This window comes from Dermacentor silvarum, chromosome 3, assembly GCF_013339745.2.
Source record: "Dermacentor silvarum isolate Dsil-2018 chromosome 3, BIME_Dsil_1.4, whole genome shotgun sequence".
Taxonomy (NCBI): Eukaryota; Metazoa; Arthropoda; class Arachnida; order Ixodida; family Ixodidae; genus Dermacentor; species Dermacentor silvarum.
This window is the reverse complement of record NC_051156.1, coordinates 157,298,502-157,370,590: the sequence shown is the minus strand read 5'-3', so window position 1 is coordinate 157,370,590 and position 72,089 is coordinate 157,298,502. Positions and strand designations below refer to the sequence as shown.

At 45.2% G+C, this 72,089-nt stretch overlaps 1 protein-coding gene across 1 annotated transcript; it reads right to left on the bottom strand.

Moving 5' to 3' along the window:
• Positions 1-19,861: 19,861 nt before the first annotated feature.
• On the bottom strand, positions 19,862-67,090 carry LOC119445960 (orcokinin peptides). Its single transcript, XM_037710262.2, has 3 exons — positions 66,665-67,090; positions 23,944-24,275; positions 19,862-20,846 (listed from the first exon to the last, which is right to left on the bottom strand). Exons 1-3 carry the CDS (start codon positions 66,722-66,724, stop codon positions 20,609-20,611), a joined length of 630 nt encoding a protein of 209 aa, XP_037566190.1. The 5' UTR covers positions 66,725-67,090; the 3' UTR covers positions 19,862-20,608.
• Positions 67,091-72,089: the final 4,999 nt, after the last annotated feature.

Below are 72,089 nucleotides of genomic sequence, written 5' to 3'. Positions count from 1 at the left end.
ATGATATAAGACATACCTTGAAACTTCTTTTATTATAAGTATATCTGTCAACTCGGTTTGATTTGGCAGAAAAAAGATCAATTCTCTGTTTAGTTCCTAAGTTTGCGAAACTTGGACTTAATTCGTGGGCGACGCGGAAACTGTTTCATTACCTGCAGACAGGTGTTGACATAAAGTCGGGTGTGCAGAATCCTCATCATGCTCTTGAAGTGAACCATAGACGATAACTGCGAGTCAAGCTTAGACCGTTGGAGATATGCAGGCTCTTTCTGAACATTGTTGCCGTGCAAATATCTTCTCTATAGATTGAGGCGGACATTAAGTCTGTTCGTAGTTCTTTTGTTACGTGGGTCCTGGGCATAAGATAAGTCCAATATTGCAATTGTTAAGGGAAATAAACCCGCACAAGCGACTTTAGCAGTGACAGTTAACTATTCCTGCGCTGTGAACGTGCACGTGTGTTCTGTCTTGGTCTATTTTCGGTTTATCTTTTTACCTCCCGCTCCCCAAACCCCTATAATAGGGTAGTACACCGGATATTGCATTCTGATTAAGCTCCCGACCTTTCATCTTCCCTTCATATCTCCCTGAATGAACGCGTGCGTCTTAACTCAATTCTCCCTCTCTTTCAATAATACCACGTAAAAGTTGCTTTGCGTCTTCAGCGTTCTCACTTTTTCCCCATTTATTCTTTTTACCGTAAGTAGCTTTACTATGAAATTTTATATTACATCATGTTTTTGACTGATAGGTGATAAGACGTAGTCGAAGGCAACTGCTTTCAACCTCCCCTCCTGATCCCCCAGTTAACCCTAGCTAAGCCAGGCACTAACTTCGTAACTTTCGACCCTAACCTTAACTATCAATTCTAAGTATTGACATATTGATAGCTGCGCTGCTTGACCATTCCTTTTTCTTTTCCCTTGCTAGGGAGGAGATGGCAATGCGGATCCCGATGTGTTTTATTCTTGGATCTCTCAGCAGTAACGTGTGTCCCTTTGAAGAAACCACAAGTGTAAAAGCCAGTTAGGCTCAATGATGAGCTGGGTCTTCGGATTAAAAGAAGCAATAAAGTCTCAGTTTAATCCCATAACTTCTAATCAATTCATTACCCGTGAGAAATGAAAAAAGAAGCTTGCTGTATATCCTCTTTCTTCTGCTTGATAGATCGGCTGAAGAAAGTCATTGTTCTTGCAGGGTTTACTCTTTAGAACCAATACCGAAGATAAGTGAATGATTACGCTAAGAATATATTTCTTCACGTAATGGTTAAATATTGAAGTCGCATGTTAGCTGCTTAAACTGTAATGGGAAGCAAACAGTTGTGAGAAGCTGGTGATTTTAAAACTACAAAAATGGGGGCCCGAATGCACAACGCTTTTCGCTCGTAAGGACTTTTTTTCCATTGGATGCGTTTTCCAATTTTACCTAGCAACAGGATTGGCTGGAGTTATCTCTTAAGAACAATTCTATTGTAAGTCCTTTTTTTTAATATGGGCCCAGATACTGCGTTCGGCTGTATGACGTACGTACTTTAGCTCAAGCGTTATAAGCAGTTACTAAATTTCTTCAACGACATAGCTATGTGACTTGAAGTGGACATACATTCTAAAGCGGACAAAATCAGCTTGTTGGTGCAGAGTGTACAACTATCTCTTACCTGGGAAACTGGAGTTTTGCAACCACCTCACTGACAGGTGGCTGTTTTTGATCAATACCGCCGTATTGGGAATGAGGCTTTTGGAAATGACCGGTCAAGACAGCTAAATTTCTGTCAAAAAACCTCCAACAGATGCAGCATGGGGGTACGTATTTTTTTATTTGTCACGGCTTGGCTGTAGTTACAGATGTTTATGTTTCTTTTAGGCCTTCTTTAATAAACGTCTTTCTCTCTCTCTCTCTCTTTTAGGCCTTCTAAAATTCTTGAAGCGCAAAGTCAAGGTTATGTAACCATGTGAATAGAACTTCAGATGAAATAATGCGACGGCTATAGGCTTTTTCGTTTACTAATGAGAGCATTTCTCTGTTCCCTATATTAGTGCAAATGAAAGGAGGAGTTACCGGTGGTTCAGTCGGACAGAGCGTTCTGCTGATTACCGTGAGGTTGCGGGCTCAATTTCTGACCGCGGGGGCCATATTTCAATAATAATAGAATGAAAAAAAAGTTCAAATTTCGCTAAGGATTGAACACTACCCGAAAAATTGAGATAGGAAGCTGTACCTCCCACACTATTTTACATATTCCACCAGTAAGCCAATGAACTTGCAACATCTGTCCTGCAGCTTACTAAGTCCCTGCAAATGCAATTAATTCGGCGGCTGGCGTGATCACTCATTTGCATCATTAGATTTGCCACATCTAGTAAATATTTCATTTGGAACAAACTAGATACCATTTGTCAGAAACTCACTATGTCAAATCTTGTGCAACTTGAGACGTATTGTGCGCTGCCTTGTCGAGCTTCATATTCTCATAATCATTAGCCCTTATTCCGCCGCATAGCTTGCTAACAGGTTATAACCATTTGAGGCAGAGAGTTACTTTTGGTGAAAAGCGATTCGAGGATTGCGCTAACTTATTAGTTATTTCAATTTGTAACAAAATATTTCGAGGACAACCTTATCCATCTTCTTTTTCCTTGTAGCCAGAAGTAACACGACGAGCACAAATTACTTTAAGTGCCTTTACAAAGCCACCCCTCATCACAGGGCGTTGTTTGCTTTCTTATTTTTATGTGATTAAACTAACTTCAACTGAATACATTCTGGCGCATATGGAGCAGGCCATCCGTGAAAGTTAATCATGCTACTGTATTAACTGTATGTAAACCGAACGCCATTGAAGATTTTGTCATTTAATAACCAACGGCATGATTTGGTCTCCTCAGTCAATATCCCTTTCAAACGTATACACTAATACTGCAAATACGAAGGGTAAAAAATGGAGATGTCGCTGCACACAATGTAGTCCCCTGAAAGCCAGCCTTGTTGAATGGCGAAAATGTTGGCTTTTAAGATGCACAAAGTTTACACTGTGTAAAATCTTTGCTTAGAAACCATGGCAAAGTAAGTGGGCAAAAACATTCCTAATCAGTCGGGATAAGCGTCAGAACAACAAAAAAACGTAATTGATGAACGAGACGCTGATAGCCCTCACTTTGATAAACCGTTCACTCCGCATATTCAGTGGCATTAGATGCGCATATCTGTTTCCTATTGAACTCAGCAGTACGGTTCTGCGTAGCGCCGAGTACAAGTTTACATACTATTGTCTACGTCCTTGATTAGACGTTATAATTTTTCGCAGTACCGAATAACGCGCGCAATACGAACTGAACACGAATGAAACAAGAGTTTTATTCGTGTTTGCATTCGAGCCGTATATGAAACAAGAGTTTCATATACGGCTCAACATTCTGACATTTCTATGTAGCCCTCCAGATTGTGATGTTGTTGGATGATGACATCAATTGTTCCGATTAGTGTAAAATAGGCTACACGATCACCGGACAGTCGTCGCCAATCATATTTTACTCGCTTCGTTGTAGGTGGGAAAATTTCTGAGAAAAGAATATAGTACTACAACGCTTTTCTGGCTTTATATATATATATATATTTTACGCTGATTCTTTTGTTCTCATTTGCGGTGAAGAAAAATGTACATCTATTTGTCCATTCAAGCTTTCCTGTACATCTATTTCTTTTACTGCCGTTCCTTTAAAGGTAATGGACAGAGTCATAGTTTCAATTAGTTTAGTGCTTTCAATTTCATATTATCGAGTACTTTCTAGTACAGTGAGAAACAAAGTTCGTGTTTCTTTAACTGTTTTTGGTACTTAAGTGGATATAGTCCTTTTACAATGCCATATCCGTGGGTGCCACTAATATTTTCTCACGGGACAGCGTCCACCATTCAGCGCCTTCTGGCCTCCTGATTGGCCGCTTGCTCGTTTGTTTACAATGGCCTCGAAGGCCTCAGACCCGGCTCTGATCACCATTGTTTCTGCCATAAGGAAAGTAAGTTCATTTATGCGTTCCTTCTGCACTGCAGTCGTATTGTGTGAAAGCTTACCGGCGGAAGGCGACGAATGTAGCTTCCTGACATTTGCTTTTAGCCGTTATATTATAGTACTTAAAGCGGTAAACTTGTAGGGCTGTTACCGCCCTGCGCCATTATAGCTATGTATTCAACAACTTCGTTCGGCAACAGGCGCGTGCGAGCGCACATAAAAAAGACTGTTTAATAATTTCTCCGACCATGGTGGTTGTTTCCGACCACGTAATTCTTGTCGTCATCGCTGACAGGTAAATTGGGAATGGTTATGTTCTTAGTTGGAGCACAGGTTTAAACGTATTCGAGGTACGCGTGGATAAAAAAAAAAGAAACGTTGCAGGTGGCCGAGCGATCGCTCGCTTGCTGTTTGATTCCCGGCGCAGAGAGAATTCTCGTGGTGGCCGCCTGGATTATTCAATGTTTAACTTCGCTGTTATGGAAAGTGAAGTTGCTCGAGTATGTCATTCGCGCTTCGCGTGGGGAGGTCGTAACACCGACTTGTGTGCTTATGGAAGTTCGGTATTCCGTTACGTTGTGTGCCAGTTGTGGCGGTATGACGCTGTGTTGCTGCTGCAGGTGGTGTTAGCCGGGCCGTAAATGCCACCAATTTTACTCTCCAGCGCACTCGCTAGAGCTTGTACGTGCTTGCCTTGCGGAACGGTGTGCAAGACGAACCAACGTAAGTACGGCCGCTCCTTGTGCAGATGAGCCGGATAAAGTTTGCACAGCCTGATCCCGTACATTCTCAAGTCTACATTGCAGTTCGTGCAGTTGGCGACAGAGCGCGTCTTCCCCCTTCTTTTCCACATTTTAAGTAAATAGCACTAAGCGACTTCCGGCTACTCGGCGGCTCGCTGCTCGTAGCGACGAGCGGTGGCTGATGCCTGCTTGCTCACGATTCAGTGGGCGTTCAATGTCGACATGCGAGTGGCGGCTCCTATAGTGCTCGACGCGTGCACGGCTCACTCTAAAGGTCTATCAAATTTATCGGTAAGACTTTCGATGCCAACAATTTAGTGTATGCTGGGTTCAACAGAGAGTTTAAATCTTGTTACAACACCATTTAGAGCCTCCTTCGCGAGCGTGCACTGACAGACTTAATTTTCCTCCTAATGTACTCTTCAGGAAGCAAAAAGAAAAGAGAGAGAAATTGTCACCGTTGTTTCATTCTTATCAAAGAACTCCGGCGTTTTACGCGCCAAAACCACGATCAAACGTGCCTCCAATGCATGGGAATCTGGCGTTTTCGCATTTCGCCCCCATCGAAATGCGGCCGCCGCGGCCGGGATTCGATCCCGTGACCTCTTGCGTAGCAGCGGAACACCATAGCCGCTAAGCAACCGGGGCAGGTAGTTATGCACATGCACATAACTTTGTCAGGCTGTAATTTATATTCCTGTCTCTTTTTTTTGCTTTGCTGGTTTACTGAAATATTTGAAATACCGCCAAATTGTTTAAACGCTTACCAACCACATGACGATTACCTTTTTTTGCGACTTTGCAATATTTACAGATGGAGTGTCTCACAAGATCACCTCGCTCAGCTGAACCTGGTAAATACATTATAATATTCCTGACTAGTAACAATGCAAGCTTTTCGCCTCCTATTACATTATTATGATTATTATTATAATTGTGAGACGTGGGCCGATGCGATGCCTTTATTTCCGAGTAGCCGCCCGAGTCAGAGACGAAGCACCGCACGAGACAAAAGATGATGATGAGTCGTATGTACAAATGACGACGACGATATGCACAAATAGTGCTCACACAAGACGATGAGTCGTATGTACAGATGACGACGACGATATGCACAAAATGCGCTCACATTATTATTATTATTATTATTATTATTATTATTATTATTATTATTATTATTATTATTATTATTATTATTATTATTACCACCACCAACCCTGCTTATATACACAGCTTTACTGCGCGAAGTTTAAATTGCCTCAATTATCCACATTCCGCGGTGCCGCAACGCCACTAGGATTGTATTCATTTTTTGCTTTCTTCTACAACTATGATATGCTGTGACCTGCTGCTTCAGCATGTTGAATGATTTATATTGCATGAACGATGAGCGTGTCGACTACTCAAGTATGGAAATTCGATTAAGTATATTAGGATATAATTTTATTTAGTACAGGAACGGGGCTCAAACGCGAAGGTGTGTTGAATTCTCCGAACGTAATTTCCAACGTTGCGCCTACATCTAATATTACTGTCCATTCTCACATTTGCTTGCGCGGATAACCATGACCTGCAACAGAGAGGAGACCGAAACCGTAGCACCGGTCATACGCTAACAGAGAGTTGGGTGCATGCCTGCGCCCACTTGATTGTATGGCTGACTATGCGTCTGTGTTTGTGGTTGTTGTGGGCGTGCGAGTGTGTGCCTGAGATTGAGGGAGAGATGGCGAGGCCCAGCAATGGCTCAGATGCGTGCTCAGCTCACTTCGTCTGCCTCTTGCACGCTTGAGTCGATGTATAAGAATGGATAGATATACGGAATGAGCTTCCACCGAAGAGGCCAAAAGCAGGGTTATCGGCTTTCTTCGGAGACGCGTCGCAAGAACTAGCGAGGCGTGTACAAGGGTTGGACAGGGAGTAGCACCGCGCCACATAATTAAAGGTCCCCAAGGAGAGCGGTGGGACAAAGGTGCCTATATTGCTTGCGTTCGTATGCCGAGCGTGAGAGAGCTGACCAGGGAGAAGTCAGTCGGTTAGGGTGACGGATGGCGACAAGACACTTCTACAGCTTCTTGCTATAGGCTGCGGCCTCCGTGCCTCAGACGAAGGTCATGAGTAGTGCATAAATCTGCAAGTAGAAATAGTTCTGGTTCCATCACTGAGAAGACGCGTTAAGCACCATTATTTCTTCTGGTACTGTACGTGTACAGCCTTGGCAATTCTCTGACATCAGACTCCGATGTTTCTAGCAGACTTTGAGCTGTCTGATAAAAACATCATAACAGGTCGGCCTCCCTGACTTCTTGTTTTCATTCAATGGACTGCAAGGTATATACTGGCGCATCGCGACTGCATCATGCCACTTGTCCGATGAAGCGCAGGCGGTGATAACGAGCATGATTATGACGTTTTTTGCACATGCTGTCTAGGCGGCTACAGAAGTAAGGATGTTGTTTCGGGTGTTTTAGCACACTGCCACAGCCTCAACATTGTAATGACATTGCGCCTAGTAATCACACAAAAAAGTGTGATGCATGTAGCCAATAGCCAGTTCTTTATTCTCCCTTAACCCGTCCCTCTTCTGTTTCTATCTTCTTGGACCAATACCATTTGCAAATATGGATCCTCAAAAAACAAATGGCGCAGCCAGTTTGATCGATAATGCTACCTATCTAGGGCATAGGACAATGAGGCAAGTATGTTTGGCCGTTGATTATCCTATAGCCTGTTCAGAGCCATAGGTTATCATCTTCGTTTAGAGCTATGGTTATCATGCAAACGCAGACACGCACGGCCGGATGATGTTGGCATTAGTATATTTTGCAGTTCTTCTTTGAGCCATGCCTTCTTTTCCATCGTCAGATAATGAGGCTTCTTTCTTACCACCCTTCTGTCCTTTACCTTAAATGGAACTTCAAATTCGGTTGTGGTTGATGGTTTGCCTCCCAAGAAGAGCTGTTCCGGATAAATTTCGCGAATCTCATCCCCATTATTCGGTACATGCAGTTGTTATGAGGTGGTTGCTGCTTTCTCTTGACCCACGCAAGGGCACGCCGACACAGTACAATTCCAGTAAATATTCAATTTCATTAAGTGCATGTCGGCGCGGGAAAGCAGAAAATCGTATTCTACGCTTTCAATCACCAAAGCTAGTGCTTATATGCCGTGGTGTAGTAGTGGCTTAGGCGTTAGGCTACTAATCCCCAGGGCGCCGGATCCAATCCCGGCCGCAGCGGCCGCATTTCCATAGGGTCGAAAGGCAAGAACACCCGTATGCCGTGCATTGAGTGCACGTTAAAGTACCCCAAGCGGTCAAAATAAATCAGGAGCCTGCCACTGCGCCATACCTCATAATCATGTCGTGATTGTGGCACGTAATAACCCAAAATTTAACTTTTTTTAAAGCTAGTACTTAACTAGATTGCGATTTATATTTTAAATTTACACATGCCTAGTTCCCAGTGTTCATGTTCAGTAATGTGACAGCTCCGTTACTGTGATGGCTTTTCCGGGGAATATATACGCTGGCTTTGCTTTGCGTTCCTTTAAGATGTACACCGAAGCTCCCCTGTCCGCAAGAGCTCACATACATTGTCGATCCACTTACGGCTGGATATGTAGTGGCCTTGACGACAGCAAGATGGTCTCAGAAGTCAACAGCGCACTCTTGATATCTGTTGCTTCTTGTTGATTTTCTTAACCAATTCTTTTACCACCTGATATATTAACGAGTTCTTAAACATCTGAACCAAGTTCAGGGGTGTCCCTCTGCATCTTCGTGCTAGAAGCGCTGCTAATTAACATTGAATTTGGGACTTGATATCCCATGAAGACCTTGGCGGTATTTGTTGATTCTCTCCATCCCATAAGTGCAGGAAAGCTTTCAACAAGTCTAACGTTGCTTCGAAAGTTTCGGGACATTTAATCTATACCAGCTGCTGCAGTTCCTCTGGAAATTCGGGGATAATGAGCATTATCACTGATTTCAACGACAGGTTCGGCTCAAAAATGAGGACAAGGCGTTGCTTTTCAAGTAAATACTCTAGTTGAGAACTAGACTTGAAGTGGTAGTAAATTGCCTACTCCCATCGTTCAACTGGATTTTCTTGAAATGTTGTTACAAAGCTTCATTTCGATTTGTACCATGGTTCACATTTGTAATCCAGCAATGGATACTCGTGCCACTTTTAGCTAGTCGGGCAAGAAATGGTCGTGTGAAAGCTATACGGACTGTGTCAGCCTTCCATCCATTCCATTATGCAACCTGCTGATAGAAAGCTATATAACTTTCTGGGCTGTCAGAGGTGTCATGGAACATATCTTGTCGCACACTTTCGAACCAGTGACTCTCGCTAAAGTTCACTGCTGACATTACGCTTTCCACGAGCTTGTTTTGCTGTAGCTTTTGCTGTTGTATATCAAATGACTACAGAATAGCTGACCGCTTATCGGGTCGCAAAGCCTTCAAGTTAAGATACGTATGAAGCCAGGTGAAGAGGAGTTCGCGAAATAAGGGCGACGTAATGTTTACTTTTACTAACCATTTTCCGAGAAGCTCCTTGGACCACACGGAGTATTCAGCCAAGACAGTGCCGTCGAGCTCACCTGTGGGTATTTATTATGGAAGGCCGTGAACCTGGCATTTCTTCAAAACCACGTGGCCACCCGTTTTCAACAATGAATTATCCCCACATCACGGTGTCTATTATTCGCTGTGCCAAACTATCTAGTGATACTGCGCATAACAATCACAAAGAACAAAAATAATGCCACGTCATCAATAGTGACTTTTTCTTTATCCCCCCTTTATTCTGTTCCATTTGTCTACTTTATTGCGATAGCAATTATATGGACACTCCAAGCGTATTTATGCCGCCACCGTCGTCGTCGCCGTGAGGTTCCGTATTAAGTCCAACGGCGATAAAATCGTCGCCGCGCGCCGTATGCTGCATGTGCGAGTGAAAGCGCGCGAGGCACGCGTGCTTTCACAGAGAGCGAACTCACGGCGGAGAGCAAACGCGATGTCTTCCGTCGTGCGAAAGGCCGTAGGAGATGGGGGTAGAGAAGGGACGCGACGTTTAGCTACGCCACCAAATACGCATCTTTCAGCCGGGCGTAGGGGCAACTGGCGACTCAATATCCCACGCGAAATAAGGAAAGCAGGAAGGCAGCGTGGGAGGGAGGGGGCGCGGCTTCTACTCTGCCAGCAACTGCGTACTTGTACATTGCGCGGCTGAGGGCTGTCACGCGCGCCGAATCTTGAAAGCGATTTCCACACGGCTCTTACCTTCGCATGCACTGCGCTTTCGCCGCTCAGTTTCCGATGAAGCGATAGACCGCACGAACCTTCGGCCGCTGCTGCCGCCCCGCTTGCTCACGCCAGCGTTTGGAGAATGGTTGTCTGCGGTCATTGAGTGTGATTTATTCGTGTTTGCTTGTGTGCGCTGACACCATGCTTGTTAATTCGTTTAGCAAGAGAATGTGTCCAAGTTTATGCAGCCGATAAAAATACTATCCTTACTCTGTAGAGCTCTCTACTAGTAAATTTTCTATCGCAATTGATGCTTTGCCTGTCGGGTGAAGCTGCTACTTCTTTCTTTAGATCGCTTCAAACGTTGTGTTCTCATCACTTTTGAGTAATAACTCTCGTTATCATTACAGTACAAGCATGCGTGCCGCTTAGATTACCGCAAATAATACACTGACTCACCTTTACCAATATATCTAGCCACGGCATGAATAAGTTTCTACGTATAGCTACCTGCTATGCGAAAAAATGCTGTTCTCCTAAGACTCCTTATTAACCTTCCATGAGATCGTCTTCCACTATAAAGAGAAACGCGGGCGCTTCCTGCCTCCACACCCAAATCTATGTAGATCTCAATTATTCACGTTAGGATGCTTCAGACGAGGTCATATCCCTCGCGAGGTTTCCTAAGCAGGATTAACACAAAAAGTGACCTAGATTGACCCAGAAATTGACCCAGAACCCGGATTGTGGGGAGGAGTTTAGCACTCTAGCTCATATGCTCTGGCAGTGTCCTGCGTTACGGGATACGCCACTCTCCAGCGAACAGGACTGGGACGAGGCCATCTCTAGAACGGAACTGACGCTCCAGTCCCCAGCCGTCCAGAGGGCTCGTGAAAGAGCGAGAGGCTTGGACTCCCGATTCCGACATGGGAGCAGTAAGCGGTGAGCCGGGGGCTCCAAAGGGTCTCCGCCGGCTAGTCCCTGAGGACCTTTATAAAAGTTCATTGTCTGTCTCTCTGTCTCCTAAGACGAGACATATATCAGATAAGTATAGACACAAGAATGTTCCCAATCATCATGTTCACTCTTTAGTATAACTTTAGTATAACTGTCCCGTAGTACGTCCGTCCTTTTGAATGCACTGTTGTTGCTTATTTAGTACAGTGGAGTGAGTGTCCGAATTCACCGTAGAGACTACGCGCTAATCGACCTGATTCAGCAGAACTCACCGCCACACAAGCAGTGCGGTCTACATGCCGGAAACGTTCATGAGGCAGGGGTATAACGCACGCTACCTTCGCTCACTTGAACGTGTACACTACCTTTTCGATGAACGAAGTCTTGGCGTATTGATGGGGGTACATTATAGGCAAACCCGTTCCGCGACGTGCATAGCGAAATCGAATCTTGCCGCAAGTGCTCTTCTGAGGATTATCGACACAGGCGTCCTCCTTGATAAGCAGGTCTCAGTTTGGGTGGTAAGAAGGGCACGCCTATTTGACACACTGCTTGTTCTCTATGCGGTTAGTTTCAGCCTATAAAACATTATGACTCCATTACTGTGCGTTTTCGTACAATTGCGCCAGTGTTTGTCTCGCTGTGCGGTAGTTGTTGAACTTTCGATTAACAATAGATTGACGACTCAAAAAACTCGCAGCCTCTTGAACCCACTGAGGGATGAGTTTTGCGCCTACTCTGGCTTATATATAAAAGCAGTCAAATCTGCAGGCGGGATTTTGTTGAATTTTCCTCAGAAGAATTCCACATTTACGTTTTTCTTCGGAGGGGCCTTATAATATAACTGGCTAAGAGGCTGAGGACTCTCAATTGATGGTCAGCAGTACTGCCTGCATAGAGGTAACACCGACTCTGAGAAGGAAATTCAAAACGTCAAAACAACACAACACGACGCCTCGTCGTTAATCCCCAAATATATAGGGGAGCTATCTAGATAGCAGTGGCCAACGTAGGCGAATATGCACAGGGTCTACACGAATGATTGGGGAACTCTGAGGTTTATGTTAAAAAATAAACACCTAGTTCGTATCTTTGTGTCTATTTCCCACTACTTACTTTCATCTTTGTAAACTAGTACGTGAAATGTGGCACATGGTAACGTGCAGTGTGTTTTCCCAGTTTGCAGCGGTCCAATGGCGTGGGCTGCCTTATAGGTTGTATGACCAAATGTTCATGTATGTGTGACGTCACGTCGAAACGGCTTCCATAACTGTCCGCACATACTTTGTACATTCTGTTTGCACCGCACCTCATATGAAACAGCGGGACGCAAACAGCTATTCCACGTAGGTCGCGCTCATGTTTCTAAAAAACATTAATCAAAACGAAGAAAAAATAAAAAAGCCGGAGATATGACGGTGATGAGGTGGAATAAATATATCCCCGGTATATGAACAAGCGAATGAAATATACTTTAACGAGACGAACAGATTGAAACCTAAGAGAAATGCGTCTATCAAAATCATACCGAGCTTCACGTATGTCAGCAGCTCGTATAAGTTACACCTTCTGGTGACAGAGTGGCAGCGCCGGCTTCCTTGTTTGCAGAGTGGCCGGGGAGAGGATTGGACGGCGTTAATGAAACCGATACTCTTAACGGACGGCGCTATGTGCCACTTCTCGCGAAGGCGCTCTTTACGGAGGCTACATCGAACGGGCAGCCCTTTTCCGAGAGACGTAGGCGGCCCAGCAGCTGCTCGCATTACACAAGTTTACTCTCCATACTTGAGATGTTCCATTAGATCAAAGCTGAAGCCGGCTTGGCGCCTGGCGTATCATCTCTTCTCAGGGCATCTTTTCGGAGATATGACACCCTGAAGGAAATACGTCTACACACACACTTTTTTAAAAGATTTCGACTGTTCTTTTTTTTTTGCTGGATACGTCAACAAATATTTTTTATTTCTTAAAAAGCCAGAAATTTAAGATAAAATCTCAATTTTTCCTGGCCGTAATGCGTAGAGGCGACGGAAACAACCCAATTTGCGATAAAGGCCAATTTCCTCCTAACTTTGAATTCTTGTTAATGAATTGGTATAGTATTAAATTACGTACACGCTTCGCAATTACTGAAGCAAGGCGAAAATCATAAAGGTATTATCTACTTAGCAGGACAATCGATATGAGCATTGATTTTTGAATATCCAACCGTGAAATTCCTAATGTTGGCCATAAAGTAGATTGGCAGTACACATAACTTGGTCTTTTTTCAAAGTAATGTACGGGAAAACGACGAATAAGATAACCGAGCTGTATTCCTGCTAGTTTGAAGATATATGTTATTCATTGCAGTAATCGATGCGAAAAATAGCGTGGCAAGAAAGAAATACCAGTCCTCCATTCTTGTCACGCTATCTTTCGCGCTGTTTCCCGTTATGAATCCATACCAACGAGCTGAAGTTCGGACCTTTTCGTATGCGTCCTGTAGAGTGGCGACAGTGTCTTTGCCTTTATTAGCTCAATTAAATAAGTACGCTTATAGCAATAATTAGAATGTTCATTAAAGATTATTTGTCACTTACCAGCATATGTTGCACAGTTTTGCATGTCTGTTGCTACCATGAATGATAACAACAAGAAATACAATCTTCTTCTGTGTATTCGCAGGTTATAATACTAACAGCCTCCGTGGAAACAAGTATACGAAGCCTTAATTTACTTCATACACGAGTAAAATTATTTCTTCTGGCGCCTCCTTATAATGACCGAAATCAGACGACGGGTAAGGCAATGTTAAACTGATAACCCGCAAAGCGTACGATTGGATTTTCTGAATGATAAACCACCACATCAGACCATTCAAGGGGCGCTTGTAGGAGAAATAGGTGATTCACAGGCGCTGCAGTGCTAAAAAAGTTTCTCCCCTATTTAGATACCTCGGTGAGAGTGCATTCGAAATGAAGCTTAATTTTGAGGAGCCTTCTAGGTTAGCTAAATGAAAATCCCCACTTCTGATCATAGAGACATATTAATTAGTGTAGAAAATGGCACTTAGGTCGTTGACGTCATGATTGTCACGATCGAGATATGGTATACCCTTGCACGAGGAGATGACTTGTGCAGCGTTCTTATGCGCCTTTCGTACGGTTGCCAAGCACGGTCACATTGTTCTAAAAGTGACCTTGTCATGAGAAGAAGTTGGCCCTAAGGCACAGATAAGCAAAGTTCGCTATGGCAGCTCCATCGTGTCAACATAATCTAACGCATTTGATGACCGACGCCCAGATAACTGCTTCCGACATTGTTCGGTGTTTTCTATTGCGGTGCAATACTCTTATGCTTTTGTACTTTGTACTGTGAAGGATTGTGGATTGATACGTGCTTTGACAGATGGCGCCACCGCGCCATGCGCTGCGAAGAATCTAACGTTTTGCGACGCATCTATATATGCGACATGAGAAATTGAACGATTATACCATAGTAAAAAAAATTTACAGCGCAACTAAAACAGAGGGGAAAAAAAAAGTACGACAGGATGAGCGCTGTCTTTGCCTTTTTCTTGGGCTGCTAATTTGTTACCACGAGTCACGAAAGAGCCCTAACCAACAGTTTCCTTAACTATACCGTAAATAGGATGTACTACATCGTAATAAAATGGTTTTCCAAACCCCGCAGCGACGAACTCAGATATTGCTAGTGCAGCGGATCGCCTTCCTTCACAACCTTGGCTGAAGCTGGGTAAAGGTTTACATAATAATGCCTTTACCAGTCTTGGAAAACTGCTCGCAGTTTTCGCTCGGCAACCATTTAGGTATGTAACCGTTTTCCTCAATCTCTCCAATAAAATTTGGCGTGTTTGAACATGGTTAAACCAAGTTTGTCGAGCGATAGCACGGTTTTGCTTGCTTTGCGAAAGGAGACAGACGCTGCTCGGCGCCGTCAGCAACTACCGCATCTACAATTTCACCACAAGACAACACACAGACGCTGCTCGGCGTGGCAAGCAGCAGCAGCGAGCGAATTGACCTTCATGCTGCGTCTCGCTTCAACGCTGAACTCAGCGTCGAAAGCACAGCGCATACGAAGCGACTACCACTCGGCGCACTTTGTACACATCGCAGATCGCTTTGAAGGGGAAACCCGCGCGACCGCGCACTTTGTCCACATCGCAGATCGCTTTCAAGGCATGGGCGTCCACACGGAGTACGTAGCAGCCGCTGGTAGTGGGAAGCTAAGTCCCAGTTTGGCCTTGAAGGTCATATTTACAGAACCAGGCATTTTATGGGTTTGTACCTGAAGTATAGTAGAGCTATCAGCTCTAAAAGAACACTTTCAGTTCGACTCCTCAGGCGCAACAGCCGAAAGCTTTAGCGAGCCGCCGCGGCATGAACGCACTGGGCATGTGGCCGCTCTTCAATGAAGCTCTTTCACTTCAACGCTTTAGGCAGCTCTGCATACGCTATGGATATACAGAGGATTTGTGTCACTCTTCAATTAACCTATGTCATGCGAACTAGGGTCACTGCGTATATGCCACTGGATATGAAGCCAGTGAGAGAACAATTCTCATCGTTCGCACACACCGGTGTGCCGTGTATTTCGGAGAACATGCGCGGGTTTCGCGGCACAGCGTGTAGGTGGCGCAGCGTGTTCATAAGGAATGAATAGGGAAGCACGAGAGAGCAGTCCCGCTGCAGTAAATGCCTCGTACATGTCGTGCTTGTGACGGTAACAATACTTTGCATCACTACACTGCTTTAAAGCCAATCGCATAACCGTCGACAGTCATCGAGATATGGGTTTTGCCGGAAGTTTTCAAATGCGACGTATTATTTTGCCTCCTCTTAGCCAAGCTCAGAGCAAGGTGTCCTTCAAGATTTTTTTTCTTTTGATGTAAAGGAGAAAAAAAAAATATCACCGACGATTACGATACTCCCTAATGCGAAATTTGAGCACAACTGCATACGTGTTTTCATTTCGCGATACATTGACTGGCGCGGACAATCTGTCTCGTGCGGCACGTTGCAAACGGAGCGAAGTGTCACGTGACTGCCTCGCTAATCTGTAGATCGCGAGAGCCAGCGCGTGGGTAACGCGCGGGCGCGATTCAAAGCAACCGCCGCGGACAGACCTTCTAGACGACGCGCTGCTACTCTGGCGCCATCTCGTAGCCATCGTCGCCGCCCTACTCTTTTCTTCTCACGCTTTCACCATACCCTCCTCCTCCGATTTCCTCCTCGCGTATTTCAACCCGCGCTGCGCTCCGTGTTCGCTCTTTCATCCTTCGCTACGCTTGTTCACTCTGTTACCCCGATGCTCACGCAGGAACAGGCGCCTAAGAACTGCGCTTTAAAAATATAAAACAAAGAGATAAATAATGGAAAGTCACGCTCAAGGATGCAGCGTTTCTGTCTCCGAAAAATGTGGTCCGATCTCAGAGAAAGTGCCGTTTTTATGCGGTCGCTCACCTACTCCGCTCGCCGCTATAGGGCCTTGAGATCCAGAAATGGACACTGCGGCTAAGGGTCCGAAGAGCTCAGACAAGTGATACGTCTGGAGGAGAGCGGACGTACTAGATAAGACTCGCTCGTTTTCGGTGTTCTAGGCGGCCACACGCGACGTAATTGAACTCCTCGTCATTATGTAAACTCCCCATGATCTTCAGCGGAATATGTCAACGTGGACTTATCGAGCCTGGCCTACCAGTGGTGCCCCATTTACACAAAGAACGGTTTGGCGTCGCAGTAAACACCAGGAACCGATTGTCCATTACGCAACGTGGCGGTGTGAATGAATCACGTGTTCACCAGAGGTGTCGATCGAGCCATCTTGCAAGTATGTCTCGTACTTCAATACGCATAGGCCGCTGCTATTTATAATGAGTAGCACCTATGAGGCTGAAAAAGCACCAAAGAAAAAAAAATAGCACTCAAGAACGGTATTTCGAAAATAAAATGTTTCGCCACACATTTGAGTTGCCTACACGTTTCAGAAGTGCTCTGCATGACATCAATAATCGTCAAGCATGGGTTCTGCCTAATTTTCTTTTGTTTCTCACCGTTAGTTAATTTGATTCTTCTTTTTGCAATTACTTTTTTCCTTTTTTGTAATCTATGAAAAACGTCTGTTTTGCCGGTGCGAACATGTGGAATGGTCTATAACAATACTCAATGAGTTTGTTCATGAACCCCCGGGGCTGACTACACATACCTTAGCTAAGGGGATACCCGTTGAAAATTAATGGGCTGGACAAATATATTTCTCTCTTCAGTGGTACGTACGGAATGGCAGCGTGATGGAGAATATCGAGAGAACATAAAAATGACTTTTAACCTAGTGCTTATAGAGGCGAGTGGCCCAGAAATATGACATTTGCGTCTCCCCATCAATTCTGCCTGCGCTGTTTTCTCAAAAGCTTGTAGACCACAGGCATACGAGCCTAATCAATAGCAAAAAAAAAAAAAAAAAAATCACGCCAAATTGGTGCTTTCTATACTACGTTCTCTTTAGTGTTGATCCGCTTACAAAAAGTATCCCAGCTAACAAAGCTTTATTTTTTAAGCATGTGGAGCGTGCATGCATGAAACTTGTTCACTATAGTTATCATTATTTTCGGCTATCTATATCCTTTGTAAATGTTTTATAAAACAAGGAAAAGTTAACCACATAGGGTCACCCACTACGCGGGATGTCTTTAACTAGAGGAGCAATCGGCTATTCCCCAACAGTCTTGACTTATTGCGTCATATACAAGTTTTTCATAGTAGGGTACCGTTTGTTAAAAGCTATACAGACGTCCGTTAATTTGGCTTAGGTTAACTGAACTTTGAGATTAGTTTGGACGCACTGAAATGTACAGGCGAGAAACCAAACATTCCTATGGAAGAAACACTACTATGGTTTGAACGCCAAAGCATGCTGCTTCGGCTAGTAGCTGACCAGGGTACACCATCATGCACTTAGCGGTCATCAAAACCTCGAAAACACAAGAAATTAAGCAGATTACGCAATAGCGCTTCCCTAGGTGATGACGGTGATGGCAGCAACCACCTGTAAAGAGATGACGGCGACTTGCGTTGTGCCCTGGGCGATGTCACTTTTCAGGGTTTTGCCAGGGCCGACGACCGTGTTGAGGTCTGTAGGCCATTGACGAACGCTGACAAGCGCCGTTATTGTAATACTGTATTGAAGTATTCTGCCGACAACTGCATACTACTTTAGACATTCAAAAATATTTACATTTGTTCATTCTGTAACCGTTTGTTGATTCGACATTTCAGATTATTCGACCAAATATTGCGGTCCCGCAAGGCTCGAATTAACGGGAGTCGACTTCATACATCTCATGAGACGCCTGTGGGTCAGTCGGTGTTTCCTATGCGCAGTATCGAGGCAGCCATCGCTGGCTGACATTGCCACGACCACTACATGCAAATAAATAAACATGATGGAGGGACAGGCACAAGAGTGATACAAGGGATAAGGCTCAGCGCTCGTCATGAGGTATCCGTGCAAACCGGTACCAGTGTCCAACTAGCTTAATAAAACATTTGCTTACGCTTCTATACAATAATAGTATTAGTATTTCTTTTATTCACATCACATGGAAACTGACCGGGAGAAACAGCACCCGCCGGGGTGGCTTAGTCAGCTAAGGCGTTGCGCTGCTGAGCACGAGATCGCGGGATCGAATCCCGGCCCCGGCGGCCGCATTTCGATGGAGGCGAAATGCAAAAACGCCCGTGTGCTTGCGTTGTAGTGCACGTTAAAGAACCCCAGGTGGTCAAAATTAATCCGGAGCCCTCCTCTACGGCGTGCCTCATAATCAGAACTGGTTTTGGCACGTAAAACCCCAGAAAGAAAGAAGAAAAGGGAGAAACAGCCCCGAAAGTCACTTGGGTTTCTTTGCTGTGCATACGTTGTTAAGGTGCAAGTAGCTGTGCATGAGCAGCGTGACGAGATGCTTGATACTTGGTGCTTGTTCGGTGCACCGTGTTCACCGTGTCAGTGTTCGTCTACTTTTTATGGTGCCTTTAAACTAAAAATAAAGCAAGGATTTGCCTAAAACGGGATTATTATAATATTAGAATACATCGTACCCAAGACTCTACATGTGGGTTTCCATCCCCACATGCGAATGAAACAATTGTACAAGACTCACTGAGATATATGAGAGCGAGTCATGTGCTTCCTAAAAAAGAAAAAAAAAAGTAACGCAGAACAGTCAGTGCCTGTAAAAAAAAAAAAAAAAAACTAATATCGCTCTTCACTAGGTAACCGTACTGACAAACATATATTCGTTAAAAACATCCAAAAGTCCTTGTTTTATCACTTTTCGAAGTGGATGACGGAGGAGCAGGAATGAAGTTTATTTGTAGAAATGAGCTGACGGGGGAATCGTCCGAGGTTGGCGGCGCCCCTGTAGTCTAGGATACCGTGGGCCTTAGCCGAAAGATTTGCCCTTCTCACCAGACGATGCTGAGCTTGGCCGGCCACAGCTCGAAGGTTGGTCTCGTGATGCGTGGTGTCGATGGTTTTTGCATACACTCCCATACTATGTGGTAGATGGTACTGGGCGCTGATCAGAAGGCGTACTTGTAAGTATAGCTCGTAGGATACCTGGCGTACCGCAGGGTAGCGCGCGGGAAAGTGCCGGCCTGTACTCTTTGGAACATCACCATCTATTCTCTAGTCAGCTTGGGATACGGCAGCGGGTAGGTCCTCCTACCCAGTCTGTAGTAGGTCAGGATGTCGGTTCCATCTTTGTCGAATCTTTCACCACACAAAAAAAACACCCTGCAAGATTTGCCATGGTCGACACTCAACACAAGCTATTGCGGTAGACATGGTCCTCGAGTAATCTCAGACAGCCATGCCAGAGTTCGAGTACAGGTGCAATGAAAATACAGCAAAGGCCATAAAAGTTCAACAAGGTTTATTTGCATGGTGGCAGAAGAGTGCTCTCTGAGCAAAAGTATTGCACCACTTCTTCTCAGCGAACTACTCTGGTGAGCTCTTATACAGTATCTGCATAATTCGAATCTTGCGGGCGGGCATACGTGACATCCAACCCTCCCGCTTTATAGCGCCACTCATGTTCCTCCCCAGACTCCACATTTATTATACTTATACTTAGGCATGTCGCCAAGGCTTGCTGAGCCAGAGACTTCACAAATGACAGTGCTACTGCTTACCAACATCTCAGACCACAATTCCTTATGATTCTGTATTCATCTACCGAAAGACGTATGACCGAGGTCTACAGGGACAAATCAGAGTGCAGAAAACTTCTCGGTTACAGAACCAACATGGGATCCTTTTACACTGTTTTGTTTTGTTCAACAACGAATACACATGAGGAGGGGTGAGGACGTTGGCGGCGACAGCATCGAGGAGTATCTGTCTGGCCCACTGCATCAGGACTAATGCAACAGAATTCCACTGCACATGCGAAATTTTAGAGGCTCACATTTTCAGGTTAGTGAGCTCGCATCTACCGAATCTACCTTTAACGTTTGGCCACACTAAACTTTTAAACAGAGTAATCAGAAGATGTAAACTGGTGCAGAGGTATCGGTGGATGCAGGGATTGTCGCGACTCGGATGGAGGGGCGCTGAGACGCCGATCTCGTTCATACTTTAGACCCTCATTTTTTCCGAGCGGCAGAGCGCTTGTAGAACCCCTCAAATCCAGTTCGATCGATCTCGTCAAAGTTTCGCTTGTTGAAACCTTCAAAGCCACTCCTGTCGATCTCATCGAAGTTGCGCTTGTAAAATCCAGGCCATCCGGCGTGATCGATTTCATCAAACTCGCCGTGGCCATATCCGCGCTTGTGCAGGCCCGGCTGGTCGCCGCCGAAGGTCAGTCCGCTTAAGGAGTCAAACCTGTGAATCAAAAGGTAGGGGAGGCATAGATATAGCGAATGCATTGGCAGGATTACGTGCAGCTGTTGACATAACATTTTTTAACATGCAGCCTTCTCATCTTAACGTACGACGCAAGAAACAGGCTTGGGACACTGCTCCTCTTTGCCTTGTGCCTGACGTTGTTTGCTTTAAGCAAACAAACACTTGTTGAGTTGTGATTTTCTATAGTGTCCTCTAGAAACGCTCATGGAAAAGATAATAAAAAAAGAGAATGGTTTCATAACATCACTCGCAGCACGAAAATATTGCAGTGTTTCGAAGGAATTTTCAATGCAATGCCCTTCAGTATTGACTGTATTTGAAAGTTTGGGATCCAACCATCTCCACTGCGCTTTATTAGCCATGGCATTGTGGTGATGAGCCCGACTCCACAGCTTTCAGTCATGACTGCGGCAATGCCGGAGGCCAATTCCTGTTCTGGTGAGGGAGTGACTTTGATGAAGCTTAGTGGGCCTTCCTAGTTCTGGTTGTACCTGAACTAGTGTAGCCCCACTATCTCTCGGCAATAATTTTTTTCCTTGCCGGTGTCAGGCACCACTCCATGTCTGAAAATATAGTGGACTGGAGTAGGATTCGAACTTACGACCTTCAGATTTGAAGCCGGGTATTCTACCTCTGCTCCACGCCACCAGTGGTGGCGTGGAGTAGAGGTAGAACACCCGACTTCAAATCTGAAGGTCGTAAGTTCGAATCCTGGTCCATTCCACTACATTTTCAGGCATGGAGTGGTGCCTGACACCGGCAAAAAGAAAAAAAATACATATTGCCGAGAGCTAGTGGGGCTATACTAGTTCAGGTGCAACCAAACTAGGCAGGCCCACTAAGCTTCATCAAAGTCACTCCCTCACCAGAACAGGAATTGGCCTCCCTGGTGCAGTATTCGGCCACTACCTCCCTCATGACTCCGAATTTTATGGTACCTGATCTTAAAACGAGTCGTGTATCGGACCTTGAGTACGGGTTGTAGAAGCACGGATGATGGAAATTTATTGGAATCGCCTTGCATTCGGCATCCGTCATTTTAGTCCCAGGTTGTGTGTGGCTTGGGACCTAAATCTATGGAATTTGAACTGTCCTTCTAAACACTCTTCAAATTCGGGTCACTGAATACAGGTCCCTGTTAACACTGTTAACACTGTTAAGTTTACTATTAACGAGCCACTGTTAACAGCGGGAGCTCTTCTCACGCTTGTGTTTTCCAGCTCCCTGCCATAACGTCACTATGGTTACCTCGTTGTGAGAATTTACTTATGCTTATCTACAAGCCAGGGAGGGAAAAGACTTTCAACGTTGACTTAGCCGATTATATTATCTTTCGTTGGAGCTTCGTAATTTTTTCCCGGACTGCTTATATACGAAGTATCTACAAGCGACAGCAAAGGATTTCTGAGCAAAAAAGTTACGTTAAGTTAAACATTGCTCCAACTTGGCTCCTAAGCTGGGATTCTTGATGCGCAACGGGGGGTCTCACGATGAAGTATCAACACCACTTTTCAATTTAGGACTGCATGCATTGCCTAAGAATAAATTACGATTTATTTCTGAGAAATCGTAATATTGCGATGTTGCGAGCTTTTCATTGTTACAGTTCATAAAGTCTACTGGCCTCAGTGACCAACTGTGAATTGTTGGACAGCCGCAGGTGCTCATACTGAGAGTACTTTCTCCCCTCTCTCTCCTTTCTTTTCATCCCTTTAAACCCCTTCCCCGTGTAGGGTAGCAAACCGGACGTGCGTCTGGTTAACGTCCCTGCCTTTCCTTTCTTCTTTCTCCTCCTCCTCCTCCTCCTCCTGAAATTGGGGCACCGCACTTCGTATGGTTGCTGTTTACTGTTCGCCCTTTACTTGGAGTGATCTACGACATTTATAAGTGTCAAAAACAGAAGAAATTATTTAGGCAATTTTCTACTTACATCCGAAACAACTACAGACTTTTTGTAAAGCGAAGTATTTTACAACGTGACACCCTGAAGGCAGGATTACCAAGTGCGGAAAGCGTGCGCCGAAGGGACTGCTCTTCTAAGTTTTTAACTTCACTCATTTTAACCTCATCGCTTCTTTTGTGCTACTTTTGAGCTACTTAAATTATCAATATCATCTATCCAAATACTCGATCTTCTAAAGGGTCTACCGTTTCCAGAGCAGCCATAGTGTGCGAGGGGCTGTACTAAATGCTTACGTCTCCAATGGTGTATATGTTAAAATGCGATCTCTCCCCACTCGTGTCAAGAAGTGAAGTCGTCTTCGAAAGTCGCCAGGACTAGGACGCAGCGCGGGACGGCTGCATCGTTGTCTACTTTTGTGACCTTTAATGTAGGGTGTTAGTATAAAGAATACTTAACGGATGTCAACTCGATGAATAGATGGACATTAACGAGATTTAAAGGAGCCCGCAGAGTTAACGCTGTAAGAAAAATGGCATCTTTTGCTACCATGGCGGTTCTGCAACATACTAGCTTCTAGAAAGCAGGCTGCAGCACAATACCAGTGCGCAATCTGACTGTGCGTCGGTGATAACCCTCTCTTTCGTTATTGTGTGTGCTTTATGGGAAAATAAGCCAGAAGCATCCGCCGGGCTCGCACTGGACTAATGGTGGACATGGTTCGTAGAAACGAAGACACTAGGTGGCACTACCTGTCAACTTTTATCGAGAGAGAGAAAGAATGATAAATGAAAGGCCGGGAGGTTAACCAGGACTGAACGCGGTTGGCTGCCCTACACTGTGGAAGGCAAAAGGGGAGGGAAATCAGCTCAGTATATGTAGGAAGATGGTTGTAAACTGGGCAGTCGGGTGGATCTTGAAGACGAAGAAAGCAAATGGCAAGAAATAGAACTATGAAGAAGTACTGCGTCGTTTTCTGCTTGCCATTCGCAGCGTTCGCATTGTTCGTTTCAAAATAATTGCCACAGTGCCGGCAAGATTGAAAGTCCAGAGAACTCGCGCTTAAGAAGTGTACACGTTTGCGCGATGAGTTGTTGCGGCAAGAAACGGAAAAGAAGAAAGCGAAGAAAAGAAAAAAAAAGGTGGAAACGTGACTTTACGCACGCTCCTTGCCTTTTGGTCAGCCCAGTGCCAACCGGGAAAGCACCCGCCGCGCGGATGTACTCGCCACCACCGATCTTGTCCAGGCCTCGGCGATCACCTGAGCCGTGTGATGAGGGAGAGAGTCCTCGCAGTACGTACGGCAGCAGCAGGGACCGCAGATACTCGACATCGTCGGCAGAACGCAGCAACTCTCCGCCGCTGATTTTGTCTAGGCGACGGCGGCCGTCAAGACCGCGGATGTACTCTCCGGCGTTCAACTTGTCCAGCGTGCGGGCCCCCTTGGACTGCGACGAGGACGAGGAGGAAGCGGGACTACCACCAGCCTCGTCACCCAGCACCTCCTGTAGGAATACAAGCGAGATATGAACATACTTAGGTGTTTGTGATGTCTAAGACGACAACCTTTACACATCACCCATCTTGTATTTCTTTACGTCAAACTGCGCCGCGGTGGACTCAAAAGCCATTGTCTGAAAGCGCAGCTGTGATCACCTTATGGCAGACTTCTCTGATCTTGCCGATTGTTTTTGTCGTGAATCATTGCTCTATTAGTACTCTGATAATAAGCTGATTGTAATTATGGTGTTGTGTTTACTCTTGCAGGCAAACTATTTTTGGTTTGTGGAAAATTGCGTACAGAGGAAATTACCGTGCAGCAATGATCGCCGTAATATGTTAGCAGCATTATCTGTGGAGAGCATTGCAAGCAATACACAGCCTACAAAATAGCTTGGTCTCCTTGCCCTGCGCCTCTAAACAAAGAAAAGCTTTGAAAGCGTTGCACGATTTTCTTGTCAACACAGGCATCAATAATAGGTCCTTGTGAATAGTGCTATGCGAGTGACGTTAATTTCCGTCTAACGATAACGTCATGGTCACTTCAGCGTACCATTGGCATTGCGTGTGCTTTGGTGTGTTGTTTCATTTTCATTTAATTTTATTCTTACAACGTTTTCACTTTAGTGAATTCTAATTGCCTTTGCTTATAACTGTTTTTTTCTTCAACATGAGCAGAGAATATAGCTGTGCTTGTCACACGTCGCACGCTGACTCTGTGTTACACATGATTAGCATATATTTACACTTCATATCATGTCATTTGTCTATTCGTAGAATGTTTGTCTATTTGTCTATATCATGTCATTTGTCTGTAGTTTTTTCACTCTAAGTGATTGTTAAAGCTTCTATTTATTTTTTCTGTTTATACTGTTTTCTCGTGTTAGTGTTTTATTATGTACATATGTTGAGCTACGCTGTTGGTATAGCGGGCTCTCCAGTAGCCAAGCCTCCCATTGTGTCGCAGTTATTAAACAACAACAATTGCCGATAAACAAGCGGTAGAATAAAACAACGGCTAGAAGCAGAGTTCTCCATTTGAATCTCGTGTTATGGCAACATATTTCCACATGATGTTAGCGGTTACAAAAAAAAAATGAAAGAAGCAGCATACCTGATCGCTACCACGTAGCACTAAGAATAATGCCATGAAACAGCGCGGGATTCTTTGCATCATTTTTATGGAGCCCTGGAACAGGTGTCAGGGGCTGAATTCACGAAACATTTTGTTCATAAGTGCTTGTAAGTTCATGCGTTTGTTCATGAGTGGCCGTCTCCGCTAATAATATGTCCAACATCGGGGTTGGCTGGAGTTCTTTCTTAGAAACAATTCTAGCGCAATAACGTTTTTTGTGAATACAGACTCAGATGTGCAGCTTCTGTTTTGATCGATATGTGTTTTCTTCTTGTAGAACCTTTTCATTGTTTGATGGCAGACTGCACTGAAAAGCGAATATATTGTCAGTGAGTAAACTTCTGTTAATAGTTGGCGTACGCCCTGTCAATTTATGTTCCTGTCCTCTTAACTTTCTGTTCCCCTTCGCTACTGGAGGTGCGCGCACAAGTAGTCGACGCTTGCAGAAGATAGCACTTGAAGTCGTTTCAAGCCCACCAAGGATTGCAAGAGGGCACACGGCTTTCGTTTTCTGCTTTCCATAAAAGAAATAGCAGCCCAGCTGGAGGACCTCAACATGCGGCATGCGGAGAAGGCTGTGATGGCTCGGGTGAGTTGGGCTTATCCCAGCCACGATGCAAATACTAGCCAGAATAAGCCGGAGTGTCTCCAATGGAATGCGAGTGCTGCTGTGACCGGAACGGGACCGGAGCGGCAATTCCGTGTGCAAGAGAGCGGCGTAGGTACTTTGGAGTCACGCATCAATGATGGCGTGAAAAGGGTAATTTGTGTTACAGTGCGTGAAAAGTGTTAGTGTAAAAAAAGGGCTACACAGTTTGAATGGTTCGCGCAACTTATGCGCAAACTTTCACCGCATCTCAGGTATCGTATCTATTAATTGAAAACGTGTGCTTAACCAGATTCGATGTTAAGCCTAGTTGGATGGAGACCAAAGGCCACTATAGACCGACGAGCTATTGCGGCACGTCGAACTGCATGCGATTACGTATAACGCGCTATATATAATTAAGCGGGAAGTGAAAGGAAGGTATCCGGCGCCCTTTCAAGTGTCAATTGGGGCGTTTTTTTACTCGTGGTTGAAATTTCCCTGAGCAGTGCAGCTTCGCAGTAAGTAAGCACAAGTGAGAATCGACATAAATGTGCGAATGAGATAGACGGATTACTAGATATCAAAAAAGAAAGGATGGCTTGTTAAAGTGACCATTCCGAATGCGCTAGGGCACTCTCTCATGCATATGCAAATACTTTGGTCAGGGTTATATAGCCGTGCGGTGGGCGAATTCCCGCGAACGAGGACGTATACAGTGCACACCTCCGAGCCGTCTGTTTTTCAGCACCACGCAAGCAACTGACCGTGCGTCGCCTCACTAATAGGGGCCTAGTGTCATTACAGTCTCTCCCACTGTTTCGTGCTCTCTCAGTCCTCCCTTTGTAGACGTTTCTTTTTTTTTTTGGCATCCGGAATCTGTCTCGCCTTGGCTACGGATTTGTCCTAGTCTACTCGCCCTCTGTCGCCCCTCTACGACCTCCCCAAACCAACCACGCTCGTGGGTGAGTGCCGTTGCCGCCTATAATCTGGTTGGCGTTAATAGTTAAATAAGCCGAGCCGTCTCACGCACAGAACAAAGGAAAGGAGCGGCTGTAAATCATTTTGGCCTGATGGTTTTTTGATCGTTATGTCGTGCTCATTGCAGTGTCTCGGATGTAGCGGAGCGTACAGGATTGACTTCAGGCCTAAACCAAAACCAGATTTATTCTGACTATACGTCAGCATCCAGATTCTCAGAACCCCCGGACAACCTCCGAGCGAGCGCACGCTGCCGAAAGCCCATGAATTTCTTCCGCGTCTCACCTGCAGTGATCGACATGCCGAACAACCGGAAATAAAATGTTAAAGAGGTAGCAGTCATGAACTTTATCTGAACACAAGCTGTCCTCCGAAGACGAAAGGCCATAAAACTCCACTGTTGCTGCGCGCTACGCCACTAACGGGACAGTTGTAGCTGCATGAACACCATATACGGACGACTTGTACGTCATTCTCGTGTCCTGGTGGTCATAGTTGCCGTCGGCACTTCGTGGTCATCACCACTGCTGTGGTCGTCGCGCCAGCTACCGCGGTTTTAGGTTTGCCCTCTCGGTTTGCCTCTCAATAATGCTGAGTGCTGTATGTTTCGCTAACTCTGTGGCAGTCACCATAACGTAACTGTTTAATGAAATCAGAGATTAAAAAAGTAGAGAATTCACTGCTATCAACTGTGAGTTGGCGTCATTTTTAGAAGACTCTCTGACTCTTGTTGACAGTCGTTCATTAGAAGTTAACTGGCACATATCTAAGACAAATATACCTGAAATATTTATAAAGTTTATACCTGCTTAACGCGTTTTTTTAGAATCCCGAAGCACCCTGGTGTAATTCATCCCCAAATCGCCTTTCTAACAAGAATAAACGCCCTTTCCGTATAGCGATCGCAAAGCCAATCCAAATACACTGCTTACGAAAAAGCTACTTCCACTTACTTAAAAAAAATTAAATTTTCATTTTGTTCACACTACACTGTAAAACATAACCCAAAGGGCACGTAGGTTTTGTGCCATTTGGGTTACAAAGGGCACGATTAGGAATACTAATACAGAAGATATATCACTAAGCACACCAACTACTTACCCTGTACTCAGTCATCAGTATACGCGAACATCTTAAACAATACATTTATCGAGTCGTCCTCATCTGCGACACCCGGTCATAAACTACCCGATCTGCTAACTACTAAGTTTAGTTTTTTAAATTAATTTTGTTATTTATAAATCTGCTGGTATATAAAAAATATAAACCAATTAAAATTTATCTCCTCCTGCGGACTGACCTCAAAATTTTTGAAAAATGCCACTGAATACTGCTCCACCATCCTACAGTGTCACACTGCCATGCCGATGTTCAGGTCTTCTTCACTTAAAAAAAATTGCTCTATCTTAGGATCGAACCATGGTCCCCCAATACAAAAATCCGAGACCTCTTCCCACTAAACCCCAGACGCATGCACGTGTCTCTCGCATCAACCCCAACCAGTGCTTTCATTAGAATGGTGTTCTGAATCAGCCCGGGACATTATTTTAACGGCAGCACAAATGGGACGGCGATGTAGACAAGAGAAGCACACAAAACAAGCGCTGTGCTAGTCTTCTCTGGATCGCCGTCCCATTCGCGCGGTCGTTAAAATGAACATTAACCAACCAGCCCACTTTTACACGCTACAGGCCAGGACGCAACGCAACAGGTTGTAATTTTTCTTCGCCAGACTACAAAAAAAAATAATAATAATTGTCGTGTCATAGCCGTCGCTGTCATCCTATGATCATTGCCTTGCTGCGGTCATATCACACAAGCTCGCATTGCACACGTGCAATTTATCGTCTTACACAGCCATGTTGGTAACAACATGGTAACAATTAAAAAAAAAACTACAAAGAAAGCGTAAGTGATCCCGGATAGCAAGGTATTGTGCATCTAATAACATTGATTCGTACACTGCGTGAGATCTGCATAATTTATGTCTATTTTCTTTTTCATGCGGCTTGCTCGGTGGTATACACTCTTAAAAACTGATCGTAGTTGTTACTAGCCAGTGTCGCACCATTTGCGACCTCAGTATAATTGCAGTCGGCAACGATAGAGTTCGTGACATAACTAGTCGGTAACCTAACATAACCACCGAATTCGTAGTTTCTATTCTATAACACATATATCGGACCCACTGTGGAATACGCCATGGCTGGTCTGATATATGCAGCATAGGTGAGAATATTTGCATTAGGTGGTGCTAACTGCGTTTGGAATTGGTATCTGAGACCCATTAGTAACAACGACTTCCATGTTTAGTCCGTTATGTTACTAAATCTATCGTTACCAGCTGTCGTTACACTAATGTAGCAACTACTAGGACCTTACATTAGGAGTGTAGACATGTCCTACGGTTCTATTACAAATAATAATAAACAAAATTATTAAATGTATAACGTCATGTTTGCGAGTTAGAGAAGCGAACGCGCCATCCACTCTTGTAGAGTGCCTTAATAAATTGTGCGTTGGCTCTCGGAAATGCTACTCCCGGCTACTCAAGGACAACAGCAAACCCTGTCGGTGAATATTGCTATAACTTAACAATTACCTGTGAGAAACACAATAACGTACTGCCAAAGAGAAACCATAGAACCTAATTAGAACTCAATGCTGTCGAATTCGCAAGAGCTAGTGCGAATTGAGAGTACCGAACGACCACTGCCGGCGGCACGATAAGTGCAAAACCATAGAAGGTTTACACTTGCGTGAATTGGCTTTCGATCCACTCGAGCTCGCCTTCTTCAAGTGTGTTGTTCACCTGTTTAAGCCGCGGTTCGTCGTGCGGTAAAGTGGTTCGGGCTACCCGTATCACGCCTTGTTCGGGCAGTGGGAAAGAAAAGGAAGTAAAAGTTCTCGGCATCGCTAAGTGGACGTGAAGGACTGCTTTCCGTTGCAGCCATCTTAATGAGCCGCAACGAATGAGTCCCCCGTGGCTCGGCACCGAGGCACACGTCTAAGACTGCGCCAACAAACAAGTCCGATTCGAGGGCGTATATAGTACGTACTAAACGCCGCGGTCGCGCGTAAGCCCGATAGCCAGCTCGCAAAATGGCGGTCGCTCCCCCACCGGCGCTGCTGCCTCTCGAGCGAGCAACTTCCATAGCCGTGACCCTCCCATCAGCCGCTCTTAACCGACAACGTGCTTCCAAGCTCATTGGGAGCGTTGTTGTTGCTTGGCTCTTCTATTTATGGCGGCTTTTCTCTGTCCATCGCGGCATGTGGTTTGCCTCTCCCGAGTGCAGCGTCGTACCGGGGGTGTCGTTGACCCAGAAAGCGGCTGGATTGCGGGCAGTGTATCGTGCACTTCACCAGCGCCTTGCGGTGCTTAGCTTGTTCATTCTTTTCCCGGCAAATATCGCAGCTCGAGACATTAAAGGCGCTATACGCCGGAAACCACACCTTCTTATAATTTTGGCAAGAGCTCTGACGATGGTGTACTTGCTCTTTGTTAGTCCGGTGCGCGGTCGTACGTAGGCTGGGACGTTTCGCACAGAACGTACTGTCTCGGTGAGGACAGTGGGCACTAGTTTAATGATGATGATTTAATGGCATCCCCTTTGAAACGGGGCGGTGACACATAGTCTCCTTCCTAGCCTGCTTGATTTTATCAGGTATGCTATACGTATTTTTCGTTTAGCATTTTTGTATACATCTCCTTAGCTTTTTCTTTTTTTTTCCTTCAAAAGCTACCTACCATTGCCTGTGAAAGTAACGGATCTGGTCGTATCTATCTCTTCCCGGCTTTCTTTTCCCACCAATACTCTAAACGTCTCTTGTTTATCTCGACTGCTGACCGGTTGACGATTTCGTTCACTTTAAATCCAAGCGCTTCTGGCAGGTGTACATTACCAACGGTTCTCACTGGGCGACTCTCTTCGCATTCCATTAGGATGTGCTGAGTGGTCACCGGATTATTGCTGCACCATACGCATGGCTCATTTAGTTCCGAATATTTGCAGCGGTATGTTTTGTTGTTAGGCAACCTGCTCGAGCCTCAACTACCAAGGCCCTGTCCTTTGTGTTATCCGTACAGATTCTCCCTTCTAATTTATTTTTTCTCATTCTTATAAATCTCCATGTTTCTTTTTCGATATGGAAATGTGCCACACCTGGTGAGTGGTTAGTGAAAGTAAGGCGCGCCTATGTGTAATAACGGACATGCATTTATCTTATGTGTAAATGAAAGAGTAATAGATCGCACACATCTCTCAAGAAAACAGATTATTTCCTTTCACTCACCATTTCGTCAAGTTTTTATTATTTCGATTACTCCGCTCTTAGAGACAGTAGGTAGAGTTAGTTCGCTGTTTTCCCAGTGCTCGTTCGGTTCTGTTGAGCTCCATCTGGACAACGTTTTCTCATTAGCTAGCTTATATATGGTTCTGTACCCACGTTCCAGTTGAGTCTGCTAGGCCTTGTTTTTGCAAGTATATAGCGTCAGCAGCAGCTGGCATCGCTTTGCGAGCACCGCACCAACACGGGTACGTATAGGAGTTAAGTCCCCATTCACAACGGACGAGGTAATAATTTTTGTTTTTCATTTGAGTTCCAATTGAATCTCCAGACCTTGCTTCATTTGTGGCTAGTTTTCCTGTGCTAGACATTTATGGTTTTAGAGCACTGTGTTTAAGAGCTTATGCATCGGGAAACCAAGACAGTTAAACAAGGTTTCGCAAAACGTTTGCTTTCGCCCCCTTTCCGAAAGGCCACACGCAATAGAGAATATCTTTATTGAACAGCTCGCCCAGAGTAATGTGACGTGGCTTTCGTGCAACGGCGACCCCTGAGGGAGACAAAATGCTTCTGAGGGACAGAATAGTTCCATGCAAGAAACTACCTCGGCAGCATAAAAGAGCGAAAAAGCCTAAAGTGCTCCTTTACATGCACCGAATTTTTCACATTGTCAACAAGACAGCGACGAGCTACGACCTGGCCGGTGGTTTTCGGCTTCCAAAATTTTCCACAGCTTTATTTTTGTAAGTTTATATTTTTGTGACTCGGCATAAGTGACGCCGAAGACTTGATAAAGAGCGAACCTACATACTCTCAACGAATGTGTCGATTATCTGGTATAAATAGGTATACTGTCTTCCTTCGTTCCACTTTGCGCACATTGCGCACCTTGGGTCCAGCGACGTCCCTTATTCGACCACTGTTTATCATACTGCAACTTGTGTCTTGTTTACATAAGTGTAACTCGGCGTGCCTTGCATGCGGACCTACTACGTTCTACGCCGGTGGTTAGCCAGGAAGGAGAAGGTGTTAACTCGAAAGAACTGCGATTTGAGAAGCTGAGAAATGGTCCAACACGTACCTGAAGTAATCGAAGCCGAACCGCGGCTGAAGAACATATATGGATTTAGTTAGACGAGTTTAAGTAGCGAAAATTGGGCGTGTTGGGAGATAGTCATGATCTGTCAGCGCAACAGCTAGAGAAAAAGAAAAAGAGAACAGAGAGGATCACAGGTGCGGTTCAGTTTAGTAGAAGATTAGGTCGCATGCGAGCCAAGAGTTGCGCAAGCACTTAGGGAGCCAGCTGGTGCGCGCGTGTCGCCCAAGGAAGGTAACGATGCGGTCGAGAAGCCCGCCCGATGCATGGCATGTGTGCGCAACTCATTTCCCGTTCGCGTCCTGCGAGAGGGCTAATTTCGGCTAAGAGAACACGGCAAAGCGAAATTGATTCATAGGACGCGAGATTGCGACCCTGGTTACAACATTCGTCACGCGAACTTCTTAGACACATCGACACCGCATCGTAAATGCGCGACAACTCAACTGCGCCTGCAATTTGATGCGTGAAGTAAACAACAACAACAACAACAACAACAACAACAACAACAACAACAACAACAACAACAACAACAACAACAACAACAACAACAACAACAACAACAACAACAACAACAACAACAACAACAACAACAACAACAACAACAACAACAACAACAACAACAACATGTCTGCTAATGATCTGAAACAGCACTGATGCGTACAATAAAGAAATTGCACTTTCTTTATTCTTTGCTGGATATCCGGCTCCAATGTGGCCTACCTTTGCGTTTTTCATTCATAGAAAATTACGAAAACACTAACTGCAAGGAAGCCAATAGCTGCTTGCCAAAAGTTGTAAGGGTACCCTATAATAGCAGCAATGTGGCTGCTTGACCAAAGCGCCAGTATAAACACGTTATGTTCATATTTCATTCGATTCTTACGTTGCAAAACACCTAATTAAGGACACGTTTGTCTCGTAGCACCTGAATAGGTGGCTGAGGAGCGTGCCGCAAGACGTGCAACCGACCACATTCTTTATGTTGACACGTGACTGTTTTCTTCACCGTCACTACTACGTGGTGACAATGTATGCATAGTCGTGTAAACAGAGGCTGTTTCACTCTGCAACCCAGTGCATTCGTTATTGTGAACCGGAAGAAAGGAAAAGCTGCTAGTTGGCTTTCACCAAAACAAACGCCTTTGTTATTTGAGATTTTAAGTAAACAGAAAGAGCATTTCTGTCAGTTTTATTCATGTTCCGAATCGAAATACTGCTGGCCTTGTTACTTAAGTATGCACTGGTTTTTATTTTATGCTTTTTTCCGCTATCTGCTAGTAAGTGATACAGAAATCTGCGTCTTCAACAAAGTGGTAGACTCGCAATGTGACTCGCAAGGGCGCATTTGTAAATGAGCACTTGTAATGAGCAATGGTGTGCAACATTGTGAACACCACATAAGCAAAAGAAAAAAAAAAGGGACTAAATATTTACATTTCAACCACATGAGGAGCAGTTCAACATTGATATTCTTCAGGATTTCTTTTTTTTTGTGTTCCTTGTCGTTTTCTTTTTTCACCCCGCGTTCATCCCTGAGATTCGAAAAAAACCAAAATTACAAAGCCAGAAATAGCCTACCTGAGACACCTTGCCTAGCAAAACTATAGGTAGCAGAAAATTAATGGCTATAAAAAGAAGAAACATGGTGAATAGATAGGAAGTGAAAAGGAAAGAGGAATAGAAGAAGATCAGACAGACATGTGTACCGAGTGGATCCACTGAATTTCAGCCGTAGCAGTTCCAAGGACATCTTTTTGTTAGGTGTGGAACATGGGAAGCCACAAAATGGTCGGTTTATCCCGAAATCTTAGCTAATTAAGAAAAACAACAAAATAAGAAAAAGCCTAATAAAGTTACGAACACTCTCAAAAGTATATAATAAAAGAACAAAACACTAACATCGCGATTTTTTTTTTTGCAATAAAGAATGAAAGGAAAGACCACAATGCCAAAGGAGGTTACCATATTAAACAATTAGACCATGCAGCTCCATTACAGTGCCACGCTACCCCCCCCCCCCTCCCCCCTCCACCTCCCCCCTCCCATTCAGTCTGACTCCTTTCACCGCACTAGGCTTCTTGTCTTCATTCATGTAACATAATCAGGTGAGAAAGGTTAGCACAGATTTCATTCCCGAACCACTGGAGCGCAGCGACTTCTCCTGGTCTTCGCAAGGTCAGTCGGGAATTGTAGAGTTCTCTCATTCGATGCCCTCCTTGTCCCGCGATCACTTATTTTTATCGTTTAATTTTCCTTGCATCCCCGAAGGGCACTGACGTTCTCAGATGTCTTGCATTCCCTGCCGCTGAACAAAGAACAAACCTACCGAGGCCGCTCGGCTCAGTTTGCCTCGGTGAGGCAATTTGTTCTAGCACTTTTAAGAGAGAAGCTGATTGTCTCTTTGATTCCGTAAGCTCATGTTTCTGGCAAATAAGCAAGTAGCTTAAATAGACTAAGCCCCCGTATACAGGACAATTTCGGAATCCCCGGCGTCCTGATGAAGTAGTGCGTTGAGGAGAATGAATGGATAAACTTTTATATTTTAAGATTGAGAAGATCTCACCTAGAGTAGCGAGCCGCACCTCGGTATAAGAAATACGGAAACGAAATGGAAATTATTACATTACTGTCAGCCACATTGCGTCCGTCACTCTCACTTGTTTTTTTTTTTGAGCCAGTGAAAAAAAAAAGAAAGGTCAATCAGAAGCTGTACCTTTGTGGAGCACACATAGGTAGAATTGAACGTTTCTCGCGTGTTTCTTGTACTGTTTGTCGTTTTATGTGTGTGTAATTGTCCGCAGTGATTTGGCGGGCACGTTATTTAGTGCGGCAATCTACTTGTCACCTGTTATTCCCATCACTGATAATAGCTTAATACTCATCATCGATAACAGCATAAGGATTAATTAATCCTGATGAAAAATGTTATGTAAAGCACGTACATACATTATGTTAACACGTCGTTTTACTGTTCGGACATTTTGGGATCTCAAAGTACTGGCTTTCGTACATTTAGGTATTTTGTATGTCATTTGCGTATTCGCCTATGTCAGTGCCGAATGCAATAAATGAGATGAACAATAAAAAAAATTGTTTGCTCGCTCGCTTGCGTATAAAGGAGGCCAAAATCATTGGAGCTGCTTAGCGGCAATATTTAGCACATTTAAAGCTGTCTCCGAGGCAACGCTGAACATTGCCATGTTCAGCCTAAATTTATGAGCGACGAACATTTCTCTTCCGCTCTAAGGGATTGGAAGCTTTTCCAATTTATTTTGAGCAAGAAGCAGCAAGGAAATGGGATCGAGACAACATCGTTAAATGATCATTCAGCGCAATTATAAACTACCGAATGCTGAAGACATAAGTTTTAGTGGAGCGCCTTCAAAAGACATCGTAAGAGAGATTATTGTGTCAGCAGTAACTTGTCCAGTCGTTCTGGAGGATGTTAAAAATTCGCACTTGCGGGACGGCTTCTCACCATATGATATGTCTCCTGTGCTCCGCAAGCTACACCTGTCGCAGATTCACTGCCAAGACTAAAAGGTGTATAGGGTTAGAGATGCTCTCTCGCTCATCGTTTGCCGAGCTGCAGCTTGTGTCGCTAGCGCAGCGTAAACGACAGGGTTTCTCAACGTGCACGTGATCAAACGTTGTGCGTGTTGGATAACGGCAGCGAAAGCACCGAACCCTATACATGATCCTTTCAGGAATGCAATTAGGGGGAGAGACAAGCGGCACACTTGAGATTCTGCTGTAAGGCGTCATTCGTACGCGATGCTATACGCTTCTCGTATCCTTGTCACGTGTGCTCGTGAATCTGTTGGAGTTTTTTGGCGGCGACGTGTCTGGAGACAGTCACATCAGAGTAAATGGGACTTAGCGCGATGATTCAGAGAGCCGCAGGTTCCCCAGCATTCGTCGATATTTTAGTGTTTTCAAAAGAGAGCTCTGATCAGCGTTTCTAGGCTTAACGTTCGATAAAGTGAGCTCGGAGAACGACAATAATTCGGGAAAGTCACGTGGCTCGCAGTGCGCTCGCGGCTGACATCGCCGCGCTATGAAGAGTTAAGGAAGGGCAAAGCAGAGCCTGTGTTTAGGGCGCAATAAAACGGCGTCAAAATCGATTAATAATACGCAGAGTGAGCAGTGATTGAGTCGCATTGCGAAAACTTGAGCTTTCTATGAAAACGCACTCATTCATTTCGCCCTATTCTCTTCTTTTCGGGCGCCGCTCTCGTAATTTTGCTGGCCAGAGGGGAGCGGGCATTCAACGTACTCACTGCGGCGATAAATTGACTGGCGTAAATTGACACTATAGGAAAAAGAAACGTTAGCCCGAACATTCAAAAGGCCCAGTAAGCGCATAGTTGGTTTTAATGCACAGAACTCGCGTGCCTCCTTCTATGGGTCGCCGCCTCCGACGCCTCTCCGCAGGTGGTTCTTCGGGAACCAAGAACTTGCGGCTGTTGCTTCTTTTACGCTGACGTGACCTTCCTTCACTCTCCTGGCCTTCGTCGCCACCAGCAGAATCGAGGCGATTACACTTCAAGCACCGGCTGCCAATGCTTGGCCTCTGCTTGCTTCCTTGCTTATCTGTGCTAGCAGACGACCTTTAGTTGTACTGTCAAAGAGGTGGGCCATACTGGATGCTTTGCTTCGTATATAGAACCAGGGTGCTAAGCACTGGCCCCACGCTGGGCCCTTCCTGTACACCTATATTTTGTGTGGGTGCGGAGAATAAAGGGCACCGCCGCTCTTCCGCCCGGGGTCCTAATCTCGGAAAGACATCTGTGCCTTAGTCCGGCAGTCGAAAACCAACCTATAGAAGACAAACAAAAGTAGGCATGTTATTGTTTTTTTTATCTCTTTGAATGGTGAAGATGAATGCTGTCATGAAGAGTTCTGATGATGGTGTCATTCTCGAATGTTCTTCCTGCTCGGAGAAGCTCGTTTGCCGACGACGAAGGCTCGACAAGGACTGCCCATAGGCGTTTATGGCATTCCAGTCGCTCGTCATGACATGACCTTTTTTTTTGTTCGTACGAAGCGACAAACGCGGTTGGTTGCGGGAAAACTTGACGGCAGCGGTACTCGCGCCTTCATTAGTTGAGGCGGAAGTAATTCTATGCTTAACGCAATGATAAGCTCAGTACAACACAACACATTACAATACAATACAAAACAGCACAATACAATGCAATACAGTACAACACAATACAATGCAATACAGTACAGTACTCAGAGATCTATTTGCGATCACTTTCAGCGTTCTTATGACGCACAGTGGCTGCAGCTTCTGCCGTAATTTTATTTGATTCGGAAATCAAGGAGTCTATCACTTTCTCTCTCTCTTCGCATATGAACGGTAACATTTTCTGGAAGCAGGCTATCATAACAACATCCTTGGTGAAAAACGTTAACTGAAAACAGATGGCTGGAGTAAAAGTCTGATTGTGCTAGCGTATAGCCGCTTTCAGTTCTTCCTTCATAAAACAAATGACTCGCCATCCTGGCCCTGCGAAAGTTGATATCCAGCGAAGCTGTTGCAAAACCACCACCACAACTGCTTGGGGAGGGGGGGGGGGGGGTATGCAATGCTTTATTGATGGTTCGGATAAGGAGCCTACATGCAACGCCGTTAAAACGGCGTTGCATGTAGGCTCCCTAGGTTCGGCTTGTTGTTTTCAGCTTGTTCTTTATTGAAACGTATGCTGTTCTGTGCGTTATATGGGTGATATGAATGACTGTATGCACTGTTCGCTTCACATTGCTGATCTTGCAGCCTTAGCCTTACGGGGGTATGAGCCATTGCATTTTTTGTTTGCTTACGGGGGTATGAGCCATTGAATTTTTGCTTATTACGGGGGTATGAGTCATTGCTGATGATGCTAGAAACTTGTTTTGAGCTTGTTCTTTATTGAAAGCAACGCTGTTCTGTGCGTTGTATGCGTGATTACAATGAATGTATGCACTGTTCGCTTAACTTTGCTGAGTGCTTGTAGGGGCATGAACCATTTTTAATCATACTAAGTTTTGTTCACGGACAGGACACAAAACACGCCGACAACCGAGAGACTAACAGCTTCGCTGTAAAAGCTCTTTTCTTCGTATTTCCTTCCAAGTCGATTCAACAGCAGATTTTCGGAACTCACGGAATGATCGCTAGAGGGCAGCTTTCTCGCCGCACATCTTGAGCAAACTTATGGTAATACTGCCCACTTAATGCAGCGCGTGATAGACATGAGCGCAATAAATTACTTGGGCGACAATAAACGTGTAAGAAGACGAAACAGACTGCGACAGACGCTAACTTCAACTGCATTATTTGTGGGCGTATATAAAACACAATTATGTAACAATATGTAAACAGATATCCTCTAGCGACAGAGCACCCAGCAGTAAAAAAAATAGTCCAGCAATAAGTTCTAATACAGCTTGGCCAAAGTAAATTGGTTAGACTAAAGTTTATAGTACCAGTTACTTGGAACCGTGCAATCATTCTGAGAATAGCACTTAATGAACCTTATTGTAAAATACAAGGTCTTCATCCTTGCTGTCAATATGCAAATAGAACTGTGACGTCTCATAAAATAAGCCTAACAAATAAAGTGTGTAACCCAAGCCTAGTAGTATTACCTGGCCACAATAAAAGGAATCAAGGCCTTCAACCGGTCGTTTGTTCCCGTTCATCTCCCCCACCTCAAAAAAGAAATAGAACACCCTTAAGGGCAGAAAGCAAAACAAGATGCTTACGGAAGAGGAAAAAAATTGTATCTACATCTCTAAAGAAAAGTGAACTGCCAAGTGGTGGGTGAGTACGCAAGGAAGTGGTGTGACACAAGCACAGAACGGATTGCTTTGTTCGCGCTGACAGCATATATTTGTCCTACAAGAATATAAGCGCCGCGTTCGTTTCGTTACAGCCACAACTGCGCTCACGAGACTGAGTATACTGACATCGCGGCCCGGGTCTCAATGACTTCGCGCTCAGAAGGGCGCTGCAGCCAGTCTCGCCGCAACAATGCGTAATCGTTTTTTTTTTTTTTTTTTTTTTGCTGTTGTTCTCCCGTCACAGGCAACAGTGACGAACGCTGATGCTGGCGTCGCCACTTCAGCTTGAATTAATCGCTGCTGAGCCACGTTTATTCGTGTCTTTACGTAAACGGGCGCCACCTATTCCGTTCCTGGGGTAGCAATAGCCTCAGCCGTACATTTGCAAATGCCATTTTTGAAAGCGACGCTTTTCTTTTTTTGCAAACTTCACTAATTCTGGCTGGATACTGCTGCCTAGCTCAATAGCTCATACGCAGGACAGTACTATTAAATTTGTTACCTTTACAGGTGTCCTGCCTGCTGGCCAAGCTTTCTACGAATTTACTTAGTGATAAGACGGATCATATCTAAATATTCTCGTTATAACACATATGCGTCATCAAGAGCGCAATTTCTTTATCAAGGCAAACCTTTCTATGTCTACTTTCCAAGCGTTTGAGGTGCGGCACATCTGCTGGGTCGGTATCTCGCCGATTAAACTGCAGTTAATTTACTTATGCGAAATCTCCAGGATTGGTGTTTAGGAAAATAACAGCGGTGGGTAGACACGGACACATAGAAGAACACGACACTGGCACTGTCTACCCAGCGCTGTTATTTTATTGCGATAGCAATTATATGGACACTCAAAAGCAGATTTCTGCCGTCGGCGTCGCCGTCGCCGTCGCCGTGAGGTTCCGTATGACGTCATTTGGAGAAGAAATCGTTGCCGCGCGCCGAACGCTGTATGTGCGAGTGAAAGGGCGCGAGGGGCGCGTCTTTCACGGGGAGTGAACGCACGGCGAACAAACGCGCGTTGCTCGCTTAAGGGCTGCAGAAGTAGGCGTCTCTGTTCTCCTTCACAATCACCATGTATGTAGAGCAAACGCGCCTTCTTCCGACGAGCGAGAGGCCGTGGGGGAGGGGGAGGGAAGGGAGGCGACGTTTAGCTGCCGCACGCAGTGCCTATTTATATCAGAGGCTCCGACAACAGTCACCAACGCCGCACGCATTTTGAGCGAACGGGGGCAAAACGCCGATGGCGTCGACAACAGTTCTGCGTGTTGCCGATGCTGCTGCATGTCCAAGTTTATACAGCTGATAAAGCTAATATCATTACTCCGTATAGCTCTCTACAAGTTTGCTATCGCAATTGATGCTTCGCCTTTCAGGTGAAACTGCGACAACTTTTTTCCTAAACATGAATTCCCACGAAGTCGCGCAAGTTTCTTTTATAGTACTCCAGGATTGGCCCACTCCTGTCAGCGTGCTGACCCTGGCTACAGGGTCATGGCAAAGGGGGGCGAATACTGGCGAAAGCATTGTCACGTTGTCGGGGCGGGGAACAATCACACCATGGCAACAAGGAAATAACTTCTTTATTGGGTGAACCTCAAGCCCCCAAAACAAGTTACACTTGGGCAGAACGATGGTGCATCGATCGTCGAAATAATGATGAGTGGGTCAAGTGCGTCATCTCTTTCTACATGACTCGTTGAAGATTTCAGTGTAACGACTGGTGGTGCTTGCGCACGCCTTCCAGAATGAATAATATTGTTACGACGCGGAGCATTGCCAGTGGTGGGGCGTCCAGAGGAACGTGCGTAACGAGGGTGAGGTTCAAATCGGGTATCCGAAGAGTAGTGGCCTCTCGATGCCGGTGCGTGTCGGTACTCTGACACATTCGCGACGCTGACCGACGGTTGCCATCCATTCAAAGGTGGTGAAGTCGCCGGGGCTTGCGAAAAGGAGGAATCTGAGACATCAGGCAGGCGACGTGTCGTCTCGGTGTGTCTGTCTAGCTCTTCGCGGACGATCTGTCGTATGGTCGACGCCAAGTCAAATGAAGAGCTCATATCGATGCTGGCCACAGTGGTAACATTGGCCAATCAACCAAACTTTGGCGTTATTCGGCGCATTTTCAGCGCCTCGAACGTACGGCAGTGCTTCATGACATCAGACACTGAAGCGAGACTGTCCTTGCCGATCAGAAAATTGTAGACATCCTCTGCTATGCCCTTGAGCAGGTGCCCGACCTTGTCTTCCTCGGACATTCTTGCGTTAGCTTGCTTGCACAATTTCAAGATCTCTTCAATGTAGGCAGTGCAAGTCTCCCCTGGTAGCTGTGCTCTCTGTGCCAAGGTATGCTCTGCGCGTTTTTTTTTTTTTGCGTCCGAGTCGCCAAAGCATTCCTTTAGGTCATGAACGAAACGTTCCCACGTTGTTAATAATTCTTCGTGGTTCTCAAACCACATCAGGGCAGTGTCAGTGAGAGCGAAGATAACGTTGGTTAGTTGGTCGGTGGTGTTCCAGCCGTTCGACTTGCTTACCCGTTGGTAATGTCTGAGCCATTCTTCGACATCTTCACCTGCTCTCCCGGCGAAAACCCGAGGTTCTCGGTAGTAGCGCCACGTACCAGCAGGCATTGATCCCGGAGCGACAGGTATCGGTCCCCGAGCGTCTCCTTCGTTGGTCATGTTAACAGGCGCAGGGGGTAGTCCGGCGAGGCGACGACTCCGGCGAAGAATAAATGGCTCCGGGTCCGTCGTTACTTCAAGTACCCAGCACCTCCACCAAAAACTGTTACGACGCGCGACAAACGGTGTTTATTGAACAGGCCTCAGGGCGAGCCTCCGACGAGCCAGAAGAGTTCTCTTCTTCGTCTTCTCCGCTAACACTCCTCCTCTTCTACTAATGCGGCTACATTGACTCTAATAATATGATTGACTGTGCAGTCTGATTGCCCAAGGTTCGATGTACACATGGGCAACAGACACAATCAGCGATAACAATCGGGAAAGTTCCGATGCATGCAGGTGTGTCTTCCACTGGGTGATTAACTCAAGTTTTTAACGGGTGAAAAGCGGTTCCCGGAAAGAAGATAAAAGAGTGATAAGCAATGTACCCGTGTTAGTATAACCCATGCTCACGTGGCTTGGGCAGGCAATTTCTACGGTGCAATACATAGAGCAGAATATGATCAATTGCATGCCATACATATACAGCTTCACGAAGCTTCGCTTCCCAGAATCGTACAATTGGGCTAGATCTGCATATTTTGTTTCTACACTGTCTGCAATATTATCACGGGTAGAAATCAAATGGGGGAATATTGTCGTTTTTAATTGATTTTTACATGGCGACAGATAAAGGGGTGAATGTTTGTTTGGGCCGTCATGCAAAGCGCGCGTCTAACTTCTAAGAGTCAACTACAGGAATAAAAGGAGCTACAGAACAAGGGGATCGTCCTTGTATAAGGGTTTTGCGCGTTAAATTTTGATGCATGGTAAATATGGTAATGTATCGTAATTTTCCCGGAGGAAATATTTATCGTCATTTTTGCTCCGCGCAGGGGGTGAAAACTGACAGCAGTAAAGCGCAATTCACTATAGCATGTGTTCCTAGAGAAGTTAGCATTTACACACTTATGCAAACAGGCATCGCGGTTAAAATGTTAATATTCTTAATGGTGGCTGTTTTGCCTCATATGGTCGGCTTTTAGGTATCATAATTTTGAGAAATATAACTGTCGTGTTTCTCCTGTTATAAGAAAGTGGCAAGAAACTTTCACTCATTATTCGACGTGGCGACTGCGATGTGAGAACCGCAATGGCGTCTCTTGAGTTTTGCGTCATTCCGTGACGTTCGCCGCATCGCCGCCAATGGGATAATCATGGAAAGAGTAAATAAGCCAGCAGAGAACATGACACATGATATTATTGTGGTTCACATCGTCGCTCGAGTTCTTTTTTTTCCTGTGTGATATGATTGCATGTTGCATTGCGAGTGTCTTTGTAATGTCGTGGTGGTATTTTGACTCGTATGTGATAATGCGATTTGGTCGTAACTGTTATCTTATAGAGATTGTTCATTTTTATGTTTTACGGAATTTTTGAAATCACCTGTGGCAAGTAGCATAATTGTTATTATTGAGCTGGCTTATTCGATGAAGCGGACATTAGTAGCACGAGAAATCGAAAGACATATTCAACTAAATACCAAAAAATCACCAATTAACTTCTTAGTTAATTGCTTTACGACACATATTGCAATTTACGAATTGTAGCCGGTGAGCTTGCCAGGCGTCTCCACTTGGAATGAGTTTCCAGAATGACACCAGTTTGGAGATATGCGCCATCAAACGCGCCGTAGAATACACTGTTCCAGTTATTTTTTTACCAAAATGCTCTTTTATACATTGAAGCACAAAAGTAACTAGAACACCCACGTATTTCGTCCCACACTTTGGGAATTAATATCTCGAAAATGGTGTCATCCTGGAAATTCATTTCGAGTGGACGCATCTTGAAAACTCACCCGCTGCAATTCGTTAATTGCAATATGTGTCGTAAAGTAATTAACTAAGTTCATTAACTAAGTTCATTAGTAATTTTTTGTTAATTAGTTGAATATGTGTTTCGATTTCTTGGGCTACTAATGTCCGCCTCCTCGAATAACCCAGCTGAACGATAAGAATTATGCTACCTGCCACAGGCGATTTTCAAAAATTCCGTAAAACTTAAAAATGAACACCCTGTATATTGTTATACGTTGTAGCTTGCAACTGCATGTTGTATGTATGATGGGCACCTATTGAAGAGCCAAGGAGTAGCCGGCACCGTATTTGTGCACCAACGTCTCCGTGTATATAGTTTCAATAAAACAAAACGATGACGCATTACGCCAGGCACCAAGTATTCGCAAGTCAGCTCTTCATAGAGTTATCCGCTTCGCCTATTATGTCTTAAAAATCGACCGAACACGTCACCCTGCACTCGACGGGCTCAGCGCATCGTGTTTGGTTCCCGGTAGGTTTTATTAGACGCGCATTTGTTCGGGTGTATTTTTACCAATCGATGTGCGCACGTTTTCTCGCGATATACTCGTGCAACTTCATCGTTCATTGCAACGTATACAATTTATCATCTTCGTTTGCACGTGCGACTACGGCAGCCGCCCGTTCAAGTCACACTCCTTGTTCTTTTGTTTTTTTCTGAACACGATGTGTTGGGCGTGGAGATTGAAGACACTAAAGCTTACTGCGGCACGATAACATGCTGGACCGACGTCCTCGGCTTCAGGTGCGTTACGAAATGTTCCTCCGAGCTCTTTCCTTCCTCCATTGTGATGATCGTTGCCATGACCTTCGCACCGTCGTCGTTACTGTGGTCGGTCATCGCGTCCGCCATGCCATTACCGCCGAATTCGTCCTTCACATCCCACACCCTCGTTACCATCGTTCCAGCAATCTCTGTCTTTGGTGGCACTTAGGGTTTATTATGAGATGCCCAGCGCTATCTTTTTTTTTTCCGCATGCCATTACGCTCACGAACGACGGCTATAACCCATTCGAAATTGTTTCAAGGTGTGCAAGCATTCACGCAGATGGAATGAAAGTTCAGCCGATTAACACAAAGTGAAATGACGCTTATAATTTTTTTTTTGATCTATACGTCTTGTTTTAGAACTCTAACGAATCGACGCTGCTGGCTCTACGATGGGCGCTTATTTAGAACGTAAAATCTGCGCCCTTCTGCGCGGTCTCTGTGCTGGCGAGCTTTCATAAACGCGGATGGTGATCCAGCTGGGCTAAATGCTGCAGTGTGCTCGCCTCTGTGGGGCTGCAGAACTCGTCAACAGTGGGTTGACGATCACCAGCTTTGCCCAAGTACAGGCTATATGATACTAACTTCAAATGCTGCTAAGCATGCAGGGAACTGTAAAGCGTGTTTAACTGTGAGACAGTAGAGTATGCACAGGAAGCCAAATAAATAATAAATGAAGTGTTACGCACGAAGGAAAAAAAAAAGAGAAATGAAAAGGAACAGTTGTTTAAGAGTTATTAAAAATTACTTGAAGTAGATATAATGAAAGTGGTGCACAAAACAAGAGCTAAATTGACCCTCCTTAATCCCCTTTTATCTTGCTTTATCCTAAGAAGCTATTTCTAAATGGTATGCCGTATAGACGCGGACTGGGACATTGTTTACTGCCGTGCTTTCAATACGCAATGTACAGTGCTAGTAAAGGCCGACATATGACCATATTTCAAGAAAGTGTGAATCAATAATACATGAGGGTATTATCGGTTTGGATACGCACTGAAAGATATATCAAGTTTAACTACTAGAGCAACGCCAGCTTGTCCTTCAGAAAATAACACAATCAGGCGCGAACCTGCGTGGTCCCATGACTTCTTCCTAATACTGACTTGCCATGCGGACGCGAATCCTCGAAAGACGCGAAATGCGATAAGTAAGAAAAAGCGCCAACAGCGCTACCCCCTGTTCTTAGGTCTCTCTCCCACTGGACACGCCGAACAACAGCTGTAGCTTTCAATTAGCTGAGAAAAGGAAGAGTACTAAAACACACGCAAAGTAGAGCGGCACAGGGAGACAAAACCGCAGTTGTCAAAACTGAGTATCCCGGATAAAGAACGCTGGGAGAAAGGAGCTGAAGCCATGCCAGAGAGTGCGAAAAGCAGGAACGGTCAATCGCGAACTTTTCCGAGTGTGACACGGGAAAGGCGGGCGTGTCGACACATGAAGAACGCTTAAGTGCGACAAGACTAACCGAGAATACTTCACTTCAGGGACTCGCGGCTGACTTTGCTATCGCTCAGCAAACGAGAACACGCGCCAAGAGGGGGCCGGGAGGCCTCGTTGATGTTTCTTTCCTTTTTACTTGTTTGCACTCCTAGATTTGTCATTCTCACACCCCTCCCCATGTGCGACACTCTTCACACCTCGCCATAAGGTCGTCGAAAATATGTATTGAAAGGTAATGCACCGAGAGCTTTGCTTTCTCGGTTCCTGGTTTGTTTTTGGCGCTGTATATATTCTTGGATTTTGAACGTTTGTTGTTTACAAATTTTGGATTGAAGAAAGAAATTTACAGCCTGTCAAAAAGACATCAAAGACGGTATGTTCCCAGCTGGCGCGTAACCCCCCTATTTATTTTAAATGTTCAAGCAGTGGTCGTCAGCCCTGATCCTAAGCAGAACTTACTCTCTCCGCAGCCGGAGCCGGCCTGACATGCTTCATAGAGTAGAGTACAGGCGTTTGAGCTTTTTTGAAAAGACTGTGAGCCTTCTTGGGCGCAGTCATGCATACTTGAGCAGGGGTTCGCGCCCGAATGAATCTAGAGGCCATCGTTTCTAATGTACAGTAGCTGAACAAGAAGATATGGTATTGTGGTTTTCTGTAAAAATTCATTACCTACTTTTCTAAACTATGTGCTGCTGTTATTATAACATCGAGCGCTGCTGCACACAGACAGATAAAAATTAATTTATGGGCGGTGTCATAAAGCTCAACTTTCCCTTTTTTTATTTTCATGGTGCTCACTGTTGCCTACATTTTCAAGTTTGTGTGCACGATGATGTGTGCATGTTTCTTTACTGCGAAACATTCTCTACCGCATTCCAGACACTTCGCGGGATGCCGGTACATGTCTTTCCTGTCTCCCCACACTTCGCCCTTCTGCAAAAGAAAGAAAGGCATGACCAACATTGGTATCGAACATCAGTGCCTTCGATCATAGCTGGCCAATTACTTAACCACTAGGCCATGGTTGCACTCCTATCATGCCGAAGCCGACTGGCTCTTTGAGACTTTTAACTCGTGCGTCACGACTCGTGTTCTTTCCTCTGACAGCTCGCGCTTTGAGACGCTGTGTTAGAGCGCACCCTTCTGCGGCATCGGCCGGCATTCCTCACTGTCCTCTGTACTTTCCTAGTAGCAGCTAAAAATTTGGACGGTGCTTAAGCTTCGCCTTTAGGAGTGGAACGTGATAGCATTCAAATATCCCTGGCTGCTGATCAGGCTTCCCGGCAACTGAATTATGTTGTCTCGTATATTCAAATTACAATCCGACGCTATCCCGTCTAAGGGTTGTGATTAAATCGTATTTTATAACTTTTCCGACGGATATTACTTTGATAAATTCAGTTTTGCTCACTAACACCTTGCGCCACGGGGAGGACCTGCGCGGTCGGGCTGGTTCAGGATGATTATCTCCGCCAACGACGCCGGCGCGCCCGCGCTAACGCCGACACCGACACCGGATTTTATGCTACGTGGGGCTCTTAACGCTATCGCATTAAAACTGTGCGACGTTTCACCACCTTTAAGATTGGCCCAGGTCGAACAGGTCTTGAAGTTTCATCGACTGAGTCCAAATGCCATCGTCGTTTTAACATACACCACATGAAGTAGCCATATCTATTGTATGACACGTATGACACTATTGTAAGACACGCAGTCGCTGAGTTCGTCCCAATCCGTGTTTCTGGCACTTACGCTCATTCAGAACCTATGTAGAACCCAACATTCGACGCGCAGAAAGCTCGCCTTAAAAGGCGCGAGTAGAAATCATGCCGTCGGCATCACACAATCGTTCGCAACCGTCGTCTTGCTGCTGCCGTCAAACGTACGCGCGCGTCACATAGCTGTTGGTACTACACAAACACGTTGGTCCATCTGGCAACTCTTTCCGTAATCGCGAACGCTTCTGGGTAGCCGGCGACCAGCACAATGCTTCGCGTAACATCGATTCCCACAGTACATGGGTTCTCAGCCGAGCGATGGGTCCCGGCTCTGACTCGGGGTATCTGGTCAGCCAGCCACTGACCACATACCACGATATTGCCTAACACTACCGCCTCGCAAGATGGAATAAACCCCCACATCATCCCAAGTTCACCAAGGGACAAGAAGTCACCTGGCGCAGACTTCAAACGCACTCCTGTCCCAACCCGCAAATATACACACACTTTTACCCTGACGTGACAGACCCACACAGCACATTATTTGGGTCCATAGCCTCTTTAAATCATATATTCTCTGGGGCTGCAGGGAAGATCCCCCCCCCCCCCCCCCCTGATTTCCTGACCGCTCCCTCGCCTGAAGCGTGGGAAGCGATATTCATGAACCCGAGCCTGGAGGTTCAACTTCGGGGCATCAAAATAGCTGAGGAGGTGGCTGCAAGGCATCGCCTGGTAGCCGCCACTCACTAAGCCAAATCAACTAAAGAAAGTTGTGTACTCCTCCTCTTCTTCCAACCATTATTTTTTTACTTTTCTAGAGCAACGCGATATAGAAAGAGTAGTCGTGATGTATGATCTCTCCACAGCCACAAATTAATAACACGTGCCCCCAAACTCACTCGCAGTCGGGGAAGCGACTGGCGCGGAATTCAAACCAACGCTTATCCAAACTTCCTTCGACGAATCAAAATCGCATTGGTGGTGCCAGAGCACACTTGTACCAGGTGCGGGGATTGACACACACTGACACATATCACGTGGGAGTGCAGGAGGTGTTCTCACACAGTGGACTCGCCACTCCCGCTCACACTAACCTGAAACCTCTCGCTGTCGTGGAAGACTCAACGCGCGGACTGCGATCTGGAGGGGCAAACAGCTGTTGTATATAGATCAGACTCAGCGAAGAGCCCGCACCAGCGGAGCTTTGCACCAAGGGCCCCACCTTAAGGCATCCTTTTCTTTTCCGTTAATTTTTCTCGTGTTCAATAAAGTTTTACACAAACACACTAAATAAAGTAAAGCGTAATCATCAAGAGTGCCGTGCTGGCTCTGTCGTTTTCTGTGAGAATCTGCATGTCACATAACCCAAACCTTACTTCTTGATAAAGGTTTCATTACAGGACAAAAAAAAAAAGATGAAGTCGTGCTGCATGTCACTTCACAAATCAATACCGGTGTGACCGTTGCACACAAAACACCTTCCCATGCCGTATATTTGTCTAATGGTATAAGGACGCAGTTTCCCATTTCTTATATCACTATGTGCCAAAGCCCCGATGCCGAGCACTGTTCTAGAGACAAGAAATACAAACTTGGTTTCTGTTTTCTGCGCAGTGACATGTTTAGTCACAGGAGGTATTTACTACACGCCAATATGTCACGAAGCTAATTGGAGCGAATACCATCCGACATACCTGCAGAAACCAATCTCGGCGCAAAGCCCAATTGTTCACTCGATTGTTTCCGACTTCGCACATCACGTGACGTATGAACGAGTGCAATGTTCCGAAATCCTGCTTCCGTGTCAGTTCCTGCGACAGCTCTTGCAATCTGCCCACGCATCAGCTGACTGGCCTCAGATGAGAACCTACTGTGGATCTCACGCGGAAGATTACATAAGAAAGAGGAAGTGCTTTCCGGGTGCTCAGCTACATACGAGATTATATGGTGCGAAGCCCAGCTAACCAGTGCTTCTGTATTTCACGCGCCCTTGATATAGAAATAGAGAGTATGAAAGTAAATTGTTTGACCTAGTCTAATATATAAACCATACTCTGCTATTGGAGGGCAAACATCCCCCCCTCCCCCACTCCTTCATCTTCCTTCAAAGGAAATCCAAATGCCAGCACATTCTAGACCACGAAACCTGCCGTGCTAATTTCGTGGTGATGGTGTTGCGCTGCTGAGCTGGAGGTCGCGGGTTTTATTCCAGCTGCAACAGCCTCATTTCAACGGGGGTAAAATCAAATATCGCTCATGTGCATAGATTTATGCGCACGTTAAAGAACCGCAGATGATCAAAATTGTAGCGGAATTATACGCTGTACGGCGTGCTGCGTAATCAAATCGGTGGTTTGGCACATAAAGCCAGAATTTATTTTTTAAATTCGTGACAAGTTTCAGTAGTATTCGTGGGCTGGCTAGCTCAGGTCTCAGTGGAATCAAAACCGAGAGGGACTACTGGATCTGGATGTAGAATAACAATTACGTGTTGTCTTTCAGCCGACACTTGTGCGCAACATAACTTGTTGCATTCAATGGTGGTCACTTCATCAAATCGTGATTTCATTAAAACATTAGATAGACACTTAAAACAAATTGGAGGACGCTTAAGCTTCGTCTTTAAGAGTAGAACACGATAGCATTATGGGGACCCGTTCGCATGGCAACGCGCGGCTGTAGGCGGGGTAGAAATGCTGGAAAAGGGGTTTGAGTTTTCTCGTAGCAGAATTAGGTTTTCTCGTACATTCAAATTACAATCTGTCGCCGAATGGTAAAGTTGTACTTTAACATTTTCCTGACAGATTTCACTGTGAGAATTTCAGTTTTTGTTCACCAAAGCCTTGCACAACATGGAGGGCCTGCGCGGTCGGGGTTGTTGGGGATGATTTTCTCCGCCACCCGCATCGCACGCCGATGCCAGTTGCCGACGCCGGATTTTCTGTGACGCTGGGCCCTTAACGCTATCGCGTTAAAAAAAGGAATGTGGCAAAACCGGCTTCCACTTTCTCGCGTAGTAGTGGCAGCTTGACTTGAAACGATCGATTTGGAGAAGAGGAACAGATGAATTAAACATGAAAATGAAGGAATATGGCAGTGCACTTGGAAACAACAGCGCAACACAGAATGAACAATCATGGCTAACCAACTAGCCAGCCAGTACGTCTTATACAAAGAGAAACGTTCCCACTTACATGACAATACCGCCACTCTTGGCAGATTCGCCCGAATGGCGAAGCATCGATTGCAATAGCAAATTATTAGACAACTATTGAAAGTAAGGATTTTAGTTTTATCGGCGGTATAAACTTGTAAACATTCGCTTACTAACTAAATTAACAAGCACGGTGTAACGCGTGCACAGGTGAACATGAACACATCTCGCGCGATTGCCACGGAAACTCGCTGTCAAAACGTTGGAGTGAGGAGGCGCGGCAGCAGCAGCGAGCGAATTGACCTTCGTGCCGTCTCTCGCTTCAACGCGAACGAAACATTGAAAGCCCAGCGCATACGAAGCTACCGGCATTAGTGGCACTTTGTTTATATTGTAGATATTGCTTGGAAGATGAGGCCTGTTCGGGCGCGCACTTTTTCTACGGAGCAGATTGCTTTCAAGATATCGCAACCGCATGGCCGCCACTGGAGTAACAGCCCCCCGTGCCTCACGCACGACAGAAGAAGCGCACTTCCACCCCGCCTTTCTCCCTCGCACGCGCGAGATTGAGCCGCAATCGTCGGCTGACCCTCACAAACTTTTACTCGCCCATACAGCGTACAGCGCGCGGCGACGATGTTACTGTGCTTGGACTTTATACGGAACCTGACAGTGACGACCACGTCCACCACCAGGCCCACGACCACGGCAGAAATGCGTTTCGAGTGTCCATATGATTGCTATCGCAATTAAAAGAGGAAAACAGAGGGAAATTAGTCAGTGCAAAGACCAGCTTACTAGGCTCCGCTAGGTAAAATGGGCAAGTGGAATGAAAGATGATAGAAGAGACAGTGATTGTAATATTGTTGAAATAAATAAATGGATAATTCAATAAATCAATTGGTGAATTTAAGGCTTTATTTCCAACAATTTGTACGGGGACACACGGGCGAAATGTGGCCCAAGGCTGCTTACAACGGAAGATACTAAGGAAGATATAAAGTAGATATTTCAGGTAAAAGTCAGGTTTCATTTCAAAACTAATTGAGAGTGAGCAGAAGGAACGTAATTTGGGAAAAAAAGAATGCAGCAAGTCCAACGAGCGGGAATCTATATACAGCGAAGTGCACAAAGCGTGGAAACACTAGTGCACGCACGCGCGCACGCACACGCACGCACACACAAGCGTGGGCGCCCACAAATCTCACCGGGCCTTTTGCTAAGTAATGTTGCTGACTACTAGCGAGCACGACGGAGGCCTTGAAGGCTTCATGGTGTCAGAGGCAGCATGCGCATACGCACTTAGCGCAATTCAAATGCAGCCGCGGATGCGCGAAGGTGAGATTTCTGGTCTTATCTTTCCTCCGCACGACCGCCGCCGTGGATGCGCGGAGGCGAGCGCCATCTAATGGTGGCGCAAAGAACCCAGCGGCGCGCGCGGCGCGCGCGGCGCTTCTACTCCGCTGTGATTGGTTGGTACATTGCGCAAGCGAACGGCCAGTCCACAGCTATGGTCACGAAACCCGGCGAGGTTCGCAAAGAAAAACGTCGCTTTTAAAACTGATTCACTTTAGTGCGTAGGCCTAGAACATTTTGATAGAAGACACGTATGGCTGCTGTGTCACTGATACGTCATTTTCCTTTTGTCTCGTCTTTCACAGCCACCTCTTCTTGGTGCTATCGCACAAGATCATGCTGTCATGGAGCCTACTAAGAAACGGCTTGAACGAGCAAGACCTTAACCACAGAGAAGGATCACTGAGACGCTAGAAGGCATCATCGGAGACCTCGACGTGGAAACACGCATACGTATCGTGTATACGTATTCACCTGCTTAACGGACAATGTTGTCGAGTCCAGAGCAAACGGATGGCCAGCGAGTTGCGAACTTGTTGTGGATGGCGACAGTTTCGACATGAAAACTGTTTTCGGTCTAGCGTAACATTTAGCGGCGACAAGAGACGTGGTGTGAGATGAACCGATGCTCATCGCCTGCACTGGCTTACTTACCGGTTCGTTGTACGTCGGTAATGGCTGAGGATGAGCCTAGTGTTCACCTGATGCAGGCTTAGACGTACTAGTTGCTACCGTCGCACACTAAGCCTTCAAAGATGCTTTACGCTGTGAATTCACAAGTAGGGAAGCTTTAGGCTGGCGAGCAGAGACGAGTTAGTCACGGTGAGAGCGCACATCTGCTTGGAAAGCAGCAATGGCGTCGGTGTCGCGAGTGTGGACTCATCCATTGTCCCTCCGAAGTCGGTCATTGTCCTCAGGAAATTCCCTCTAGCACGCTGAGGAGAAGGCAAAGCCATAAGGAGGACTGGCCGTCAAAATCGCCCTGTACGGAACCGGTCCCGGTTGAGCAGGCAGGGCAAGCATGGCCGCAGCTCCGCGAAACCTTGCCGTACCTACCACCATATCAACCAATTTCTCGCTCTATACATGGTAGCGCATAGGCGAAATAATCTTGCCGTTGGATGCATGTCTAATATGCCATTTGATGCAGTTGTAATCGTGAAAAACGTTGCACAGAAAGGAAAGACCGCGCCTGCTGCACCTTCAAGCTTGTTGTTACAGAACATTAGTGTATAAATTGAAAGAGACCGGCAGCAAAGACGTAAGAAAGTGCACAGCGTGGTTGGCTTTAGGCAACCCCGAGGGAGGTCGTGGCGTTGGGATCTCTACTATATATCACGCGAAAATATGGAAGAGCCCCTACGGAAGCGGATCTTCGTAGTGTGCTGCTAACGATGGCAACGCAGATACGTCCAGTACCAGCTACGAGCATCTCTTCAGGTGATCTGATAACAGAGCGAGGATTCCTGTCCTTCATTTCATTGTCGCCTGTCTTACACTTCACCATTTTGACCTCAGGGAAAAGTAATAAAAAGTTAACCTCATGTACGTTACTTTTGATGGTCGCGTAGCAGCGTCTCGGTCTTGATTCTATCGCTACTTCAGCGTCCAGGAAATAGTCCTTCAAGCCTTGTAATCAGAACCTTAACGGCGGTTTTAAAGAGGCAGAGAGGGAAACATACTCAAGTATTCAAACAACGACAACAACAAAAAGAAAATGAAAAGACAATTTTTTCATTTATCTTTATCTTGTGGCTTGGTATAATCTTCGTCCTTGACAGCTGAGTAAACGAGATACGAACTTTAAGAATGTGACTCGAATGCACTGTTACTTTAGGTCTGATCTTAGAAGGGATGGAGAGGGCAAGGTTCGTATATATCTTACGTTACTCGTTACATTTTCTTTTCTTTTTTAGTTCTTTCTCTTCTCCGCTACTTCAAATAGCTTTCACCACCTTCGCCGCTCTTGAGCAACGTGCGCTCCAGACGGCGGGAGTTCTCTTCATTTGAGAGTTTTAATTTACGTGGCTGCAAGCGCACTGATATAGCAGCCACCTAAATGAGCCCGTTTGTAAGAAGCAGATTTCTCAAAGCGCGCTCAAAAAATACGAGACAGAAGTTCAGCATCCTCGAATGCACCCTAGTGGCCTTGTGAAAACATACGGTGGGGATGGCACAATGAAGTTTGCGCGCGTCAAGCGAGTTTTCGTTAGCTCTTCAGTGACGTGAACTGCCAGTGTATGTGTGCCTTCTTCTATATGTGCTCGCCACCAGTTAGCGAGTCAGTATAGAGTCGCTCTAGCGACTTTAGAAAAACAACGTGAAGGGAAAGAAATACAATCGAGCCATCACGAAGCGTCCACTGCGCCCTTCAAGGGGACCCAGGTTTTCGCTCCTGCGAGGGGTGATATTTTACGCTGTGGGCTAAACGTGTATTTACTTATATTCTCGCTAGGATTATTTTAACAGTGGAGCTGTTCAAAGGCTCTTGGCTAGGCCGCGTGGTGCGAACAAAAGCTGTGGGCCGATCCTGGAGGTTGTGCAGAAAGCGTCCGAGCGCAATGGCACATACCCCTATGAACTAGCGAAGCTGTTTAAGCTCGAGGATGATCTGTCGAGTGTGCGCCGCAAAATATCCGCTCGGCAATGACCTCATCATGCGTCGCCTTGCAACGCTTCGCCCCAGCTGCGCCCCTCGCGCCGAGCCTCGCCACAGCTGCGTGAGCTGTGACGTCATCGCGCGCGCCGCACCGCTTCGCCTTAGCTTTGCCGAGCCATGACGTCATCGTGCCGTGTGGAGTGGTTGCCGCGGCTGCGCAGCGGCGGAGCTAAGCCATGAAGTCACTGCGCCGACCCACGGGGTATATAGCTCCGCGTCGCCGCCCCGGCAACACCAAAGCCCCGCCGCGAAGATGGGGCAGACGAAGAAGAGCGTCACTCCCGAAGAAGAGGAAGCGCGGCGCGAAAGGCGGCGCGCCGCTACTTGAGGGCGACTGAAGCGATTTCGGTCCGACCCAGAGTATAGCGCCGCCAAAGCGGCGGCAAAACGTCGGTGATTCGCAGAAGATCCGGGGTTAAGTGCCCGCAAAACCGAGCAAAAGCGTTTGAGCGTCCAGATACTTTAATCACCGAGTGCTCGTTGCTCCTCGGGCTGTCGATGATTCCGGGGTGATGTTGCGCAAAACGTCACCGAGTCTCGAAGCATAGCCTCCCAAAAACTTGGCCGAACCGAGATAAAGCTGGGTGGAGTGGCCAGCTTCGCTGTTTACCCAGTCTTCGCACCACTAGTGGGAACCTGCCCCTAAATTTTTAGCAACTGTTTGAAGGCATTCATTACGCTTTTGGCCATACCGTATCACTAGTTCCTGAGTTTCGATGGTAATGCATTGAAAAGTCAGCGTAAAATCACGCTGAAGTCGTAATTCCCTTTATTTGTCAAACAAGTTGCGTGACAATTCTTCCCTGTGGATAGGACAGTCCGCAAGCAATGATTGCCATGACGCTTGCCTAAGATGCGTTCCCGACAAGTATTCTTGTATATGGCCTAATAACATTTCAAAAACAAATCCTGCATCACAAATTTATTGTTGTCATATTCGTGACGGAAATGTGAGACTAAGTCCTGTGGTATATATATATATATATATATATATATATATATATATATATTTTTTTTTTCACAGAAGCCTCCGTCCTGCCTTTCAAGTCAACTGACCGATTAATTCATCCAATAATCAATGATGGCCTTAGAAGAATTGTAGCGATCACAGAAGCTATTAGTATTATTTCCCCAATGTTTTTACTAATGCATACAGGTGTGAAATTTTTGATGACCCACTAAATATTATCCATTCTTTTTTTTTCTTTCTTGTTTTATTCAAAGCAAACTTGGTCCAAAATTGCCTTGGCAGACACAGCTAAAGGCCGCGAAAATGCCTGGACAGGCCATGCCACCCTGGCAGCAAAGCCGCTACAGGATATAGTATAGTAGCAGAAAGAAAGAAAAACACATATGAGCGCATACTAATACCGTACAAGTTTTAAAGAAACCAAAATACAAAAGCAAATTAATCGTACATACATATAGTCGGTATCCGCATGAGAGAAGTAATCGATTGAGATCGATTATGATCGAGGTTTGCCCGGAAGCTCGTGCGTAGTTCGTATGGGATTTGTTTCACATACTATGTATTCAGTATAAAAGTGACCTTTTTTGTCCGATATTGACGTAATATCTCCAAAGATAGTTGAATTGTGCCTGTATACCTGCTCCATAGGCAATAATTAGTAGCTTTTCAAGTATACATGGTCGTGTGCTTTCGTAGAGCAAATTAAGTGTCATAAATTGCACGCGCTGCGTGCTTTTGTAAAATTGGGAGGGAATTATTAGAGTGTGTCACTCATTATTACCACACCAAGGAACACTACGTTAGGCACTAATGCGCTAGAGCTTAGTAAATTTGAAGCTTCACATTCGATGGAACATATTACCATGATCTAATAAAATGCAGATTTTTTTGACGAAATATGTTTTTTATCGTACCCATGTGGGGGGAACAAGAGAGGTATTCGTGAAAATTAACTTTTCAAAATTATATTGTTGTCGGCTGCTGAATCTCGCCTCTCCAGAAGTAAATTGGTCGGTATGGAATGTTTGTTACTCCTTTATATTTAAAAAAGCTGGTACTTTCTTTTAGCTTTGTTCAACTGAAGTTTCTTTGCAATTAACCATATTTTAAAATATAGAAACCATATAATAAAGTATATTTAAGACCACGGCCAGCCTACTTGAAGAATTCCTCTCCCCCAATTCGTTTTGCGCCTCACTTTGCACAGCGCAGCAAACGGCCTCCGACGCGTCCGAGGCCAAGAGGCGAAATCGCGCGCAAGCGATCGCTCGTGGACGCCTTCTCGGAGCGATCCCGTCGCCCACCGGCGACATTGATGAGTTGGCACTTTTTCATCACTTGGCATGACACGAAAACGCAGGATATAGAGTATGTCTCGTCTTATACGCCTAAAATTTCGTGCTGAGTGGCTGGGGCTTTGATTTCACAAAACTTTCTTACGGCTCATGGTGCTTCCCTTCTGCCCCTGTGCTGCAGGAGCTGGGGCTGCGGCTGGCGCATGAAAAAGTACGCCGCCTGTTACCAGCGAAAAAGTTTCACACAAAAAATTAGTATTCGTTGATCATGAGAGCAATAAGCTAATGTTCGTGTGGCCATTACTCCACCAGTGCATTATTTTAACATCAACGGCCTAGTTTTGAAGACATCGGATTCAAACTGCCATCCAAACATACGAGTGATAGACGCAGCAAACACTATGGCTAGCTGAAACGCCTTCGCTAACTGCAGAAATATATATCCCCGCATATACGCCAGAGATATGAAAAGGGATACCACCACAGAAAGATGCACCGAAATGACGTCACACTGTACGGGAATGATCATCTACAGTTTGCACGGTACACGAGTGGATAGCATGCGCGCATGACAGCCCGGCGCACTGTTTAAGGCAGGGAACAAGCCTTCACGGGACACACGCATAAAAAAAAAGGAAGCTTCAAATGGTTCGCCGCCGCTCGTATCACACCACCTCGCCAGGCGAAATGGTGCATTGAAACCTTAGAAGGTAACGCTATATAGAGAAGAAATCTAATCCGAAGGTGACCGTAGCCAGTTATCGAATCATTAAGTCCCCTCAAAGATGGCGGCAAGCACTCATCGTCTCCTTTATATGCGTAAAGATTTCTATGCTTACCCAACGATAAAGCCACCCGTCCGTCCCGCAAGACGATCGCTTTCAAGATAGCGCCCGCAGAAGCGAGCGAATTCACGTTTCGCGCTGCCTCTCGCTTCAACGCAAACAATAAGTGGATAGAACACAGAACACATGAAGCTATCAACTTGACGCGGCGCACTCCGTCCCCATCACAGGTCGCTTTCAAGATTGATGCCCGCGCGTCGCTCTTCAACGCGAACTCAGCGGCGACAACCCAGAGCGCACGAGGCATTCAGCAGTCGCCGCTCCCTGTCGCCACCACAGATCACTTTCAAGATATGGCCCTCGCGGCCGCTCCAGACCAACGCCCCCTAGATAGCACAAGGCCTGTGCACTTCGATACATGACGTCATGCTACCTTGCCCGACTGCCAACTAAGCCGCGGCGATTTTCACGTCACCGCTTTCGTCACGCCGGACTTGGCAATGGAAATTTCGGCCGAAGTAGCCTGACGTCAAAACGCAGAGTGCATAGGCCTGCTATCAATGAGGCGTTGGCCAGACGCAGCCGCCACGGCATTGCGGTTGATCACCGTTCGTAATCCTTCGATGCGGATGGATAAGGCGCTAAAGAGCGATAACGGCTGATAGTGATCGATACGTTATCAGCGCAACTTGGCGCCGCCACCTGCAGTAGTTTGCTTGCGTGCAAATTGATAGCAATACTATAGAGCTGACTCAGTCTTGCATAAAATATGCAATAATATGGAACTGACATATTGCTCCAGTCACATAATTACAAAATCTTTAAAGCACAAAAGTGCTTCTTTCAAGCAACTTGCTTATCGATAAGCTCCTGTGTAATCCCGACCAGCCCCTGTAACTTCTACTGACGTCACGAGGAGCTGGGGCGGAAACTTCAAACCCGCATTTTGGGTTTACTAAAATTCTTGTTTACCAAGGCTCGGCTTGTTAAGGCTGTCGTTTCTGGTGTTACAAAACCATACATAATTGATTATTTTGGCAACCAAGGCTGACCTAGCGTTACTCCTTAGTGTCCCTTTTTAGGGGCACTAGACCCTTTAAAGGAACACGTATTACAGAGACAAACAAAGAATAGGCAACCTTCTCGTGGTGGTGTCACTGCAATGTCGAAGGAGAAGGAGAAATCATTCTGGAAAGGGTTACGTTTGTCTGGTCGTGAGCCTACCATACTGCATTCCGACACGAGAGGTGTACACCAAATTACCCAGTCGTATACCCAGGGAACACGCACACAACACACCCAGATTACAAGCAAACGCAGTAAAAATGTACCTGCTTATGGCCAGTGCCCTCGAGGAAAAAAACTAAAAATGCTATATAGCACACGTTTATTGCATTAATCGATGCTGTGTACCTATACGTTATAAGCGTTCAACTTATGAAATGTATTCATTCACCATAATGGAGCTGTGATTGCGCATACAAGCAATACACGAAGCTCCTAAAGAGAACTGGCGTCATTCACAGCGTTAAGATCTTTTCGAAACGTTTTCCCGAACCACAGTGAATGACCGGCAACATTTAGACAAGTAGATATTCATGGCTACGAAGCGCTGAAAAGCATCGCCTCCCTGTAAGCATCATCAGCCGAAGTGTTCGCGCGGTGTTAAAGTCATAACTTATCAAGCCAACATGGATATGACTTTTTCAGGAGACCGCATTTTTCAGGTCACTACCGCGCTGCCGTTGAGAAGACATAAAACATTAAAAGCTGAAGATTATTGGAAAGAAGCGGGACCAAGGTTTTCACAGGTAACCTTTCATGTGCTTAAAACGAGTGGAGTATATATGAACGACACGGTTAATGTCGGAAAATTGCGACGACTCGTAAACACTCTTTGGAGTGTTGCAACGGCGGCGGCGTGTTCGTGGAATCTGTTGAGTTCTGCAACGTGGAGCAGCTGTAAATGACCTTAATGCCATTTCCCGAGCGCGTATGTACGAGCATACACGCACTGTAGTGCGACTATTTTACGCGGCAGCATTTTACGATATAAACAAGGGTGACATGAGTCTGATTTGCATGGGCGCGCACTCTTTCATAATCAGTAAATTTCTTTGCCAAAAATGTGTAGACTCCCTGTAGTTACAGTGGAAACACCGACAAATGAGCGCCGGAGCCATGTGTAAGCGCATTCATGCATTAAAAAAGTAATGCATCAGGGTATGAACCACTACCCTTTACTAGAAGTGCGTTGCTGGTGCCTGATTGGTTCTTCTGCAGCACCGACAATTCCCACACCGGTGTGCCTTGGCCACTACACCATTATTCATGAGCCGATTGCAGCTTGGAGCCGCATTAACAGAAGAAACGAAGGGGTCTTATTTTGCGCTTGGAAAACACGCAAGGTGGCTTCGACAATGAGAAACGCTGATCCGTTTTGTTTGCATTTATGGCCTCTTATAGAGTCATTTGTACGCGTTTCTGCTTGCAGTATAGTTTTCGAAACCACTCAAGTGCAAAAGCGAAGCAGAACGCAGCAAGCTTCCATGCGTCGCTCTTGTGCGATCTTTCGAAGAAAACAAAGAAAAAAACGCAACCATCGATGCTTTCAATCGCCGCGAAAGACACTTTCTCGCACACTCTGATAACGAAGAACACGGCTTACTCGCGTGCGTCCGCACCTAGTATCGTATTTGAACACAGAAATATGCAGAACCATGGCCCTCGCCAGCACAAGAACAAAAAAGAAAATAGCCAAGGCTTGCACTCTCGCATATGCGAGCAATGAGAAGCGGCCTACAAAGCTATAACCCAGGGCCGGGGTTTACGGATAACACAATATATAAGTCATTGTTGCAGTATCTGCGTGAAACAGGCCTGCTGCTTATAGTTAACTTCGCACCGAAGTTATACCGTGCGGCAACAAAAAGCGAAAAAAAGAAAACATGCCGCAGTGCCATAGTGAGTAAAAGTAGGCGGACCAAGATCATTTGTAAAAACTGCTTCCGCAAACGCGGATCACGCCATAAACGTTATGCTTGGTATAGAATTGCGACCGCAACGGAAATAGGGCATTTCTGCACGTTAACATTTTTTCTAGTGCTTTAAAGTGGCTCTAAAGATCAGTATTTCGTTAGCGGTGTTGGTAACGTGGAACGTGTCAATGTTGTCTATAAAAGTATAGTATATAAAGTATATAAAAGTATTCACCTCAGGAGTTCCTGTCTAAATACATGAGAAACGAGAAAGTGTCTGAGCATCCAGTGCACCGAATTCGATCAGGCTTGTTGCATTTAAATGAAAAACTGAGACCTAGTGACCTTAATCAGGTATATTAAGGCCATCAGTTTTTTTGACGAAGCATATTGAAAATTGCACAAGAGAGCAGAAGCATCAAGTGTGCAATTTATAACACATGAATTAAAGACAACATAATTATGTAAACTGCTTCTACGAAGTTATCTAAAGAGGCCAAAACTAATGTAATATACGTTACTCCGGAACAATTTGCGAGTAGGACTTTTTGCAAAACCCTCGTTTACATTGCAGCGATTTCTACGCGAGATGCACAGTGTTATATCACGCTTGTCCGCTAAAGTGTTTATTGCGATAGCAATTATATGGACACTCCAAGAGCAGTTTCTGCCGTCGGCATTGCCGTCGTCGTCGCCGTAGTCGTGAGGTTTCGTATAAAGCCCAGCGGCGGTAAAATCGTTGCCGCTCGCCGTACGTTGTGTGTGCGAGTGAAAGCGTACGAGGATGATCCGGCAATCGCGGCTCAATGTAACGAACGCGAGGGAGGAAGGCGCGCGCAGGCCGGAAGCGCGCGGTCGTCTTTCGCGCGCGCGAGGCACGGGGGCAAGGCGACGGAGAAGGAGTGAGGGGGGGGGGGGGGGGGGGGGGGCGTTCTCCTCCGTCGGCTGCTGCTCACAGCGCAGTCGCTCGGGCGCCGTATCTTGAAAGCGATCTGCGATGCGGACAAAGTGCGCACCAGCACGGGCTTCATCTTCAAAGCAATCTGCTATGGGGACAAAGTGCATGCGCCGAGTGCCAGTAGCTTCGTATGCACTCTGCTTTCGACGTTTAGCTCGCGTTGAAGCGAGACGAGAGACAGCGCGAAGGGCAATTTGCCTGCTGCTGCTGGCGCGCTATCTCACTCCAGCATTTTCTAAGCGAGTTGCCGCGGTCATCGAGCGAGATGAGTTCATGTTAACCTGTGCGCGCGTGACACCTTGCTTGTCTATTTAGTTAGGAAGCGAATGTTTACAACTTTATACGGCCATTCCACTACTATCCTTGCTTCGTATAGCTCTATACTAATTTGCTATCGCAATCGATGTTTTGCCTTTCGAGCGAGGCTGCGACATTTTTAACAGGCGCACATTACAAGACTGCTATATCTGGCGTCGGTGCAGTACAAATGTGTAAACTTCGTGCTTCAAATTTTTCAGCATATTTTTTGTAAATTCTGTAATCAGTTGAGGCCAATTTTCAATGTTCTACTTACAGGAATCGCAATCTATCCTTCTCTATACAATGCAAAAAATTTCATTCAACTCGGTTCAGCGGTTGTCTATAAAGACAGCATTCCTGCTTTGTTTCTCACGCACTTGAATAGAAAATTGGAGTTGACCCCGAGCCTCCTTGCATTGATCTTAAAGACGAGGTCCTGTCAAGTTAGAAAAAAAGAAAAGCTGGGAGCGAAGGACGAGTAATGACTCAGCCCGAAAGTTCTCGCATCATGACCCACATTCCCAAAAATGTTCTTACGCTAGAACTGTTCGTAAGTGCTGAGGTAAACCAATGGTGGTGTCCGACATGCTACTAGCAAAGGCGCCCAGACAATGGCAAAGGTCACTTACAGGCGAGAAGCTTTGTGAATTCTGCCCCAGATTTTTTGTGACGTCATGAATTTTGACGTCGGTCTACTCCGGTATGGTAAACTATTTATTGGTAAACAAGTATTTCGCTGCACTCGAAAATAGCGACAGGTGTAACCTAGTAAGTTACCTTTGCCAGAGACTAAATATTTAAGACACGATAACATAGTTATAAATCATTGCCGACACACTGCCGTGCGCAACTTGCCGAGATTTTGGCGTCAAATTTAATAAGGAAATGATTTCCAGTCTTCTTTGTCACCAGTGACAGCTAGTTTAACTTTTTTTTCTGCGAAGAGAATAGAAGAAGAGCGCTGGAAGAATAATTTCCTAGTCCAAAGTGATTTAGTGTCGTTCTTCAGGTGCCCTTCAACCAAGATGGGCCCGTATTCCCGAAACTTGTATATTCTTTAACTGGCGGCCGCGATTGGCCATTCACAGAGCAATCCCGTGATTAGCGGGGAGCTAGCCCGAACTCAGTAAAAAAAAATGTATTTTACGTGACCGAGGCCTTAGAAATACTGGCCAGGATTTGCCGCCCACGTAAAAATATGGTGCATTCTTAACCAGCACAGAATGCGGAAACAGCTTCCTGCACATTTAATCCACAAGTTTCGTTGGATTAAGGAGGTTTATTCCGTACATAAGTCCGCTGCCTTGCGGGATTACAGAGAGCCCACTCAGTGCTTCAATTTATCATGATTTATTTTTTTCGCTCATTAGGCGTTGGTACACGGTGGGTGAAAGTCTTCGCGGTCCTTCATTGCATGATTCAGGTGATGAAAGGAAAAGAGAGCGAATGGAGCTACAGCGTCAGGTCTATCTGTGTTAGGGAAGCAGGTACTTCATAAATTAGCTCACTGCTTTGAATTACTTCTCCAAGAAAATAAAGGCACAAGAAGTCAAAACGTGAGGACAAAATGAATGTACAAGTCAAAGGAGCTAGAAAATATAAGTAAAATTTTTAAACCTCATAATATAGTCAAATTTCGGCAATTTTGGACTTTAACTGGTGATCGTCACGGAGACACCTGCAAGGCCGGCACTGCGGAAACGATGAGAAGAATGTGACTCGTGCTATAGGCACACGATTTCATCAGTTTTCTTAAGAGGTTTCGCATTCATAGAATGAAGGACTGAAGAATTGTTGGCCCTAGGCTATTTATCGAACCAAGTTTGAGCGCTTCGAATACAGCTACAGGGAGAAAACGAAGTTCGCCGTCATTTCTCTTTAAAACGTAGCCCGCTCTGGCTCTATGGATATTTCCTTCATCAGCTAGCTTTGTTTGATGACTGATTCCTGACCACAGCATACGTGTTCATAGGAGGCCTGATAGTAAAAAAAAAAGAAAATTCTTGTGCTAATGAGCATCTGACATGAATTAAAATTTGAAATTTGTGGAAGTGTATTATCTTCGCGTTATAATTTTTTAAAGAAAACTAGAAATAAACTCTATAGGTTGCAAGCTAGAATATATATTAATCACCAAACATAAATGAAAAATATCACCGTGCTATCTAGTTCACCATTAGTTTAAGGTTAGTGCTATGCAATCTAGATGATCCTTATGATTTCTGTCCTTTCAGTAAGTAAGATTCCGTAATATTTCTGGTACTACATTGTACTTATTTCTATGTTATTCATTTTGTTGCATTTTACCTAAGTTAGAAATGGTGTCCGCTTTCTCGTCGCCTTCTCAAAATCGTTGTCACGGAACTATATAATTTGATACTTAAATTACTTTCAATATATGTTCCTCCTCTACTAATAAGACATGACAATATGATTGCAAGTAATATATATATATATATATATATATATATATATATATATATATATATACGCATATTCCGATGGCTCTGTGTTATTTAATAGCGATGGTGTAGTCCGGTGAGCTTGTGTTTAACGCCACCGACTTACGAATGCAGCACGTTTTTAAAGCGCACAGATATTCTACAGATTAGAAGCAGGCATCCGTTGGGCCTGTCAGTCACGCTGTAGTAAAGAAAGAACAGAAAAAAAAAACATCCTTATCTTTGGTGGGGTTCGAACTCACGACTGTCCTGTTGCAACTAGGGTGGTCTGTTCTTGCTATCCCAACGCCAAATCTCTCCTCCGTGAATTCATAGTCCCTGCCTTTCAAGCTGGTTTAGCCACTGCGCGACGAAGGCCTCTGCCAGTGATCTCATATTATCGCTACCTTGCACCAGCTGATTTCATCTTAAGCCTGCGAACTTCTTAATTTCATCGCACCACCTTTATTTAGTTCTCTACCATGCTCGACTGCTCCCTTTCCTTGGTGCCCGTTCTGTCACTCTTAATAGACCACGGGTTATCTGCCCTACGTACTACGCATGACCTGCACAACTCCATTTGTTCCTCCTAATTTTCACAAAAATGTCGGCAGTGCCAGTCCACATTCTTACCCACACGGCCATCGTCCTATCTCTTAACGTTACGCTCAAATATTTCATTCGATCGCTCGTTGCGCGGTCCTTACGACTTGCTCACGCTCCTTTCGTATCCTCAACAAAAGCTAAAACATATTTATTTATTTCACGGTAGGAAACACGCAATGTAAAAAATATCATAATAATATTAATAATTATACAACAAAGCATCACCCCTGAAAGCTGGGCGAAAGGAACCTAAAAGCAGGAACATGTTATGCAGATCGACGGAATTTCAGCGAAGCGGTGAGACGCGCTTCTAAGCGCACACAATGCGGAGTATTATAATATCGCGTTGGGGGCAAATGCGCACCACCGCAGACATAGAAGCCCGCAAGCACAGACGTATACAGACACGCTCAATGAGCAAAGAAGAGCATCAAGTTAGTTTGCGTGCCTAAATTGTGCCAGGCACTGGTGCTCACTATTACTTGCTGCTCTACTGCTTGTGAAACCTCTCTAGAGAAGGTTCTCCAATTTTCTGGAAGCAATAATCAATATTTGTGCAATATCAAGTCCATTTGGGCGTGATCATCTTTTTCTTGCAATTTCTAGTGCATGGCGCGGCAAAACCTCTAGCATTAGCCAGCAACATCTGCATTTAGTGCCCCGCGAAGGTCAACGAACTTTTGGTGCAACAGTTGTTCTGAAATAGGTGACACCAGCTTTCAGGAATAGGCCTGCCAGCCTGCTCTGAAAACGTCAAGGATATTGTTACCAAGTAATGTTAGAGACAACGCTGAGGACAACACAGAAGACGACGACGCTCTCTGATGTCGCGCGGACTGGTTTATTGCATCTTGTACGCCTTGTCTGCCTGTTGTAAATGTTCTGTAAATATAATTTAAACCTCTCTTTCCCCGTAACAATCTATCCAGTGACAATGAAGAGCGAAGGAAAACCAACAAATAAGCAAGAGCAAGCAACAAAAGCAGATATTAAACAGTATTAACGGAATTCTGGAACTGAATCATCGCCTGCCAGAAAATTATATGCATAGTAAGAGAGCACGATATATATGTGCAATGCATTAACGACGAATGTCGGCAGAGTATACAAGCAAACCTACCTATTATACCTATATTAAAGGAGTATCTAATGACGAAGTTTAACCTCGAAGGCCGCGCCACTTCTGTCTTCTTGAAAGTGAGCATCACTTCCCTTTAATTCTAAAATTAATTTCGCTTTCATGCTTGCCACTATGTGTTTGCACTTTATATACAGAACTAAAGTGTTCTGCTGACGTAAGTATTAGGGCGAATCACTTTTTTTTTCTGTGATCTTTGAAAACGTGGAACAAGGGTGGTACAATTCTGCCACACATTAACGACTCAATGCCTTAGGAATGCCCGATGACTCGTGCAGGACATATTTCTTGTTCAGCATGCGCTTATATCTTTTGGCAACTGCAAAAGTGCCGAGGCGTTGCGTTAATAAACGGACGAGCCCACTTACGCTGAGGTGCGAACACAATGAGACGATGACGAACAGTAGCATGGCGAAGGAAGACGCCATAGTTGAAGGAGATGTTGCAGCGATGGCCAGATAGAGACGAACCGGTTTCAAGATCTACCACTGTATCGTGTTTCCTTGTCGAAATTACTCTCAAAGCGAGATTTTTTACTGAGACCAGCTACCGGGACTGAAGTAAACTGTACAAACCGAGGTACTTCCGACTTCTCTATGTACTCACTCTCTCTATTTGCGCTCAAGAGGCGCTAAGCTATGCGAGTTCTTCCCTATTCTTCACCCTAAAAGCCCTATGATGTCACACGTGCGATAACGCCTGGTGACTACGCAGCGATCTCGGCACAGTTTGTCCTTCGTGACGTGCTTGGTGGTGGAAACTGAAGCACGCAGTGAAATATTGACGGCGTGCCGTGCAAGGCGCTCCGAGTTTGGCGCCCGAGCAAACGGCGCCCTTTTATGGAAGCGCGCGTAGTCTGCCACGTGACCACGACTTGGGCGGCCAATCATTAGAGAGCCAGTCGCGGCGGAAGGCGGGCTGAACGAGCTCGGTCCCGGCGGGAGCGGGGAAGGAAAGGTCGGCTTCTGAATGGAGGAAGCTCCTCACGGGAGGGCAATCGAAAGGGTGGCGCCACGACGAAGTGTCGCAACAAATTTCTCTTCGACAAAAACAGTGGCGGAGCAGGGACGAAAAAACACTCTTGCCATTGTTGGGTATCGCTCGCCAGCTGGCCGTACGAATATGGCCCTCTTCCCGTTCTCTCGTCACACCGGATTAGGTAGCGCGGGAAAAGGGCGGAAATGTACATACGAAACCGAAACACGAGAAGGGAAATAACTGGACGCCGACTAAGAAAATGTGGTTATTTGTGAACGAGGATTCCGCGCGAAAACGGAATTGTAATAACCTTATTAGCCATCTTTCTATCGATAATATTATTCGGTTCTTTCCTGTGGTAACCATACAAGCATTCTAATCTCGGCACAACCCTTCTGTTTTTTTTTCTTTTAATATAAGTTTAATCATTGAGATAAACGATGTCATCAAATGATCGATTTGAAGGCCAGAAGACCCATAAAAGTGTGTGAAAGAACAAAGAAGAGTCAGTTTTGAAGGAACGCGATTGGTCGATATGTGAGGGTTAAAGCCTTGAAGGCAAGAGTGACCTTGTTTTTTTGAGGAGGAAAGGGTAGTAAGTTCCTTTTTCTTTATGTTGCAGCTTTCTCTTTCGATAGGAAACGATTAACCGTCAACCGCACCGCCAAGCTTCGTTCAATGGTATTCTGCTCAAAAAGTATTAGTAAATAAATACAGCGATAACAGCAATTATGCATATTTTCGCATATGTTCAAGCAGTTTAGACACGTAAAGTATCCGAGAAATACATTGCGTGTTGCACCCCTGAGGTATCTTCGCAGGAAAGTTGTCATCATTTATTCACAGCTTCTTTATTTTATCCAATATAAGCGAACATTTGCTACGAACACAAAAAAAATAGTGTACTACAAAGCAAAAAGTTAGACGGGGTGTTTGAGTTAATTACAGAACATTGTAAGAAACACATAGAATTAGTGTGTCGCTTAAAAATAACAAAAATGAGCAATCAGCATATTGTTTGACACTATTATATCCACAGGCTGAATGCAAAGTAGTGCTCATAGTGGGAGTCTGGAGAAAAATATACTGGTGCTAGCCGAGTACACATTTCAGTGCACTGGTTTGAGCACAAGACGAGTTTATCGATTTCATGTAATAACATCAGCCTAGATTGCGTGCTACTGATCAGAAATATTGATCAGTGTTAAAGGCAAACGAAAAAAAAGATATTCGATGAACAGCGTTACCATGCTCCAGATATTCGAGCTCCGGATATGAAAAGGGCGGCAGCTACACGTAGTCGTTATGCAAGTGAAAAACCGGATGGGCAAGGGCTATGTTTAATTAAACTGCGCAAGGCTTGTAATGCCTTATAAGCTTGACTAGGACTAAGTGGATTTAGTATGTCTGACCGCCTTGTTTGAGAAAGAGAGATGAATATTTATTTTTTCAGGTCCGGAGTCTACATATTAGTATATAGTGTACATATAAAGGGCAATTCTTTTTTGTGCTGTACCAGGATGCTCCAACAGTTTCATCGAATAAGCTTTCAGGGCGAGCGACCCATTCACTCCGGAAGTGCAGTCTAGTTGATAATTTTTCCTTCATTGTATCAGTTACAGCGACCTTGTCAGCGACAAAGCTTCGGAAAACGGTGAAATTAACTGAACGTCCGGTATAACTGTAGGCCGACCTCCCACTTTTGATCGCTGTCGTATATGAAGCATCCCTGTACGCTGGCCGTTTGGTCGAGCTCCTCTTAGAGAGTGCTAGCCTGATACAGGAGAGCCTAAGCTGAGCCTACGATGCCCTTGTTAGCTGACTTTCTTATTCTATTCCGATAACGGAATACGGGGTAGCGGGGCCCGTTCTTCTAACATTTGGACAGATAAGAGAATCATGTATGAACGGCCATTCTGACTAAACCACTGACTCCTTCACAGAATAGTTCGCGCAAAAGAGGCGCTTAACGGTGTGTTATATCGACTAGCATGTCCAGACACACTCTGTCCTGTTTCATGGGTATATTTAAACATAGAAGACACCGTGTTCGCTATCGTTGGCGTAAAGAAAGCGGCGTTTGAAGGCAGAGCGCAAAGAGATGCAGAAGCAATTATTTGTCTCAGTATTCTTGAAAACTTGCTCTGCGGCCATCCACATTGCCCAGGAACGATAGGGATCATGACTTAGGAGCAAAAACACCATTTAAGAGGTCATAGGACTGGGTCTGGCAGCTTGAAGGAATGAAAGGAGGTTTGCTGTTGTACCAGCCCAGCAGAGCACTTATGTTATTTCTGAGAGGTGAGGGAGTCGCACTTTTACAAACAGAGTGCAGCTAAGAGACGAAGGAGCCTGATGATACGCGAGCGACATACTCGACATAAGCTAGCAGGAATGGAAAGAGAAAGCGCAGAACAAGAAATAACTGTACTGGAATAAGATACGTGGGAGTTTGTTTCACTTGTAAGTTAGCATCTGAAAAAAAAAAGTGGAAAAACCTTTGTAAGTTAGTATAATGTTACATAACATGGCCAAGAACGAAGTAAACAAATTATCAAATGTTTACTATGAAGGCGTCTTTAGTAAATGATTAATGCGCGAGCCACAAATGCTTTCATTGCACGAAGGTACGAATACTTGCGAAAACAGTCTTAAAATGGCATCTGCTTGACATCATACATATCTTGAGTGTCGCCGCTAAGTGTAAAGCGGGAAAGCCTCTTACCATTTAACTTTAATGACGGACCTTTCGAAAAGTGCTGCGACACTCAAGGAAAAAATGCTGAATATGTTACTACGATCTGCATCTTGCACAGCAAAAGGACAACATGTGTTAGAAAGCAAGAGTACACGACATAGCATTATCCAACCTCCAGCTGATCCGCTTAACAGCAGTTGCAAGAGGTCTTTGTGCTGCCTACTTTCTCCGTCCCCCCCCCCTCCCCCCTTCGCCCCCGTGCCATTTACTAGGAGCTCGCTGCTCTTCCCACTGAATTCAACCTGTCAAAACTGTCCCCTTTCATTGTTGGAAGGAGACGCCCGCCACACGATATCGACTTGTTCACACTTACAGTTGGAATGCTCCCGCATCCTTCTGCCTGCCTGAACTCCTCCATACAGCGCCATGTATTAGCTATAATTTTCCCAAAACGCTCATAAAAAATGCTATCCCGAAACGCTCACAAAAATAATACAGAGCACAGGCCTTACAGCACGCATAAGACAGTTATGAAATACCATGCCATATTGCCAGCATTCCCGAGAAAGAAAGAAAACATGCAGCCATTCGCTTCGCCTTTAATTAACTACCAACAACTACATACACAAACGGTCGATCTTTCTCGAAAGCGGCACCGCAGAGCTTACTCTCAAGCATTGAGGAAAGGTCCGTATAAATAATATCTGTTTCGCATTTAAGGCACCCCACACACCTGAAGAAGGGACACCGTTTCATTTTCTAGTGGCTACCACATTCCTGGGGCATTATCGAGAATTAACTTACCGACAAAACCCCTCCATAAGCCCATCGAGAAGACCAACATTTTAATGTCTTTCATGAGCGGACATTGTAAGAAAGCTTAGCATATTTGCGTTCCAACGCAGGATATATGAGTGAGAACTAGCATTATTTTAGACCTGGCTGACATTATTGAAATGTCAGTATCTTAAGCATTTATTTGCCACCACAAAAGCGACCCGTTCGTGTGTATGCTTGGGTATGGTGTTCACGCATGCCTACGCGTTAAGCTTATAGGGATGGCAGATACCGGTGGTCGTCAACACAGCGTTGATGATGTAATAATTCCTCATATCCTAAGCCAATGTCCATGCTACTGTGAAACTGCAAGGTTCGGTTTAGAAAGTCCAGCTTTTAGTTAAGTGAGAAACCTATGCGGCAGAGTTCAGCTTGCTAGATCAGCTCTTTTTTTACTTGTGTTCATTACCCGCTATACAGGAGGTAAACATTTACCAGGTCTTGATGTCTGTTAACTGAATTCACAGTGTTTCCTACCGGTGATTCAGTCAAATTGAATCTTATTTTTTAAAGCTGTATTTAATAGTGGAGGCTGTCTTATAGATCACAAGAGGCCGTCTAGTAAACAGTTAATCGTCACACCGATCACTAGGCAAAAGCTTTAGCGGAGTACAAGATAACCAAGAAATCGGGCCCATATAACATGAAATGTCCATAGCATAATGAAAAGTGTTGAGCATAGAATAGAGCATTATTTTTTATGGGCGGTGGTAAACAGTGCACTGCATACTGAGCGCTAAGCCATGATCTCAAGCGCAAAAGACAATATCTTTTCTTGACTATTAATGTAGGATCGTCGACGTGCCCCAGACTAATCTGCTCGTGCTCAGTTCTGCAATTTTTATTAAAACAATTACTTTCATAATACTTGCAGAAGCTCCTGGTATTCTTAATGAAGAAAAGAAAAAAAAATACAGCAAACAATAAACAAAAAAAAAACATTACAGAATAACCAGCTGTTTCCAGCTGAATTCACTACATGCGGAAAACCTTTATGTAAATACTAAGAAAGTAAAGCTCCAAACAAAACGCAGAAGGAGAATCGCAGCCAAGCAACAGCAGAGCGAAAGCGTTCGTCTATTTCTCACCAAAAGCACACGCACTAGTTACCGAATAAATTACTGCATGAGAAAGGATTATCGAGGGCACATTTTTGTGCTGCGACGGCACGTGAAATCCGCTGATTCAAATATTTTGCTTCTAGCTATGTCGACCTTCAAGTCTACCACGTCACAGGGATCAATAATCAGGCCCGTACTCGAATACGATTCTAGCTACAC

Bases quoted from the DNA above. Each gene is read 5' to 3' on its own strand.
- LOC119445960 (XM_037710262.2), bottom strand. From the start codon at position 66,724: ATGGCGTCTTCCTTCGCCATGCTACTGTTCGTCATCGTCTCATTGTGT. The intron at 24,276-66,664 runs GTAAGTGGGCTC...GTATTCCTACAG, and splicing joins CATTGTGTTCGCACCTCAGC to GAGGTGCTGGGTGACGAGGC. The intron at 20,847-23,943 runs GCAAGGAGCGTG...TTTGATTCACAG, and splicing joins GGCACTGGGCTGACCAAAAG to GTTTGACTCCTTAAGCGGAC.